Below are 72089 nucleotides of genomic sequence, written 5' to 3' on the forward strand. Positions count from 1 at the left end.
AGCATTCGAGTCGAGTTGTCAGTTATCATTGGGAAAAATCGAATTAAACGTCATTAAACCCACCACGTAGGCAATCCGACTGCGTCGGATCGCGGACGATGTGTGAATAGTAGGTTTATGATACCAATATAGTATAATATGAACAATCTGATACCGTGTCCCGTCGCATGCCTGGTTCTTTTTAGTTTTTTTTATATTATAAAATTTATTTAGTGAAAATGGTAGTTGAATGTCTAGCTATTAGTCATCATAATATGATGTAAATCGATGTCCGAAAGTTAAATCCATAATTGTCATACCTCCTAATGTCAAAGTTCAGATGTTGTTTTTGATATGTGCGAGAAACTATAAAATATATAATATTTTTTCAATAATTTTATAAAACGTATCAAATGTCATAAAAAATTGAAAACAACAATTCAAAATGTACTCCCTTATAACGCGTTGTAGTATTGCAAACACTTTATATTATGTATATATAGGTACTTATAATAATCGTAATAATATGGTATTAAAAAAGCGGGTAAGTGGGTACCGCTCTAATATGACTAACGATTTCGGATTTTTTTTTATCACTTTGAACAACTTATAAGAAACCTTGTATTAAATTTTCAAGATATTCTGGTCAGCCAAAAAATTTTTATCGTTATTTAAAAAAAAATACTTAGAAAAATTGAAAATTTCAATTGTCTATAAATAGTTCAAAAAAAAACTCAAAATTCCTTGAAAATTTAACTGTGTACGGAGAGCGCTAATATAAACATTTGATGAAAATTTCAAGTATTTACATCGATTAGTTTTTGAGTTATAGCAAAATAAAAAATTCGATTTTGACGTAAACTGGTTTTGCGTAAAAAATCCCGTTTTTCCCTCATTTTTTTGGGGTTTTTCTCGATTCATTTCAAAAATATTGAAAATTTTTAACTTTTGACCCCCAAAGTACCAACTAGATTTAATTTCCTTTTCAAAGAGGGGCTGAAGTCAAAAATCGAAGCATTTTTACTGCTCCAAATGTTGTCGACAGACACAAAAAAAAAAAAACACACATCATTGTCAGAATCTAAATTTTTATATGGTTCCCACATAGCATTTTTCAATGAAACTGATTGAATTAATATTTGTTTAAAATTAAATTTTTAATCCATATTTAAATTTTAAAATTTATTACAAAAAAAAACATAATTATGTTTAAATGTTTCAAAGCATTAAAAATATGTATAAAATAATTAATATTGAATTACTGTTAAATATTAATATTTTATCAATCAATTAAATTAAATATTAAACAAACGCAATTATTATTCAACGTTAAAAATTAATCTTGTTTTAATGTTGAAAATATATTATTTAATGAATAACAAAACCAAATTTGTATTAAATATATTAATTATAATTGCTGTGTGAGTAGGTGGTAATTTTTTTTCAATTTTTTAGTGCAAGAACTTATAGAAAGTGTATAGTAAAAAAAGATATGCACATATTATATTCAGTATTGTATGAATATTTAGTCTTGCTGCACATATATTCCGCTTTATATTATTGTATGGGTATATTTGTCGTGTTAACTTTATTTATTAAAACTGTTGAACGATGAGCAATGGACACAGTACGTATCTATTACATTATTATATTGTTATAATACAATAATTCTGTATATATGTCTCAGTAGTTATCGCAAATTGAATTTAATTTTTAACAATTAATATATAGCAGTATAATATAATAGTATGGTCATAACTTATAAAGTGTGAAAGTAATAAAAATAATTTAACATTATTGTGATTTATTGGTCGAAGGCTTTATCTAATGTTACGGTTTATATGTAGGACATAAAATATAGGTACTTTATCATGTGATTTTTCAAAATATGATATTTTTAACAATTTAGTCTTGGTAAAGTTGCTTTTCCTATTTTAAATTCATCAAATAATTAGTACTTTAATTTCTTAATTAATGCTCACTCTTGATTGTAGTCAATTGTCTGTATTATATAATTTAGTTTTTTGTAAATACGTTCTTAATTTTAAATATTGTAATTAAATTATTTTCAATACCAATATACCAATAATTACAATATGATGAAATACTTTATCACCCTATTAGTGGTTAAACTTGAATAGGTACTTATTATGTTTTGTTATTTTAAGCATTTAATTCTTTAAAATGATATTGGTATTTTTAATTTTTTCCTAATATTTATATTTTAAAATTATAAATATTGTTGAAAGTTAATATAATTAATTTTTATACCTGCTACAATTTTTGTTAATTTAAACTGTTGAGCGATGAGCGAAGAACATAGTACATATCTATTACATTATTATATTAATATAATATAATAATTCTGTATATATGTCTCTGTAGTTTTCACAATTTTAATTTAATATTTAAATAATTAATATAGAGCAATATAATATAATAGTATGGTCATAATAACTTATAAAGTGTGAAAGTAATAACAATGAATTTTTAGATGACTTTGACTGGCCAATAAACGATCTTGAAGTTATTGAAGAAAAATAAAAGATAAAGATATGTATGGCTATTTGATATGCAAATATGAAATAATTAATTTAAATGTTTTATACTTAACAATAAACAATAAAATATTTATTTTAGGAAAATGATTTGTCACATTTGGGAGGAAATTCTATAAAAGCAACTATAGAAATTATAGTCAATACATTTTTTACTTATGTCTTACTATCCAACTTTTTATGTACTGGTAAAAAATGAAAACAGAAGTTTTGTAAATTAAATTTATGTTCAGTTAGTTTTGGTAAGAATAATACAGTTAGGTATCTAATTATTAATATATAATATAATTTGAACTAAACATTATTAGCTATTAGTGCAACACCACTACTGATGAGTCAGTTCTATATTATAACCTTTTTTTATAACTTAAATTACAGATATTTGTAATAACTTATAGATGCTTTTAAAAATCAAACCATAGCAAAGAACATTGACCAAAATGAAATGAAGCAACGATTAAAATACCATTTAGCACAAGCTCCGTTTAGTGTAAAACGATTAAATGACAAAATAAATGAAAATATATAATTAATTGTACTTTATTGTATTTATTTTATTTATTTAAATTAATTGTAATTTTTTGTAATAATTTTATTAATTTTTTAATTATTCTTTAAATCCTATATCGGCAACAAAGGCCATAAGTTACAGTTATTTTTCTTTTTATATTGTTATTGATTTTATTATATTCATGAGTATATAATTAATATATAATAAATTGTTCATACATCAAAGTAATAAAATTGTATATTCCTAAATCCAATTCTTTAATTTTCTAGTAAAATATTTATTTAACAATAAGTGTGCAGGATGGTGGGGTGAATAATATTAATAACGATGAAAAGAGTAATTTCTAAGTGCATAATACGATACCAATTTTTGAAAGTGGGTGAAACCTCAAAACCCCTTCTAAGTTACTTGTTAGTATTATGTATTTATAATATAATATTATATTTACTGTACAATAAATGAATACATGTCTATAAGCTCTAAGTTTAATGCATTATTAGAATATATTGTTGTTGAGGTATTACAAAGCAATTTTAAATAAAGTTTAGTTTTTAAAATTAGTTAAACATTACAAAAGAGTTCAAACAATGAAATTTAAACTTTAATTAACGTTTATTCAAAGAATTTTAAATGTTTATTATAAATTTATTAATTAAATATTTAATAGACTTTTATTAAATATATCTATGCTGTGTGGGTTGTAATTCAAAAACTACTTTAGGGGGTCAAAAGTTAAAAATTTTCACCAAATGTTTATATTAGCGCTCTCCGTACACAGTTAAATTTTCAAGGAATTTTGAGTTTTTTTTTTAACTATTTATAGACAATTGAAATTTTCAATTTTTCTAAGTATTTTTTTTTAAATAACGATAAAAATTTTTTGGCTGACCAGAATATCTTGAAAATTTAATACAAGGTTTCTTATAAGTTGTTCTTAAAGTGATAAAAAAAAATCCGAAATCGTTAGTCACAATTTTTTTTATAAGTTCTTCATTAATAAAGAAATTATGGAAATTGATGTTGTAAAATAATATTAGCTTGTTTACAATTCTCATAACATCATGGTAATCCTAAACATATTATTGCATGTAATATTTTTATTGGATCTTGTATTTATCTTATATGTACAGTAATAAAATTTTCCTAATAAATGTTGTAAAAATAGTTTTTCATAATTACATGAAAGATACAATCACAATGGTATGCAACTTTGATAAAGTGTACAAAAAAGAAGTTTCCACTAATTTTAACTTTATTACTATAACTTTATTTTCAAAATGTCAATTATTTGTGATATATGCAAAGTAGAATTTACAACTAAGTCTTCATTGACAAGACATCTTTTAAATAAACACAATGTTACTAGTGAAGCAAAAAAAAAAATGTTATCTAAATGTATCACCTGTAATGACTAAACTTTTTCAAAAAAAAAATTGCTTATTGATCAATTAAATACAAAACATGAAATGAGTATTCAAGAAGAAATTATAAACTTTTCTTATGTATCAGGTACTACTATGACATAATAACATTTTTATTTTTTTATTAAATATACACTTTTTATAAACTAAAAAAAATCATACATTAAATTATAGATTTTCAAAATTGATTAATAAATTATGAACTAAAAAATAACTGTCAATATTCACACCAAACTGGAAAAAGAATAAGCAATGATGGTCGTAGAACTTACTATGAATGTAATCGATCTGGCACCTATATAGAAAAAGATAATTCCAAAAGGCTAATAAAATCACAAGGAACTAAAAAAATCAACTCAAATTGTACGAGTCATATTATATTATTTGAGCCCGTAAACCAAAGCAATTGTAATATAATATTTTATAAAGAATATTATGGACATGAAAATGAATTGCAACACATTGGTTTACCAGTTATAAAAAAGCATGAAGTCACTGCAAAATTAACACAAGGTGTGACAATTGGTAGAATATTGGATGATTTTAGGGATAGCATTGGAAAAAATTTGAAAAGAAAGGATCTAATTACTTGAGCTGATCTTCATAACATCAAGCAAAAATATAATATAAATATTCAGGATGGCCAATTACATAAAGATGACTCTACAAGTGTGGATATTTGGGTTGAACAAATGAAAGAGCATGGAGATAACAATCCAGTTCAATACTATAAAAAACAAGGTAAATTTTCCAACAAAATTATTTTATTTTAAATGTAGATTGGTAGGTACACAAAATAGAATAGGTAAGTATAACATTATTTTAATATGTAATTTAATTTTTATTTAAAAATAAGTATGAAATTGAAATTAAAAAATTAAGAACAATTCAAAGTAAGCAACATATATTTAAAATTATATAAAATCATATAAATATAATTATGTGAATTTCAGGAGTTATTGATATTACTGGAAAGTTAGAAATAAATGATTTTTGTTTAATCATAATGGACCCAGGACAAAGACACTTGCTAAAAAAAATTGGACAAGGAAAAGTAGTTTGTCTTGATGGGACCCATGGACTTAATGGATATGATTTTGAGTTAGTTACCTTAATGGTTATCGATGACTTTGGTTCAGGGTTTCCATGTTGTTTCATGTATACTAATCTGAAAGATACAAAAATATATACTATTATGTTCACAGTAATTTATGATGTCACAGGTATAATAAAATCACAAACGTTCATGACTGATATAGTTGAAACTTTTTATTCAGCATGGGAAACTGTAATGGGCCCAGTTCCACATCGCATTTTTTGTTCATGGCATGTCGATAAAGTCTGGAAACAAAATTTAAATAAAATTATTGGACCTCAGTGTAAGGAAAAACAATCAACAGTTTACAAATCATTAAAAATGCTTCAAACAATAACCAGTGAAACTGATTTTAAAAAAATTTTAGACAAATTTGTTATTGAAATGATGAATGGTCCTTAAATTAAAGACTTTGGGTTATATTTTGAACGAATGTATGCAAATAGAGCAACATTATGGGCATATTGTTACAGAAAAGGACTGGGAATAAACTGCGATATGCATCTGGAATCAATGCATAAAACTATAAAATATCATTACTTAAATGGATGTAAGATTGGAAGATTGGATAAAAGTATAATGACAATAAGACGATTCATACGTGATAAAAAAGTAGAAAGAATGATCAAATTAAAAAAGGGTAAATCAACAACAAGAATACAGGAGATTAAAAAAAGACATTTAACTAGTATTTCACTTAATTTAAATATTACTAAGAACGATGCAAATAGCTGGAATGTAGATAGTGAACATACACCAAATCAATTGTATGTAGTTAAAAAAAATAATGAAGAAATATGTTGTGTAATAGTTTGTAGTACGTGTAAAATATGCATTCATACATTTGAATGCACTTGTCTAGATTACTCGATAAAATCAATTATTTGTAAACACATTCATACTATTGCACAAAGTCAAGAAAATTACACAAATAAAATGGTCAGTTCAGAATTAAATGATACAAATAAACATGTAAAAGATACAAACGATACAAAAGAACTAGAAATACATATGAAAACTTTAAATAACAAAAATGAAAATGAAAATTTATATGAAATATTTAAAAAAAAAACTATGAGCACAATAAATAAAATCCATTTAATTGAAGATTCTGATCACCTTAAAGAAGCTATTAAAAAGATAGATGCTCTCAATGCATTTATAGAGGCAACATCAAAACAGTCTGCACCAAATAAGGAGTTTATCAAAGTAAATTACGATCCACCTAATAAAAAAATAACCACACAAACAAACTTTTTTTCGACAAATTGAAACGAAAAAAACCCGAAAACGATTTGTTTGAACCTTCGGAACTTGAAAGCAATGAACTACGAGATACCTTTTTAGATAAAAAATTTAAAATATTGCAGGAGAAAGATGTAGAACATTCATATTTTAAAAAACAATAATTAAAACTATTTTATACTTTCTAGACACATTACTTTTATATATTTTATTTGATAAAGATTAAAGACTGATTATTATTATTTAATTATTTTTTTGTGAATTACACTATTATAATGTTAATGTTTTTATTAATTTTTATTATATACTATTAAACTATTTATATTAACTTTTATACTTTTTATTTGATGAAGTTTAAAGACTGATTATTATTATTATTATTTAAATATTTTTAATGAAATACATTATGTTAACGTTTTTATTTATTTTTATTATATAGTATTAATTATTAAACTATTTATATTAACTTCAGTAAATAATACGTACCTACCATGAAAATGTATGATTTACTTTTCAGTTTCCAGTTTTTTTGTAAACATATTCATATTATGCATGAATGCATGATACAATAATATTAGGTATATTATTATATTATATTAAGTAGAAGCTCAACAACTTATTATTGGGTTTAAATTTAAATATTTATGCTCATTTCTCTGTAAAGTGTAAGTTATTATTATGTATTAAGTTATTATTTGAATTCTATATTGATAAAGTGATAAGAGGTTTCAATTCTTGATAAGTACTCGCGCATGCGCAGAAGGTCACCACGGGTCAGTTCTGTGTTTAGACGCTCCTGTGAAGTCGTCCGTGTTATCTTCATGTGGCCGCCGCCGAAGAGCCTTATCGTTTGTTTCTTTTATCATTTAATAATATCGCATTTAGAATACCCGACGTGTGTTTCGTGAAAAATATCGTAATCGAGAGCTAAATACCTAAGTTCTGACCTAATATTGTCGAGAACAACGATTTTCAGGCCACGATATTTAATTTTTTCCTCGGATGATCGATTCGAATTGCATCAACGGTAGGTACGTAAACGTATATTCATAACAATACGTCATAGGTATTAAACAATTTGCATTTAATTGTGGCTTAAACCATCGAGTCGTAATGACAATACCGTTATCAATTCTAATCTAATAACTATCGTCACCGAACCCAGGTTGGTAAGTAAGAAAAACTCTTATTCGAGTGTTTTTGCTTCTTGTCACGTCTTGTCAATATCTAAACGACATACCTACTTGTTGGTCGTTGTGATTCGGTGCACGGTGAAACGTATTGGTGGAATTATCCTGAGACGAATTATGGAAATAGGTAAATCAAAGAAATTTCATACTTTTAGTAGTTTACTGTCAGTAGATTTCGTCAATTTCGATTTAGACATGGATTAAAAATATTTCCGTCAATCGTAAATTATTGTCGAATCCCATCAAAAAATAAATCATTGTAAATACTAATGATCAGGCATCTCGATTATCGTTTCATCTTCCATCGTTGTGAATAGTGTTAGCCTAAATATTTATTAAATATCGTAGACGTCAGTGCCAACAATTAGTTTCGACAGTCATATGCTGTTTATGAGTATCATTTGTAAAATAGTTAATAAAAATAGATTATCCCATCACGGATGGGACTATTCAAATTGTTTCTAAAAATATAATCACTATTTTTCTATAGTTTATTGTCTCTTTATAGACTCAGCTTTAGAGTTAGATATTTTTATAAATCCTATTATACTAGTAGGTACTGAATTCAACTGATATATTATGTATATACCCTTGGTCGCTAACCATGTAACTTTTGTACCAAGGTCATAAACAATTTATTTATGGAGACATTAAGTAAATAGATGGCTACTTTTTTTTTTTTTTTATCTCAATCAATTATTATATTTCAAAGGTAATTGTATCAATTTTTTTTGTTTTGTTAAATATTATCTATAAAATTTTTATAATTAATTAATTTTGGTTTCCATTGGGTACTTATCTAGTAGGTTTATAATTATGATAATAATTTTTTTGTGGTAGTTACAGTAAATTGTATTTAACTACAAATGTAATATTATACTTCACACAACCACTAATGTAACAAAATATTTTGCAACTAATGAATGATTAATGATTAACTTGATTTTTTTTTTTATGTACACAGTATTTATTAAATTTCCTTATAAATTTAATTTTAATAAAATCTATTTATTTGAAAGGTATAATAATTTATATACCTAATATATTATGTAAATTTTTTTATATTAGTGTATATTATCTATCATATCATCTCGGTTTGTGTTAGTTTGAATTATTGACCTATCTAATTTTATTGTTGTAATAGGTAGTTTTAAACATTGCTTTTGTCAATTCTGATAGAAGTTGCTTATTGCATGTATAATTTGATATTTTTTGTTTTAAATAAACAAAAAGTATTGAGACATTTAACTTTTATAAGTGCATACCTATTACCTATATGTACCTATGTATATGCTGTACCTCAAAATCTAATTAATCAAATTAAAATAAGCTATTATCTAAACATAAAAAATATTAGGTAAATATCATAAGTTATAAAGTTTTTAATATATACCTAGATTATTGGATCAAAGGTAATTATTAGGATAACTTTATCAATTTCTATAAAATATTAATGTCAATAACTATTTTAGTAGTGTTTTGTCATACTCTATAGCTGTTGCTAGATTACAATCAAAGGTTGAGTGTGTTGTAAGTCATGTCAATACATAGGTTAGGTATATTAGACATGATTTAAATTTAAATTTTACTAGTCTTTAATTTTCAGGAAATAATACAATTTTTATGATTTTCATATTGTTGATTTAATGAAAAACGGGCTGACTTTTTGAAATTGTCTAAAGTCTAAATCATTATATTTATATAGTATTATATGATATTGTATTTTTGTGATTTGTGGACTTATTATAAAATGATCAAATTAAAAATTTATTTTACAATTTAAAATAATTTACATTCTAAAGTAGTTTATTTAATTATTGTTAATGATGTTGACTTGATACTATAAAATAGCTTTTAAAAAATCTTTTAGTAAATTAATATACATTATATTTTCATTTATTTTATTGAAATATCTAAGTGATTATTATAATTTATCCATGAAATAATATGTTATTCCTAAATACTTACTGAAAATATTTTCAGAATTGCCTGAATTTTTAATCAATATAATAATATTATGAGTATTGTACAAATAACAAATAATAAATAATTATCTTTTATCAATATAACATATTTTAATGTGTTAACCTAATGTATTTTTTCTGTTTCAGGTTTGCCTATGAATGCCAATATAAACAACAAAAATGTTTGTTTCATATATATTTTAAGTATATCCAATGCTTTATTTAAATTTGAAACATTTTAAACACTGGATTTATAAAATCGAGTTCTTGTTTTATAGATTTAAACATCCAAAACAAATATTAATGAATAAGTTAATCGACATAAAAAAATATGAACAACAAGCTGTATCTTTAGCTGTTAAATTAATTAATGACGGTAGTGTTGTTGCACTTCCAACTGACACTGTTTATGGACTAGCGACTGATGCACAAAATCCAAGTGCTATAGGCAAACTATACAACATCAAAGGACGTAATCTTCAAAAACCTATTGCTATATGTACTCATCATGTGAATGATATAGGTAATTGGGGTAAAATTGGTCATTTGCCTTTTGGTCTTTTAGATGCACTATTACCTGGGCCTGTAACAGTCGTATTACAAAGAACACCATCCCTAAATATTGCATTAAATCCTGAAGAATCAAATATAGCAATACGAGTACCAAACAGTGGATTTGTTTGTAATATTGTAAGTGATCTGAAGAAACCAATTGCTTTAACTAGCGCTAATGAAAGTAACAAACCTAGTACTTTAAAACCAATAGAATTTTTAATTTTGTGGCCTAAATTAGATGCCATTTTTGATGGTGGTACTATTGGTTCTTCATTAGAATCACGCCAAGGTTCTACTATTATTGACTTAACAATCAATAATCACTATAGAGTAATACGAACAGGATCTGCACTTTTAAATACTATACAGAAACTACATAAATTTGGTTTAAAGGAATTATAATGAATAAATTTTTAAGAAAAATTATAAGTAATAAAGAACTTAAAGATGAGTGTAACAAGGCATCTATTTTACATTATTTTGAAGAAAGATTAAATGAATTTCATTCAGAGTTCTCAGATAGTGAAGTAAAAGTTACTAGTTCCAACTATGTTGCCGACCGATTATTGGCTAACCTAGAAGCATTGTTCTTACATGGCCTGAAAGAAACGTTTATCAGTCAATTATCGACAGTGATTGGTAATGATGTAGACAAAACTATGGATGTCAATTTTTGGCACTGTCTTCTTGTACTCTCTCCAAGCGGTGTTGTTGATCAAGTAAGTGTGTATGGACTAACTACTAAGTATGTAATGTTTTAACACTTTTAACTTCTTCAATTGTTTTCAGATAAACTCATTAAAACATGTTACAACGGATGTGGGAAAATGTAGAGCTTGGATTCGCTGTACCCTTAACGACTGCGTTTTTCGCAGTTATTTAATGTCTGTTGTTAAATATCGTCGATATATTGTAAAATTTTATAACAAGACAGCAATTATACGAGATCATGAAAGTTTTGAAAAAATAATTACTTTATTAGAAAGCATTGATCGGTATCATTTTGAACTCACTTTGAACTCGAGTCTTCTTAATACATGGCCCAATAGCACATTAATGTTGGCTGGTTACTGGACCCCAGCTCTCAAAAATAACCCATTACACAATAATAATCCTCAAATAGCTGAAGCAGTAGATGTTAATGATACTGATGAAGCAATACTGATAAATGATCATAATAAATCAGAAGAAAGCTATACGTCATCTTTATCTTCATCATTTGTTGATTCAGAGTTTTTGCGTAAGCCTCCCATCATGATGGATGAAGAAATTGGATGGCAATTGATAATGAAGCAACCTTCTACTTCTTATGTAACATCTAGTCTTACCAAAGATGTTCAATCCGTTGATGTATTAAAAGAAGACCTTTCTAGTTGTGAAATTTCAGTAACAAAACCTAATGAGATGATAACGAAAGAAGTGGTTTCATCAGAAGTTTCATCAGAAGTACCAACTACTGAACAGAAATCTGAAAGCTTACCAAATGAAGAAGCCAAATATGATGTCCTAAGTTTCAATGAATTATTGGAATCCTATAACTTGAGAGTAAAAAGTTCATCTGACAGCCCTAAAATGGAGGATTTATACAAACAATTGACTGTCCCTCGAATAATCGAAGAAAAGCATTTCAATGAGCCTGAAAATTTAGATGATGTAAATATAAAAGAATTGTAAATAACTAATTTATAAATAGTTTTGAAAAAATTATCTAACACTTAACTAATTATTCAAACCGTATTTACAGGATGATGAATCTTTTGTTGAGGTGTCAATGCATCCCGAACGTTTGAGTTTAGATGTAAATATTGTTACTTATTATTTGTATTTCTTTTTTTTTTTACAATTTTTTTTATTTGATAGGTTTTAAAACAATATTTGGAATATTTATTTACACCTCCAAAGGAACTTGGCTTAAATTCTCAAGATTTTATGTGTAAAAGTTGCAATGAAACAATAGGCATCGATTTTGGAGAATATTTGTAAGTAAAATTGTGAACTTAATGTTTCACCCGTATGAATTATACAACTAGACGTATTTTATAATGTTTGCTTTAATCATTACATTTTTAGTAAGTGCAATTTCACGGCATGTTATTATTGTGTTCACTGTTTTGGATCAGAAACATGGGCAATACCTGTAAAAACATTATACAATTGGGATTTCAACCGGTATCCAGTGTCTAACAGTAGTTCAACGTTTTTAAGTGAAATACAATACCATCCATTGTTTAATATGAGGAGTATTCATCATAAGCTGTACAAAGCCAACAAAGAAATGAACCAGTCAAAAGTAAGGATAATATTATAAATGATTACTTACAAAATTACAATTTTTCTTGATATCCACGTTTTATTTTAATATGTTTTACTATAGAAATTAAGATGGCAAATTTACTACCTGTACCACTATTTATCTACATGCAAATTCTACAACATTGATGAACTATCCAAAGATATATGGCCTCGTGTGTACTTCTTTAATAACATTCACTTATATTCATTTGCCGTAAGTTCTTTAAAATCAAATAGACAAAGAGTTCATAGTTTTAACTTATTTGATACTTTTCAGGACCTTCTAGAAATATATTCGGGTACTTTATTAGAGTTTCTTGAACGTAAAATTGAAACTAGTCGAAATCACGTTCTCAATTGTTTAGTGTGCAGTCAAAAAGGTTTTATCTGTGAAATTTGCCGTGACCCCAAAATTATTTATCCATTTGACTTCGGAGATAATTATCGGGTAAGAATAATGTTGAAGGGATACTATACTCACATTTGTTTTCTCTATCTAACTATTGTACAATATAGCAACTTTGTGTTTAACAGTTCTAATTTTATATAGAAACCTTTAGTAATAGAGTGAACTATTGACCTATTATTAAATTTGGTTAAATTTTCAAACAAGTCATAAGTATTTAAAATACCACAATTTGAAAGTATTCACAACTTGCTGAAAAATTAAAATATTATAAAAAACTAAACCATGAGAAGAAATTACAAATTATTTTCTTACTTTTAAATTTTATAATTAGTAAGTTCTCTTAATAATTAAAGGTTACTGTACAAAATTAAAACTGTTAAACACAAGTTGGCTATGTTATATGTTTGTAAGACTAGTTAAGGCTGCTTGAGGCGTCCTCTTAAATAAAAATATTTTATTATTTTTATATTACACATACTATGAACATATATTCAGGTTGTTGTAATTGTGTATTGTGTATGGCATATATAGGAATTTCCTATAGAAGAATGAGATATTAAATCAATGTACATATACTATGTTTTATAAAAACATTTTCAGGTTCTTATATAATAAAAAAAAAGTTGACGGGATATATTGAACATTTTAACCCCTTCCCTCTCCTCTACTCATATGTATAGTGTATACCATGGTTTTTAGCCGTTATCCTACTTTTTAAATAATATTAATGTTCACTACAACATTTTGTATTAATAACAAACTACTTTAATAAAATTTATAATTTTATTTTCTAGTGTCGCCATTGCAAATCATTATTCCATCGTAATTGTTATAAAAAAGAAAATGTATGTCCTAAATGTACACGAGACAAAATTAGAAAGATGAAAAAAACTTCAAACAGTGATGATGAGGATAAAAATGATTAAATGTTAGTTAAATATAATTTAGTAAAAATTAAAATTATAGTAAGAATAATTATTTTTTCTTCGTATCATTGTATTTTAATTTTTTTCTTGATTGAAAATCATTATTTTTTAACCATAATAACAGATATTTCTTAATCTTACATTATATTGTTTTTAATTTATTTATTATATACCTATTATTATCTATACTTTAAATTTAAAATATTGTTTAAAACTTTGTTCATTATTGTTTATGATATTAATTTATTTATTGTTTCACTTAAATATTTTTAATATTTGTCAGAAGTCTTCCTTCTAGGTTGTAACTTTTTTTTTATTAATTGATTATATTTGAAGTATCTTTTACTACACTGTTATTGATGTGTTAAATTAGTTAAATTTAATTTCAATACATTTAAAAGAAAAACAAGAACTTAATATATTACTAGACATGTATTGTAAATATGGCTTATAAAAATACATTCAGAATTTGTACATTTTTACATTATTGCCATTTGTTCTTATTTAACAAAATAGTGAATTTTATAAAATTATTCATCTTGTATATTAAAGTTACCTAGTTAGAGTTTTTTGATACAATATTATTTAATCTTCTATGAAAGCTTCATTCATGGCATCATCTGATAATGTTGGATCAAAGAAGCTTATATCGTTGTAGTCTTCAACATACTGAAAATTATTACATGAACACGATAATAATTCTGAATTTAACTAGAATTATATTACTATCACTATTGTCCGTTTAAAATAGAGACAATGAAATCCAACTTGATTAGATTTAGATTTCTGACTCTACAATATTAATTATATTATTACAAATAATTATATCATCTATAAGAATCATGGTGCTATTTTTAAATATATAAAAATACATATCTAAATTTGTGGATTAAAAAAACTTATTTTTATTAAAAAATTATAACTCATATTTTATCTACCCGTTAGAAAGGAATCGAAAACCATTATACAGTGTAACTTCCCTAGTACACAATAGGCTAAACAATAAAGAGAATAGACTGCAGTTAAAATAGCAACTAAAAAAAATAACTATTATCTAATAACAATAAAAACATTTCTAATTAAAACCAAACATTTCATTGTTTTATTTCATTGTCTCTTGTCATATTTTAACAACCCTATATAATAAGATTAATTAATTATTTTTTAGATTTTTAGTATTAAATAATTGAGTACATAAAATGATCTTAACTATATTAACAAATTAGGATTATGTAACAGATATTAACGTTACAAATCTTATCAAAATTGTGAAGTGTATAATTGTGATATGCTTACCCGAATATCATCAATTGAATTGATGGTTTGATGTATGGGACTCGGTAATGATTCTGTGACTTCAGTTGAAGAAGTACTGTTCAAGTCTGTGATACCTTGAACCTCATAATCATGAATACAGTTGATAATCTACAAAGTAATGTTAAACTTATTTTTATAAACACTTAATTTAAATTTGGAAAGGCTTTAATGTTTCAAATAACAGTATACTATAAATTTAAAAATTAAAAATATTTCAACATTTTATGTAATATAATTATCTTTAACATTTGTTTCATATACTTATAAAGTTATAACTCATTCTAATTTAAAGTATACTTACAGGACTATCGATACCAGAAATGCTTTTGTCATTATTTAAGGAGGACATCTAAAATAATAAAAATAAAATAATGTAAATATACTAAATTTATTAATATTAATATTTTATATAAATATGGTATTTACTTGTGGACTCTCCAAATTATATTCATATATTGATTCACCTTGAATTATAGAAGACATCTATAATAGTTATGAAAAAAAAAAATAAATAAAAAAATGTATTTACTTATTTAATTTAATGTTATTTATATTTATAAAAGTATACTTCAGTTGTCTCCAAATTGTTTTCAAGCATCAGTTCATCTTCATTTAAAGAGCTCTAAAATAATAGAATATTTATGTATTTAATTCATTAAAATTTATATTTATTTATTTTATATAGTCAGCCTTCAATTAATTATGATAATTAGTAAAGGGCTAAAATAATTATAAAATAAAAAATTTAAATTGTATAGGTATTTTTTAATGCAGTAATTAAAGATTTATACTTTTGTTTTATCCATATTGTTTTCATTCTCCGATTCATTATGATTTGTAATTGAAAGCTACAATAGTTATAAAATAAAAAATTTAAATTGTATATGTAGGTATTTATTAATATAATATTAAAATATTTATTAATATATACTTCTGTATTATCCAAATTGTCTTCATTCTCCCATTCATTTTGATTTATATCGGAGAGCTATAATATAATATAATATAATATAATTTAAATTGTGTATGTAGGTATTTATTAATATAATATTAAAATATTTATTAATATATACTTCTGTATTATTCAAATTGTCTTCATTCTCCCATTCATTTTGATTTATATCGGAGAGCTATAACAGTTATATAAAAAAAAAACTAATTAGTATATTTATATTTTATAAACTAGTTTTATATATTTATAAAAGTATACTTCAGTTGTCTCCAAATTGTTTTCAAGCACCAGTTCATCTTCATTTAAAGAGCTCTAAAATAATAGAACATTTATGTATTTAATTCATTAAAATTTATATATTATAATTTATATTTATTTATTTTATATAGTCAGCCTTCAATTAATTATGATAATTAGTAAAGGGCTAGAATAATTTTAAAATAAAAAATTTAAATTGTATAGGTATTTTTTAACGCAGTTATTAAAGATTTATACTTTTATTTTATCCATATTGTTTTCATTCTCCGATTCATTATGATTTGTAATTGAGAGCTACAATAGTTATAAAATAAAAAATTTAAATTGTATATGTAGGTATTTATTAATATAATATTCAAATATTTATAAATATATACTTCAGTGTTATCCGAACAGCCTTCACTCTCCAATTCATGCTATAATAATAAAAAAATAAATGATTATTGATTTATAAATTGATATTTATTTTAATATAACGTACTTTTACATTCTCCAAATTATCTTTATTCTCAAATTCATTGTGGTTTATAATAGAGAGCTAAAATAGTTATAAATTTAATTAAATTCAAATAATTATTTATTAATGCAATGTACATATTATATTATATTATATGTGAGCGTTAATGTATGAAATTCTCTTATGTAATTTTATAGAATTACATATACTTTCAGTTAATGTATTGAATGAATCCATAAATACATTCTTGAATTAGTTATTCTACATACTAACTAGATATTTTATAAACTATAGTGATTTATTTAATGCATTTAAAACTATTATTGAATCTATATATATAAAATATAAATATTCATTTTGAAAAAGTCGATTCTGATTTATAAAATGTTGATTTATTACAATTATTAAATTATTATTTTTACAAATTACAATTTATTTATTAGTATACAAACTTTTACAGTTTTACTTAACCATTATTATTATTATCATCATTATTATTTTACTTTACCTAGTGATTGGAACTAAATTTCATACATTCACAAAAAGCCAAGAACCCAACTGTGAACTGGTATTCTATATATTAACTTACTAATAAAACCGTGTAATTTACATATTAACAAGCATATTTAGGAATTTTATAGAATAACTAGTTATTTAATATAATAACATACTACATACAATACCGCTAACATATATAAATGTATATACTTTTGTAATTTCCAAACGGTTTTCATGCTTCTGCTCATGCTATAATAATAATTATAAAAAAAAAAAATTAATGTACACAATTTATTGATATTTATAAAAAAAAAAATTATTACTTCTATGTTTTCCAAATGATATATCAGTTTTTCAGGGACATTTAGACCTAGGGAACGCAGCTATAAAAATCAAAAATTAATAAAATTAATATATTTAATTTAGTAATGTTTATAGATAAGTATGTATACTTCTTTATCATAAATACAGTCTAAATTCTTCAATTTGTCATATAGTATGGATGAGTGCTACAAAAATAAAAAAAATAGTAAGTATAGAATTGTCTTAAAAAGTGCAGTATATTGAATAGTAATATTTATATACTATTTTAGTGTTCATCAAAATATCATACTGTTTCTTCAATTTATTCCATACTTTTAAAATATTCTGAAGCATTTAAGAAATTAAAGTTACACTTAAAACTTAATCAGTTATTCATATAGTTTTTTTTATGAATTATAGTTAACAATATTTTTATCTTACTTGTTCATCTTCAATTGGTACAGAACTATGTTCAGAATTTATCATTAATATGTCTCTAGTGTCTCTTGTATTTTTATATTTTCTGTCCGTGAAAAATGTTTTAGTGTTTTTTATATTTGTTTCCGTCTAAAAATATTTAATAAATACAAATATATTTGTTTTATTCACATCTTATTTAAACATAAATTATTAATTAAAACAAAACACTTAAATCAGTAGATATTATATAATTAGGTTCATTGAAAACTTAAACATACTTCATTTTTATTGTCTTTTATGCATAGATTTAGCGGTTGATGTATTTTTTGATTTTCTGAGGACAAATTGTTTACATAGTCCGATTCAGAGTAGTCGATATCTTTATTACAAGATTTCCACGAAATAATTGTTGAACGTGAATCAGAATTTGGTATGCAAGTGTTCAAAACATCGTGAAATTTTTTACTATGCTTAAATTCCGGCATTTCATCTTCAGTAGAACCGTAACCATTATAAACAGTGTCATCTTTATCCATAAATTTCTATAGACAAACAATGGATACAATTATTTTAGTTACAATATTTTTTACACGAATTAATATAAATTTATATCCATACCTAAATGTTAAATAATGTGTAATAACATATAACAATTACCTAGCAGGTAATTAAATACATAAATAAAAATAATAATGTCCCAATGTTAAACATTTTAATTTGTTAATTATTTTTAATAAGTACTTAGTTACTTGCATAGTACATAGTTTCTTATATCAACTCGTAATTCTAATCAGGATTTAATAACTAAAAACTTATTTGTATTATTACAAATTAATAATATAGGTAATTCAAAAATTCAAAATAACTAACTTCCGGGTTAGGTTGTCCAATTACTATCTCCGAAGTTGTATCAAAATTTATTAAGTCTCTTAATAGATAATCCAGGTCCAAATCATCTTCCGTGTGAATGAATTTCGATGACTCAGAATCCTGAAAAAAATATTATATACAATTATTAATAATAAACGGTATCACAAAAACATAAAAGAAATATCATATTATTTTCCGTTTAATATTTCTTTTTTAATTTTTGTGACCACTGTCTACTATTAATAATATCAATATTTATAAACTACAATAAATTTAAATTTGTTCAATACATTTATGCATAATACTTCCGATGGTTCTTCATTTTTATCCGATTGACATAATAATTCCTACAAAAAACAATACAATAAAATTAAAAATTTATATAGTATAACTAGATACTTGTAGGTTCATAATGTAATAATTAGATATATCTATTACATTGGCTATTAGTGTTATTAGTTATTACTAATTATCAGATATAAATGATTTAGTAGAAAGAAATTAATTTGTATAATTTGAATAACTTTTACACACAAAACAAATTATAAATACTTAATTTGTAAATTTAAATAGGTATAGGTACCCAAGTTTAATTAGATACAAAATAATAATGCTTAGTTATAATTACACATTTTTTTTCGAGTTCTACATTTAAGCTCTCTGACGAAGATCCATTTAACACATTTTCCCTACTTGCATGAGTTTCACTCTCTTCTGTAGGATTTTGGTTAACTACCAATGTTTTTGTATATCTACGTTTTATGAAAAAGTAAATTATTTTCAACGCTGAAAAATGTAATAGAATAAGTATAATTAATGTGGACATTTTTCTAATTATTATAATTTCATTATTCAACCTCTTGATAAAAGTTGGTTGTAGGTATTTATACTACATTAATATTCTAAACACAATATTTTATTTAATAATCCTATATATATATAATATATTATGGACCCCCACACGAACATGTCCAGTGGGGCTCATTATCTTTTTGAAGAATAAATAAAAATAAAATAAATAAATATAATATAGTTTATTATAAAAATAAGCAAAGCAACATTATTTATAAAATTATAGGTCAAGACATGCAGCTCGTAAATAAAATGTGTGGGAATACATTAAAAAAATCACTCTGCAGTATGTAATATATTAAGAAAGTAGGTGTCAAGTGTAGTGCCCTGTGGTAATTATACTAATTGAGTAAATCACTATTATGGATGTGTTCAAAAGAATTCAATGATAGATCATTATCATTTTTCTTAAATGCCGATCATTTCAGACCAACACTATTTAAAACACATAGGTAATAATTATTAAAAGGTAACACTTTATTTACTGTATTAACCGTATAGTACCACAGGTGACTGCATCAATCGATCACCATTGAAGGACTCCAAAAATAATTTGTCTATTCCTACCACTTATTCACTTATATAATATAATAATCATTTAACCTAGTTTCAGTTGTGCTAAAAAAAACTTATTGATTAAGCCGCCTTAATACTACATACATTTCAATAAATACAAACATGTTTACTTAACCTAGTTAATATAGTTTTAATATCAATAATGTTATTATGTTTCAATATTGTGCATGATACAGCACACCTCAATGTAACATAAAATAAGTACTCATATTCTATAATAATTATTTCAGTTAAGAATTAAATTTTTTTAATCACACTTTTTTTATTAATTATATAATGTTTAAATCAATTTTTAACGAAATTTGTTGAAATGAGTTAAATAAGATATCGTTAAAATATAAATACATTTGTCCCTCGGGGAGCAAAACTTCAGCTAATCTAGGATTAATTAAAAATTTTAAGATTCTCGAGCTATTAAATAATTATATTTTCTCTTAGTATACTTATTGGAATATGCAACTATAATATGACACACTGAAGACTAAAATTCAAAATCAAAATTTTGTTTTAACTGGTGAAATTTTCAAGTATCTACGATTTATATTTTTTGAATAATAACAAAATGTATAAAATCGTTTGAGGATAAATCGTTATCGTTACGCAATTTCGTAAAAATTTTAAAATTCAAACGCACTAAAATTTTTCCTATAATAATGCTTCTAGTTTTCTCTATACCTACCTGAAGGAAAACTTTGAATTTTTTAACCTTAAATACATCACTGATATTGATAATATCAGCATTAGATATAATGCTCGATACAAGCATTTTTAACGCTTATAAAAAAAAAGTTTTGACTAGTGGTTTTTGATTTTTTTTAACTACAATAAAAACAACTTAAAAGAATCCTTGTATTAAATTTTATGCAGTGTGCACTCAAAATTTTTTGATCGATACTTTTAAAAAAAATATTTAGAAAAATCGAAAATTTCAGTTATCTATAAATAGCTCAATAAAAGTCAAAATATAAAATTAATTTAGATAATATTAGTTTTTAAGTTATAACTATATAAAAATCGATTTTGTCGAAAACTGATTTAGCGTCAAAATTCCTATTTTTTCCGTCACTTTTTTTTTGTTTTTCCCGATCTTTTTGTAAATACTGGAAAATAGGAAAATTTATTTTTGACTTTTATAATACACTAAAAACATTCACTTTTCCATCGGAAACCACTAACGAAGTATACCTAAAGGCTAAAATTGAAGCATTATTTCGACAAGTAGGTTAGGTTGTACAGCATGTCACAAAAGCAAAAAAAAAACATCATTGTAAAATCAATACATTCATCACTTCGTTAAGAATCTAAAACCGTACTAAGGTTGAAATATCAAAACACAAATGTAGGTAGGTACTCACGAAAAACCTAAAATCAGCGTACACAACACACACTCAAAATGATTGTTTGAAAAACCTACTTCTTGTATATCACACAAACAACTGAAGAATCCAAAAATAAATCGCGTATGGTCAACACATACACACACACACACACACTATAATAGTTGTGGAGTAACGAGCCACGAGTTTGGCGCTACTTTGTGGTAAGTATACGTCAATCGCTTTAGACGTACACTATTTAAAACGCACAATGATTTTTAAAAGGTAACACAATATTTACTGTATTATCCAACAGTACCACGGGTGATTGCATCAAACGATCATTATTCATCACTGAAGGACTCCAATTTGTCTTTTGACTATTCCTATCACTTATTTACTTAAATAATATTAACGTTTAACATTTAACCTAGTTAATAGTTTTAATATCAATAATGTTATTATGTTTAAATATCATGCATGAATATGGTACAACACTATATATATACGATAATCAACCAATACTTTAATGATATTTTATTAAACATAATACATCTTACTATTCTTCCTATATTAGTAATTTATTTTTTTATTAAGAAGACCGTAGGTTAAATAATTTCTTGGTGTTATTTTATTAGATCTTCGTAAAATATAATTTTAATTATTATTCAAGCTGGCATTCAACCGTTAAACTAATATAAATATAGGTAATACGAAAAATTCAACCTCTAGAAATCATGAATACAGATTCTTTAATCTAAGGATTAAAATCTTTAATTAAAAATAGAATAAAATTTACGCCTATACAAGTCGGCAAAAATATACAGACATTTTTTTTCAGATGTAGGCATTTTGCTCAATCGTGTAATAACCACCTACAGTAAAATTTAGTGCCTATACTTTCGTTAACAATTTATATGAAAGCATATATTTTTATTATTTTATACACAATACCTATATTCCAAGCTTTGATCACTAGTAACTTTACAACAAGAATAAATAAGTAAGTTATAATGTAATATTATTCATATAACGAGTGAATAATTATAATTGTACTCATCTTAGATAAAATACAATTTTTTAATAAAATATATTGTGTATAAAAATAACAATTATAACTGTAATTATACTAATATTGCATTCTTACCGATTATAGCTAATAGAGACACAACTATTTGCAACAAATAACAGCACCAGTTCATCGTAACAAATTCAACTTTCGAATTTTCTTCCATCCCGAATTCGACGTAGAGACAAAATGAACGTTGTGAAAATATGAATACCTACAACTGTCTTGACAACGGTAACGATGACGAACGAATTGCGAGCACCGGAGTTGCATTGGTGACAGTCTCCGCAAGGAGTTTCAAACCGCCGATGACCGCAAAGGACGATGTAAATGCGACTGTTGTGACCATCGTGGCTAATAATATATATACATTATACATACAGTACCCGCCTACGATGCTCTATGTTGTTTAATTACGTTAATGAGTTAAAACGGCTGCGTATAAAGGCCGATTTTTTGATTGATTGTATACTATCAGAAATAGAATTTTAAATTATTATTCGACACAACACTATTATTATTTGGCGCCATTCGGAGGGGGAGCAGAGTGTCTTTTAGCGACCCTCCCTATTTTTACATTTTGAAAATTATTGTGGGTGATAAATACTGTCAAATACTATGTATACGATATCGTATTATACTTACATGGTACTATAATATATGGCATATGCAATTATAATAAAGAATTTAAGCAAACCCTTATAGGTAGCAATAATGCCTGTTTTTCAGTTTGAATCTAGTACTGATATGAAATAATTATTTTCTCTGTTTTTTAAATGTTTCACATATTGTGTTAACATTTCAATAAAGTCTGCAGTATAATGAAAGTTTTCCTTACTAAGAGTATTTTTTTCACCAGTAGCATTAATAGAATATGAATTTAAAATATCAAAAGCCGAATTAAATAATTCAATAAATACAACTGTTGCATCTATATCAGCAAAATCTTTAATATTTCATTTATTTTTGCAAAATTTCATTACATCTTTACATCTTCTTTACAATCTAACTGATTTGCTAAGTAACTGTGTAGCAAGTGCCAAGTTTTACATTAATTTTTTGCTTAAAATTAAAAATATTTTGTTTTTTAACTTATTTGCTAAGTGACAACTCTCTTGTTCATGCAACAAAAACAAAATTCCAATAAAATCAAACTTTATGTAATCATTTATGAGTTGACATTTTTTTTTTACAATAATTTGGTTCCACACTAGCTTATCGTATGAGCAGGATCTAGAAATAAGCAAATATTTTCTGTTTTTTTTTCAGATAATTCTACAACAATATTTAAATGGCAACCGAAAATGTGTGCCATAGTTAGATTTGTGAAACAGCTATACAATGTTAAGCAAACTAAGCGATCGTGGACAGGGCCTCTGGCTAGTTTGGGCCCTCAGACTTCATGTTCATATTTTAAAATTATATATGTATTGTCATTATTTTAAGTCCTAATTTTTAAGATTTCTTATTGAATTTATATTTATAAAATAAATTAATATTATTAGGTCTCGATAAGGTTAAGTAGACAGGTGCTTTTATTATGAATATATTAAGATATTAAAAATAATATAATTTAATATGATTTGTTCGTAACAGAAGAATGACCAAGTATTTCATTAACTGGTGGGTTTAAAATTGAAACTTTTAAATATATACATGATATTTATGCAAATAGCTTGGATAAACGATTTATAAGTAATTCAAAATCACTTAGTGATTGCATTTGCTTGAATCCAAAAAATTTTAGTTTTATAACAAATGAAGTACCTGCAAATACATTATGAGAACTTTCACTTCTAACAACTATTGATAGAAATATACTAGCATATGAATTACAACAATTTGCTTTATGTACAGTTAAATTATATTACTAAAACATGAAAATGATACAAGTTTTTATTGATATTAGATTTATTGAGCATTTGTCATTTTTTCTAGATAATACTCTTACCTTTAAATTTGATAATAGGTAAATCTACTCTAATATTAAAGCTAACATCACAAAATATGTTTTTCTGAATGCAAATTTGTATGATATATGTTAGTAAGACAGAGAGAACACATGTGGGTATGACGTCCTCTTAATAAATACAAAAATTAACAAGTAAAAAGCAGAGCTAAAAGTTTTTAGTTTAACCTAAGGGCCCCTTGATCAGATTGCAGACTGAGCCTTTTGACACCAGTTCAACCTCAGATTCTAGTGGCTTTTAAAAGGGATAAAGCTTGTTTTATGAGTTCAACTTTTTGCATGCTTTTTAAGTTAGAGGTCAAAAAATAACCAATTGGAAGTTCTAACCCTGATTTATAGATACTACCATAACACCAAGCATTTTTTTGCTTAATCTAAAAAATCACTATCCAAATTGTTGCCAAAATCAACTCTGCCATAATACTTTGTATCACAAAATTCAAAATGTTATCGAATAGCCATTTCGTCAAACATAAGACTACAATTAATTGGAATTTTAGAATTAAAGTTTTAGATCTAAAGTTAATGACTTAGGAGTTTCATTGGTAAAACCAAGATTAGCATCTACACGTGAATACCATTTTCCTAAAGTGTGTGTGTATATGGTAAAACTGTATTAAATTATTTCCAAACATATTGGTGGACAAAAAAATATAATGATAATGTAAATTGTCAAATAGCAGGACTATATTTCTTAGGCACTTTTTTCCCTAAGCTTTTTAAGACCAATTTGCTATTAAATAAGCATATTTACCAAAAGATTCAGAAAGAACATTAGAATCATTTTCATTTAAACATTTTTTATTTTTTTTAAATTTTTGATGATTTCTTTCATGGCAACAATTTTTCTGTCTCGAAGGCGAATAGGTTTTTGTACTTTTTTTATGCTATTTTTGATCTGAACTGCATTTAATAGCTGACGTTTTCTAGGAAAAAGAAATGATCGTTGTGGCAAATCATCAACAGAAGTCTTGGACGCAGTTAAATTAGCTGACATTACTTTTCCAGTACGAATTGGTGAATTAAATGTACTTGATGATGCATTTTCCATAGGTTGATCGAAATTATTATCAACTAATTGTAATGTTCTATTCATATGCTCATTATTATCAATAATCTAAAAAATATAAATTTTTGTATAAATAATAAATCTTAATAAACCAAGTAGCTATATGAGTAGCTTTACTTTTGTATTAGTTGATGAATTAATTGCATCTGATGACACAGATTTTTGTACTTTTTTTATGCTATTTTTGATCTGAACTGCTTTTAATAGCTGACATTTTCTAGGTAAAAGAAATGATCGTTGTGGCAAATCATCAACAGAAGTCTTGGACGCAGTTAAATTAGCTGACATTACTTTTCCAGTACGAATTGGTGAATTAAATGTACCTGATGATGCATTTTCCATAGATTGATCGAAATTATTATCAACTAATTGTAATGTGCTATTCATATGCTCATTATTATCAATAATCTAAAAAATATAATTTTTGTATAAATAATAAATCTTAATAAACCAAGTAGCTATATGAGTAGCTTTACTTTTGTATTAGTTGATGAATTAATTGCATCTGATGACACAGATTGTTGTACTTTTTTTATGCTATTTTTGATCAGAACTGCTTTTAATAGCTGACGTTTTCTAGGTAAAAGAAATGATCGTTGTGGCAAATCATCAACAGAAGTCTTGGACGCAGTTAAATTAGCTGACATTACTTTTCCAGTACGAATTGGTGAATTAAATGTACCTGATGATGCATTTTCCATAGATTGATCGAAATTATTATCAACTAATTGTAATGTGCTATTCATATGCTCATTATTATCAATAATCTAAAAAATATAAATTTTTGTATAATAATAAATCTTAATAAACCAAGTAGCTATATGAGTAGCTTTACTTCTGTATTAGTTGATGAATTAATTGCATCTGATGACACAGATTGTTGTACTTTTTTTATGCTATTTTTGATCAGAAATGCTTTTAATAGCTGACGTTTTCTAGGTAAAAGAAATGATCGTTGTGGCAAATCATCAACAGAAGTCTTGGACGCAGTTAAATTAGCTGACATTACTTTTCCAGTACGAATTGGTGAATTAAATGTACCTGATGATGCATTTTCCATAGATTGATCGAAATTATTATCAACTAATTGTAATGTGTTATTCATATGCTCATTATTATCAATAATCTAAAAAATATAAATTTTTGTATAAATAATAAATCTTAATAAACCAAGTAGCTATATGAGTAGCTTTACTTTTGTATTAGTTGATGAATTAATTGCATCTGATGACACAGATTTTTGTACTTTTTTTATGCTATTTTTGATCTGAACTGCATTTAATAGCTGACGTTTTCTAGGTAAAAGAAATGATCGTTGTGGCAAATCATCAACAGAAGTCTTGGACGCAGTTAAATTAGCTGACATTACTTTTCCAGTACGAATTGGTGAATTAAATGTACCTGATGATGCATTTTCCATAGATTGATCGAAATTATTATCAACTAATTGTAATGTGTTATTCATATGCTCATTATTATCAATAATCTAAAAAATATAAATTTTTGTATAAATAATAAATCTTAATAAACCAAGTAGCTATATGAGTAGCTTTACTTTTGTATTAGTTGATGAATTAATTGCATCTGATGACACAGATTGTTGTACTTTTTTTATGCTATTTTTGATCAGAACTGCTTTTAATAGCTGACGTTTTCTAGGTAAAAGAAATGATCGTTGTGGCAAATCATCAACAGAAGTCTTGGACGCAGTTAAATTAGCTGACATTACTTTTCCAGTACGAATTGGTGAATTAAATGTACCTGATGATGCATTTTCCATAGATTGATCGAAATTATTATCAACTAATTGTAATGTGCTATTCATATGCTCATTATTATCAATAATCTAAAAAATATAAATTTTTGTATAAATAATAAATCTTAATAAACCAAGTAGCTATATGAGTAGCTTTACTTTTGTATTAGTTGATGAATTAATTGCATCTGATGACACAGATTGTTGTACTTTTTTTATGCTATTTTTGATCAGAACTGCTTTTAATAGCTGACGTTTTCTAGGTAAAAGAAATGATCGTTGTGGCAAATCATCAACAGAAGTCTTGGACGCAGTTAAATTAGCTGACATTACTTTTCCAGTACGAATTGGTGAATTAAATGTACCTGATGATGCATTTTCCATAGATTGATCGAAATTATTATCAACTAATTGTAATGTGCTATTCATATGCTCATTATTATCAATAATCTAAAAAATATAAATTTTTGTATAAATAATAAATCTTAATAAACCAAGTAGCTATATGAGTAGCTTTACTTCTGTATTAGTTGATGAATTAATTGCATCTGATGACACAGATTGTTGTACTTTTTTTATGCTATTTTTGATCAGAAATGCTTTTAATAGCTGACGTTTTCTAGGTAAAAGAAATGATCGTTGTGGCAAATCATCAACAGAAGTCTTGGACGCAGTTAAATTAGCTGACATTACTTTTCCAGTACGAATTGGTGAATTAAATGTACCTGATGATGCATTTTCCATAGATTGATCGAAATTATTATCAACTAATTGTAATGTGTTATTCATATGCTCATTATTATCAATAATCTAAAAAATATAAATTTTTGTATAAATAATAAATCTTAATAAACCAAGTAGCTATATGAGTAGCTTTACTTTTGTATTAGTTGATGAATTAATTGCATCTGATGACACAGATTTTTGTACTTTTTTTATGCTATTTTTGATCTGAACTGCATTTAATAGCTGACGTTTTCTAGGTAAAAGAAATGATCGTTGTGGCAAATCATCAACAGAAGTCTTGGACGCAGTTAAATTAGCTGACATTACTTTTCCAGTACGAATTGGTGAATTAAATGTACCTGATGATGCATTTTCCATAGATTGATCGAAATTATTATCAACTAATTGTAATGTGCTATTCATATGCTCATTATTATCAATAATCTAAAAAATATAAATTTTTGTATAAATAATAAATCTTAATAAACCAAGTAGCTATATGAGTAGCTTTACTTCTGTATTAGTTGATGAACTAATTGCATCTGATGACATGCTTGCCATAGATTGTGCCGATTCAAGATTGACTAGTAGTAGAATACCACGCTCAAGTTCACTATTATCAGTTATCTGAAAAATAAATTATTAGAAATTGGTAGTCATTAAATCAATTTAAAAAAAATGTCATTACTTTAACTAAGATCTTTTTCATTTGAAGTTTTGAACTACTACTTATAGATGAGGTTGGCTGGATCGTCTCTTGTTTAAGTTCAGGAAATGTAATTTATGCCTATACTATAGGAAATAAGTAATAAAACACATTTATTAAATTATTTTAAAATTAAAATAAATATATTAACTAAATACTTACATATTTAACTCTTGTTATTACAATTTATTGTTTGTACAGCATGTGTTTGTAATATTCTATGATTGTTGTATACAGTAAAAGACTCTGGTATAAAATGACAATATAAGACTATTTTTTTTTTTTATACTCCAGCTTTAGATTATTGCCAATAATTGAATAATGAATGCATGTAATTTCTGTAGAATAAAACTTTTAGAGGGAAATCTGGAACAGTTAGGTCGTATATAATGACTATAATTAATATCCATAGATATTTATTGTCAAAAGTATTTGAATACTTGGTAAACACTTGGTGTAATACTTAGGGTCCTTTTCCACGAGCGTTTTTAAAACGCGCGTTCGCGCGTCAAACGAAAAACGCAAGAACCTCGCGTTGAAATGGGTACGCTTGTATTTCTTCCAATGCATTTTATATACGCGCGTCTAAATTCACACGCGTTCGGGCGTTTTAAAAACGCTCGTGGAAAAGGACCCTTAGGTTGCACTTACCTGTGAAACGTGATGTTTTCAGATTTCGTTTAGGCATTTCTACTTCTACCACAAATAAAACAGCTAGGCATTGTGTGTAGTAGGGGCAGAAATATTATCTAAGTAAACGGCAACGGGGCACGGCGTCACGGACAAATTAAACAAACATCACTTAAGTCACACTTACGACCAGAATCATGATAAACGATCAAATTATTTATGATAGTACCTATACCTACCGGCTACCATACATTTAAATCGTATTATTATACGGTTACAATCGCAAACGACGATAACATTAATGATAACAGATAAATTGACAACATTGACGCTTTAACCAAATGCTGTAAAAATGATTTACTTTTCAGTTACAGTATTTGCTTGAACGCACAATGCACAGACATGTGCTTAAACGTTTTAGTAGTAGTGGTAGTAGTGAAGAGTGGACGTATAAGATCTACCAGTACCAGTTAGTGAATAGTCCAATTTAACTACAGTGAAAACACTGAAAACTCTTTAAGACGAAAAACTCTTTGTAACATTATTACATTAATATTACATAATAATAATTAATAGCTGCTTGCTTTATAACTCATTAGTGGATTCATTCTCTAAAGCGTATTCGTCACTATTTTACGTCATGTCATCGTATTATAATTTATAAAATAGTAATCGCCAATCGGTATAAAATATAAATGCCGAAATTTCCATCATATTATACGATTATATTCTTAAATTAGGTATCTACTTTTATTACCGTAATAGTATTGTTGTAAAAAAATATTGGCAGAATAAACGAGTTTAAACAAAGATTTAAATTATTGTATAAAATATAATACGTAGGTTGTAGGTATAATAATTTAATATAATAATTATAATATACTTTAATAAAATAATAAATAATAATATGTAATTGACTAAGTAGGTACTCGTGTAAAAAATAATAATACATACATTTAAACAAAAAACATAAGTAATTACAATTTTAATTTTTTAAACTTTAAACTATTACGAAAACACTATCTATAACGAAAGAAATCTCTTGTCCTTCACATTCGTTAAAAAGAGTTATCACTAGTTGTATATAGTATAATATACTATGTAGGTAACTATCGTTAGTTCGTTTACGAACGACGTGGTGAACCACGGCGAACGTTTTATTAGTTATAGTTGTAATGAATTGAACAAAATGAATGAACAAACTACGTCGTTCATCTAAATCTGATCTAGGTAGTTCGTACTAGTGACATAAATTGAGTGGTGCAAATGCAGCAATTGCACCACCAGAAAATCATAAAAATGAATATACTTATAATTTTTATTTTCAAAAGTAGGTATACATTTATTTTACAAGCTACCTACAAGTGTCAAGTACCTTGTATACAGTATACAATTTGGTAAACAATTTTCCGACGATAGTATAAATTGTCTATTAGTAAGTAATTGATGCATTTGATGCAATATGTTTTGAAATAGGACGTCGACTCGGTTAAAAGTAAAAAATTATTTGTAATTTTTTTTGTGTAATATTATCTATGTATTATATAATAATACAATTTTTACTTCTTACTAGAATAATTCAATACTTGTTTGTTAATTTAATATAAAAAATAAATATTAATATAATATTATAATGGTTATTGGGTAGGGATTTTCAAACGAGCTAGTATTGGTAGGTTAAAAATTAAAATATTTCTCTGTAGGTACCAGAAATTGAGGCCAATTTAGGAGTCATTGGTAGGTAAATAAATATTAAATACACTGCTAGATGAGCTTCATAAACATATCATTTTTATGATGTATTCTAATGATTGGAGCAGATTTATGTGGTGTTATTAATTTAATTTAATAACATAATAACATCTTATGGCTAATCATCTTTATGTATTTAGTCATTTTATTACGCTTTATCAGTTAGGTGTATAGGTGTAGTCGGTATGGCGGTATAGCCGTATAGGTACTAAGTACTTAATATAAAATTAAATATAGTACTAAATTGTATTCACTAACTACTTGTAAGCTATGTTAAATTTGAATAATTTATGAATGGTTTTTTGAATTTTTTTAGGTATAAAAACATTAAAAACCAAACATGATCATTGATGATTATCGTGGGGTCATTGTTTTTGATGAAACAATGATGATTTTATAAATTTAAAATGTAATTTTTTTAATTTTAATTTTAATAGAATTCATTGTTTTGAGTATTGTATTTTAAGATTTGAGGTTTAAATTATAAGGTAATACTCATATCAATAAATTTTTAAGTTATATATTTTATATAACTAATTGTAGGTAAGTACTTAAAACTTGTGTATAAGTAATTTGTTTCACATCTACTTATTGTGCCAAAGTGGTATATATTGTAGATTGCATTTAAAATAATAAAAAAAAAAAGTACTTTAGTAGTATTATGAACACAGTATACACATACATGGTTCATATCCTGTGGATGATTTATCGTAAAAAACAATCATTATAGATGAGAGCTTTAAACACAACTTTTTCTTTCCAAAATTGAGAGCATCATTAGCTCATTTCCTGGTATCTCAATTATAATTTTTTTTTTAAGTCATTTCAATATTAAAATATAATCCATATGGCGTTTTAGATAAGCTATTTAACTACACCATTGCCATCCATTTTTACTATGATGATTTGCTCAAGAGCTCATATATAACAATAAAATAAATTTAAGAGGTCATACTCGTAGAAAGTAGATAGATACCATTACATCATTAAGAAAACAAAACAAAAGATTTTAAATTTAACAGCAATAACACTCTGGGATTGACAAAAATGTAAAAGAAATTTTAAATAAAACCATTCAATGTTGTACCTTTGGATTTAAAAGGCTTGATTGATAACTTAATAAATTCACTATATAGGATACCCAAAATGTTCCTTGATTGCTACAAATTCTTAAAATGTGTAATTATATTGCAGATTATCCAGATAATTAGACAACAAATCAATATAATTGTTATCATAATCAACAGTTGTTATGTATCCAGGGCCAAATTGTGACCCAGAAACCTACTGAGCACAATAATTTTACCGGCCCAGTTAATTTAGCTAGATATTTTAGCAAGTGGCCCACGTATCATAGTAATCTTGCGGACCACCATTTAGCGTGGTAGCTCGCTGGCCCAATCCGGGCCTGTATGTATTTAGTTTAAATTTATTTTTTATTTTTATAAACAAAAAATGATCTTTATACTTAATTTGTTTTGTTTTTAATTGATTAAAAAGTATTACACACTTTTTTTGAAATGGTATTATTATTTGTTTAAAAGAAGTTTAGTTACTTTATTTGAAACAAACAAAATATAATATAATATGATATGATATGATTATTACTAATACTTTTCATAAGATGAATAGTCACGGTCTTACTATAAAATAATATTTAATTAGTAATAATTATTATTATTATTGATGTTCATTATCTTCTAAAATATGAATGGAAAAACAAATTTTATTTTCTGCTTCTTCAGAAAAATATAATTTTTATAACTAGTATAGGTTACTTTACACATGATGTATAATGTATATATTCAACTAAATTGTATACAAAACTGCATATATATACATAATATTGATATTTATAATTTATTTTACAAACTTATAACATACAAGTATTCTGTACAAATATATTTGATATATTTATATCATTAATTTTAATTCAAATTACAAAACTATATCATTTTGCTATCAATACACTTATAATCCAATATTTAATAATTTAACATTTCTTATAAAAATAAAATTTAAACAATTCAATAGGATATAAGTAGGACATAGGTGAGAATTTAATTTGAGATTACCTATAATCAAAGAAAATAACATTACAAAAAACTGCATTCACTGTTAATATTATTTTACAATTCAAAATAATATGTTAGGCTGACTAGCGATTAGCTGGTTATATGGATTTTTAGGCTGTTTTTTCCGTCTGATGGTGCTTAATATTTTTTTCATTAAAGTTGACTCAGCAAACGTCTTAAAAAATATAATAAAACAATACAGTTAAAACTATTGTATGACTATATTTTTAGAGTAGAGTTAATGATATTATAAACAATAAATATTTACCTCAATATTGATAGCCAGATAAAGATTTAAAATTGGAAAAGCAAGTAGCGTAATTAGAAAAAGGCGCTGTGCTTGTTCATCGCGTGAATTTTTCAGATTGACCATGTCAAATATGTCTGTAAATATAGAGTATCTAGTGGTTTGCAACATCAGTGTAAATAAAGTCAATACTACAATGACAATCGTGAAAGATACTAAAAAAATATATTATACATTTAAATAAATGGAATGAGAAAATAAAACGTTTAGTATAATATGCTTACAATTTTTGTAAAATGGTTTTCGATGAGGATACCCCTTGTTCAATACAAATGCTAAAATAATATACTGGTATGAACTAGTTAAAAACAAAGTAGTATTTTCCCAACATGAAATTACATCATTGTCAGACCATGCAGGTCTTGTAGGAACATACCTATAAAAAAAAACATGATATTTATGTGACAAAAAATAGAATTATTTTTTTTATTAAACATAAAAATAATTATTGGATCTTTGTTGGAAAACATTGGTAGGTAAGGACAAGGCAACCTTTAAAAAAATGTATTTTAGTTATCTATGTATATTATATTATGTCCTAGAATTGGAAGATACTATAAATCATTGGACATGGGTTACATAATAAGTTTTTAATAATTTATTACGTATACGAGACAGAATATAGACCTTCAAATTAATATTATTCTTTTACAATTCCAAAAATTATTTTTAATAAAAAACTGTTATTAATCTAATAATTACTTCCATATTAGACACATTTTTTAGTATTTAAGTTTATGAAACAAAATGTATTAATATTGAAACCTAATAGTAACTAATAAGTCATTACTATTCTTGTACTTAACAGTCAACTTCACTTTTTTATTCACAAAATAAATAAATAAATAGTTGATTTATCAATATAATTATATATACATATACAATACCTACCCAAGTCCAAAATATATTTTTGTTATTGATTAGTGATTTACATAATTTGATGCAATAATCTACACTAATTAGTAAAAAGTTGACATAATATATCATAGAAAAATGTTAATTGAAAAAGGAGGTTAATAACAATTGTTATTAATTCATTATGGTACAAGTGATTAACATTATGTTTTATTTTAAGTTTTTAACAAATTTTTAGTAAGTAATAAAATATTTTATAATTAAAATACAATACAAAAATACTTGCCAATCTTGTAGTTCTAAATAATATAGTGACCCTATTTGTATCAAAGCACAAACCATCAACTGCAAAAATAGTGGTATTAAGTTTTTTGGAGTCAGAATTTTAGACAGAGGACGATGAGGATGAACTTTGTCAGTAGGTTCAATATCACCCATTACAATAGCTAATGATGTAGTAAGAATAAAATCAAAATATAAAAATTGAAAATTTCCTAACATAATACCTTTCTGAAAATATAAAAAAAACAAAATTATTTTAGTATAAACAAATGCTTGCTTAATATTTTACAAATAATAGTGATTATTTTGTACCTACGCTGTAAAGTAAAACTAATGTAATAAATTGTATTAAGCTGTAGCATGTCATATATTTAAATATTCCAAAACTAGTCACTAGAGCACATCGCCCTTCTCGTATTACTTTAGTAACACATGAGACATTAGTTATTTGAGATGTAAATGGCGCTGCTATAGAAGCTTCAGCTTGTGATAATGATATGCCAACATGAGCTACTTTTAATGCCTATAAAAAATAAACAGTGATTAATATTAATATTTTTTATGTTGATTTAATAAAAAATGTAAACATACCCCAGCATCATTTGCTCCATCCCCACACATAGCTGTCACATAGCCCATATTTTGAAAACACTCCACAAGTTTCATTTTTTGCTCTGGTAACATTCGTCCAAACACAAGCCCTTTAGAGACAACATAAGGCAACGAATTCGGGAAATCTGACTCCAAAACAGACCATGACCTCCCGTCAATTGCATAATATACCTTTTCGTCTTGCAACTATAAATAAACACATTACATATTTTTAAAGAAAAATCAATAAAAATGAATAAAGTTTTCAGTATTTTGAATAATTACATCCAAGTTATGTCCTAAAGTAGGCTCAAGTTTAATTTCAGCTTTATTTAGTTCAGTACTAGGCGTTGCTGTTAGCACTGCAATATTGATGTTGGATGGTATCATAGAACACTCTCTTGCAACACTTAATCCAGTATATAAATTATCCCCTAGAAAAAAAAAAAATTAAATTTTTTAAGAATTAATAAATTTAATAAAAAAAGTTAGTTCAAAGTAAACTAATTAATATATCAATCAAATATTAATAACCTATATGAATATATAAAAATAAAAATAAATTATGTTTATACAAAACTAAAGTGTTTACAATGTCATGTCATATTTTACGCATCTATAAAAAATTATAAATAATTATAATTTTATGCAAAACCTTAAATAAATTTTAACTATTTTTATGTAAATTAATGATTAACCTAACCGTTTACCAAGAGTATTAATTGAATATTGTATTGTTCTCAAGTAAAATGATCTCTAGAATTAACAAATTAATTCAATTTTCTTCAGTGCATACTAATACAAATACATTTTTTTATCTACTTAACTGTAGGTATATGCTTACCTGTAACCATAACACACTTTATGTTCGCTGTTCTCAATTGTTTAATTACATTAGAAGATTGTGGTTTAAGTTTATTTTGCATGACAAGAAATCCAAGAAAAATTAAATTGCATTGAACCTTAAAAAAAATATTTTAAAATGTATTATTATTACACAAATTGTTTATGAAATAAATACAATGATTTACATCTTCTAATTTAAGATGGTATAAAGATTTCCAATTAACTTTTTTTGGCAAATTTTTGTATGCCAATGCTAATACTCGGTACCCAGATGAACCAAATTCTTCCAAAACAGAAAAAATATTTGTAGGAACTGAAAAAAGAAAATAATACATATAAATAAATAATACAAAAATAAAACTAATTATTTTTATTATCTTTAAATTACCTGTTTCTTTTAAACAATTTTGGATAATTTTTTCTGGAGCGCCTTTACAGTATGCTGTGTAACCTCGAGTACCAAATACTTGACCAATAACACACATACTTTGTGTTTTTGAATTAAATGGAAATTGATGAACAATACCAATTTCAACTGGCACCTATTAAATTAAATATTTATGTTATGATTACAAATAATTATTTTAAATTATTATTCTGACATTTTCTTACTTCACCCGAGTATAATTTTTTAGATGGTCTAACTATGGAAGGTAATAAGTTATCAAATCTTGAATTATCTGCCCCCGGTTCTTCCAATTCCTAAAACAAAAAAGTATTAGTTACATATAGATTTTGAATCAGTTTATTTTATTGAACAATATAATTCAATTATACAAGAGCAAATTGTTTTTACCCAATTAGTAGCATTAAACATGCTCAAATCTAATGGATCTCCAGCTAGTGATCCGTTTATGTGAGTTAATGAATGACAAGATGCTATTGTAGCAATTATTGGTGACCTGATATCTATTTGAGATAAGTCTTTCACTAAGTTATTATAAATATTTGTAACAGATTTTAGACCATCATAAGGTAATAAACCAAAAAAGTGCAATCCGTCTTCAGTTAAAGTACCAGTCTAAAAAATCAAAAATATATTGGTTATCTAGGTTGTAATTTAATTTGCATCATACTAAAATATTGAATTATGTATATAAAAATTATTTTTTTGGTTAAAATAAATTAGAAAATTAATAATTACATTTGAAAAAATAATTCTGAACCAAACGCAAGCTTTAATTTATCTAAAAATTATTAAAAACGATAGTATTTACTTTAATTATAATAAATTGTTGAAGACAGACTTGATGTGTCAAGTTATACTACATATAACTTATTTCAACAAAAAGTTTCTTATGATATAAAATTTGATAAAAAAATATTTTATTTTATTAAATAGTATTCACTCTCACTTAGGTATTTATTAAGGGGATTACCTGGTGATCATCTGTTTTTTATCTAACATATGAGTGACTTAGGATTTAGACGTGTTCTTTGCCAAACGTCCTGATTAATATAGTAAAGCATTAAACATTTTTAAAACAGATTTGAAGTCAAGTCTACTTGTGATCAAAATTCCCATATTTTTGATATAATCTCCCAAATTCCAAAAATCGTTATTTTAAAAAAGAGTAATTAAAAAATGGTAAAATTTCATCTTTGATAATGTTAAAACAAAAAAATCAAAAATGTAGAAAAGTCGATCTCAAGAAGATTTGACGAAAAATTCAAATCTATTTTTATAATTTTTATTGTTTCATAATATCAATCAGGACAATAAGCAAAAAGCAAGTCTAAAATCCTATATTACCAGTGTTAGATAAAAACAGGAAATCACCGGGTAGAATCCCCTTAAGTCAATTATTTATTTTTTGATTTAACTATAAAGGATCAATTAAACTTTTTGAATATATAATATAACTTTACAAACAATTTGATAAGAAATAAAATATTTTAATATTTTTGTATTTACCAAATTTTTATAGAAATTTAACTAATTTTTTTTCATATAATTTATTTAAATTTAATATATGTTAGTTTAACAACAAAATTAACAAACCGAAATTGGATAAATTGTAATTTTTATTTAGAAAATTTACCTTATCAAAACAAACTAGCTTTATTTTACCAGCAACATTAATACGGGTTTGACATGTGCAATATATTTTAAGGCGTTTTAGACGTTTCATAGAATGCACAATACCAATTGTCATAGCAGCTGGTAATGCAGGGGGAACGACCACAGTGTAAATGTCCAGGCTTCTTATGACAATGTACTCTATAGAAGCCTATTACAAAAAATATCAAAAATGGATATTTGTAAATATATTAATTATAAAACAAAAATAAATTTAACAATTAATTGAATATTATTGATATACTAATTTAGTGATTTATCTCATTAAAATTACTTAGGAATATTAATACATACATCTCTTATAACATACAAATAGGCACAGTACAGCATTCCAACAGTAGCAACAACAAACATGATTAAAACAAATTTTATGGAGTCCAAATAAAATTCAAAATCCATATCCTTTGGAAACATAATTGAACGTATCAAATTCCCTTTAGCTGTAGAACTTCCAGTCCTAACCACTAGAGCTAACACCTATAAATTAAATAAACTTTATTAAATTTGTATTGTATATGTTAAGCAAATAAGTAATAAATAGTTCATATTGATTCCCATACTTGAGCTCCAGCGTAAAATCTTGATTGCAAAATTCTGGTTCCACAGTACAATGTATGATGTTTATGTGAGGAACTACTATAGCAAAATTCTTCAATTGATGAAGGAGGACTTTTTGTTATTGGCTCACTTTCTCCTAAATAAACAATATTCTCAGTTTAGATATTATGATTAATAGAATAAATATTTCAATAAAATTCATAAGAATTTAAGGTTAGTACCTATTGAATAATACTCATACTAGGTATATAATATATGTTATTAAATTAAGGTATAACAACTTATTTAAAAAAAATATGGTAACTGTTAAGTCTTGTAAAAAACTTTAATAGTGCATATAAATTATAATCTTATTCTAATGCAAGTACAAACCTGTTAAAAGACTTTCGTCGACAATACAATTACCAGATAACAATAAAGCATCACAAGCAATATTGCAACCACCGGGTGGTATTATAATTACATCTCCAGGCACTAAGAATTGAGCTTTGACTTTTACACTTCCTACACAAAAAAAAAAAAATAAATAAAACATAGTAATCTATTGATTTATTAAGTGTACACAGAAAATAATATAATATGTTATATTGATAATTATTTATTACCTAGTTATAAAAATATAAAAATTATTATTATTAAAAATAAGATATTATAAGATAAATACAAATTATCTATATATCTAGGTATTACTTTTATTAAATGTGCTCCCTCCTCCCCTTGGAAAATTTCTGGATTAGCTCCTGACTGTATTAGGTACAGATTTATTTATACATAATTAAATAAATATGAATAAAACAATAATTAGTATAATTTAATTAAAATTTTTTATTTATTAATCATCGGCAATATAGCACAAACATATTATTATGTGCATTTTATCTCGTAAACTATTGACAATTTAATAAATAATATTGTACTGCAAGCTTTAGTTGTTGGCAACAGATAGAATCAGAATGTATACAAACAAAATACAACCTATATACTTAATTATTAGATAAACTCACCTTCATCTCTTCTTAGGACAGTGTAAATATCATTATTATTAGTTTCTACAGTTTCTTTAAGTGATCGACTTTGCTGTAATATATTAATAAAATATTTAGTATTAATTTTAATTTATCATTGAACATTTATGGAATCCAAACTATTAATAGATAAGTCAGACATATTTATCACTCAAAGTCATTACATGGGATAAATTATTAAAACAGGTAGAGGCTAAAACATAAAGATATAAAATTTATGTAGTAATCAATTTAAAAATGAAAGCAAAATGAATAAATAATAATCAAATTTTGAGTAATTAAATTTTAAATATACTTAATACATGAATGGTTAATAAATTATAATATATTGTTGTACAAAAAAAAATAAAATCATATTTTCTTGTATAAGTTAGATGTATGTCTAAATTATAAAAATCTTATTCATAAAGAAATACCAGATATATCAGGTTTAAATATTTAGCACTTATTTAAGATACCTAGTCTCAATCGCAATAATAATCAAAATATATTAATAAATTCATAGGGTCATGTAATATTTAAAGTTAGGCAGGATTTGTATACAAAAATATTGTAAAAGTACATATTAATAATATATTTGTATAATTCAATGGAATAGCCAGGAAGGTTGGAAAGAACTGTAGCCTTTTCCTAAATGTCAAGAAAATTATAAAATGCTTTCAATGTTTTGTGAATGTATGACATAATGAGATGTAACTATGTATTCAAATTGTAATTTGCATGAAGATCGTAGCAGCAATAGTCTTAAGTATTTTATACTCATAGCACAAAATCTTACAAGGAATCCTAAATTAATCATCTTCTATATTAAAAATTATCAGTCAATTTATGGAGGAGGAGACATAGCAAAATTTTAGCAACACCCTATTGATGTTTATAGTAGTTACATGAGTTAAAAAAGAAATGTGAGATATTATGGCGGCATATAGTTGAATATAATAGGTATTAGGTATCATATGTATTTACCTCTGGGATCTGAATAAAAAGAATATGGAAAAAATTTACTCGAAAAAAAGTTTCTGAAAAAAGTAAATGTATAAAAAAATAATTCTATATCCTATTTACTCGTGAAAAGTTTTATCTATATAAATTGTATTTTCAAGTAAATGTTAAATGTAAAAGAAAATACATAGTACATTATTAATTGTACAAAATCTACAGTAATTATTTCAAATGTTTAGTGACCACTTTTCAACACAAAAGGTTTTCAGAATATAACTACTTAGTACTTATTATTTTATTATAGTTTGGATAACACAATATTCAACAATAATCTACAAATAGAAGTATGAGTACAAAATATTCAAACCGTTTTCAACTGATATAATGAAGTTCCAATAGAAAAAGCTGAACTAATTAATACACATACAGCATAATATTCATAGTCATCAAAAAACCATAGACATATACTAAATATTTGGAAGACGTAAAATGGATTCAACACTTCAGCAAAAAATAGTTTCCAGTAAGAATGTACTTCCACAATCACTTCATTCTTGCCAAAAAGTTCTAATCTAAATAAAAATTAAATTTAAAAATACATATTTATTTATATATTAAAATGTTTACAAAAAAACATTGTGTATACACCTATTTTTTTTATAACATTGTGTACTGTAAAGTCAAATTCAATAATTGATATCACAATGAAATATATTATTATTAGTTACCACGAAAAAATTTAAAATAATTTGTTTAAAAATATATTACTAAAAATTGATTAATTAATAAATTGAAGGTAATAAAAAAAAATGTTTCAATGGTTTGGGAATCACTTGTAAGTAATTAATAATTTTGTCATTCCCTTACAGTATATTAGAACATTTAGAACGTATATAATGCAAGAACCACGGTTAATATTAGTAATTTGGGTTCAAGTTAATATCCAATTGTAGTTATCCAATTTTCGACTTAATCCTTAGGTCTTAATAGTTAATTTACTATGTACATAATATTTGGTATTTTAGTATTTTAATGCTTGTTATAAGATTATATATGCATTTATTTGGCTTCCGTCGAAGTTTATATAGGTATTATCGAAGATATTCTTATAATAATAAAATATATACAAAATATAGTATATTATTAAATTTTGTACTATTTTGTTGTTAATACAAATTGTATTGTAATTAATAATTAATAATACCGATGATTTTGATGTTTGTGATGTGCAATATTAGTATTTATACATCAACAAATATGTTCAATTATTTTTTCAAAATTAATAATCAGATTTCCGATCAAAATAAACACTAACGTATAATTTATATAATCAATAAAATAAAAGATATTTATTATTATATTTATAGAAATATTATAGTCGATAGGATATATGTAAATATTACGTGTTTTACAATGATTAATCATACGACAAATTTACTGATATATCACAGAATTATAGAATTAAAATTACGTTTATCTATATGAAAGTAGTCGGACGTGGACGTGAAATTGTGACTAATTTGTATTGTGTGTGTTGCGTTTATTTATTTATTATTCAATATATTCATGAAAAAAAAATGTAATTAAAAAATTTTACGATAGAACATCAAAATTAAAATGTTGATCTCTATGAACAAACAATGCTATTTAGGTAGTTCGGTGTTTACGTACTGGTTTGTATATTCATCAGATGTGAGACCATGACACTTTTCTAACAAATTTGATAGTGTAGTTGTTCCATTATCAAGACCTTGTAGAAATTTGAATACATTTTCATTCTCATCCCATATATATTTTAATAATTGATGTTTAAAATATCTTACGGTTTTTCTTTTTCCGTTTGAGTCTTTTATTATTGAAATGTGAACATCATAAATGGCATCACTATTATTGGCATCCTATAAATAATAAAAACGTATCAACATAAATAGTATATGATATTGAAGCAAAAAGCCTATTCAATTTTGAGATAAATATAATTTTGAAATTGATTACATTTATATAGGTAGTAATAATATTTTCAGAAAAATCACTTTTTTGCTGTGAAATGAATTCTGCGGTATTATATAATATAAAATCTGAAATCATTATATATTAGAATGCTATATTGACATAATGATATATTCTAATACAATTATTTCAATTCAAAATACTAACAATTTGTTTTGTAATAATAATTAGGTTATAAATAATATTATTTATTTTTAAATAATTGCTTATATTAATCTTAGCATTAACGTAAATTTGGTGGGAACAAAATAATATTATGTTTTGAATTTTTTTTAATAGGTTCATAATATGGAAAATATATAAATATAATGTATTTATATATTAATAATATATATATATATTATGTATGTATAATGTATATTGTATACGTAAATAAATAAATTAGTTATTGAAGAGTTGGTTTAGTTATAATAAAATTTATATAATTTTTAATAATAGATATTTATTTATTTAAAAAACAACTAATCCACACGGCGTTGACCGTGACAAATTAAATTATCGTGATAAAAAAATTAGGTAATATTATATCCTAAATAATATTTTAAATTACAAATAATTTATATTTAAATACAATTGTTATATCACTTAGTTTACACGAACATTTACTAAATTTAGTAGTGAACAGTAGTTCCACAGTCTTTAATTAATGTATTTTTATTTTCGAATCAGAATCCAAAACAAATCTATGTACATGATTTAGGCGATTACGATTACCGATGAGTACGGAAAATAGACTATCATAATTTTATGTTATTTTATATTATTTATTAATATTAATATTTAAAATGATTTTGTTAAAAAAATAACTAAGCTTAGGTATTAAAAAGTTTTTAATTAAAATTAAAATTTATAAAGAAAAAAAATAGAAAGGGGTATAATGACTACAATAACAATTTAAGTACTCAATCCGGTACTCAAGTATAAAGTATAAAAAAGATTTTGATGTATCAAAAAGTAAAAACGTGTACAGTTAACCTATATGCAGCTATCAACAAAAAATTATGGTTTGTGATGTTTGGTACTTAGTAATTAGTATTTATAATACCAATACTATTAATGTTACGATAATAATTATTAGGTATTTGATAAATTACGTAACATTGGTTCTTTTTCCTAGGTTTTGCCTACTGGAATAATGTAAATATAACATAAAGTATATCCTTATATTAGTTATTACATTTAATTTTTTAAATTTGAACACAATGTAACTTTGCAATAAGTGTCATAATCATTTTTTATACTATCATTAAAATATATTAAACATTTTGACATAATATATATATATATAAATTATATATATATTTATTAGAATTTAAAATTGTAATGGGCGTAAACGATGTTACAAAAAAAAAATAATTAATATATTAATATATTTTTTGAGAACTACTGAACTTAGATCCATCAAATTTTAATGATAACGATTTACTAATTTCATCTTATCTCACCTCGTATAGTCTCTATATTATATTACGTAGGTAGATTACAAGTTAAGCGTCAAAATAATTTATTAAATTAGGTATAATATTTAATTAAATATATAGTATAAACAGTATAATTATAGGTACAGTATTTATTATCACGAACTTCATTCGTTTAGCGTTAAATAAATTAAATTAAATACAAAGTAGAAAAATTGGAATATATTATTAATTATAAGCTTTACAATACGAAAAGGAGAATTGTTTGTAAAGTTCCACCACGTAATGCCATTAGGGTGAAAACGAATCGCACTCGAGTGTATAATTTTATTGATGTACCTATTGTACCTATTATACTTCTGGAGTTCTACGTTTTATACTATGTAGTATTATTTTAAGATAAAATTCAAAAAATTATTTTATTGCACATAGTAAAATTATTATGAATTTAGTATGCACTTAACATAAATGAAAAAATATCAACTCAACAGATTAATACTAATTACTAAATGTTAATTATAATAAATTAATAATAATTTTAAAATTTAATGAATAATAAAAATAAATAAATAACACAGAGCAATTTGTTTTAATTTTTTTTTCACTATAATTAAAGTAGTTTTGTAGGTTATTAGTGGTAATTATTAGTTGAAATTACAACAGATTACTAAGTTAATGTAATATTATGAAATATGGAGTGTACTATAAATTATTATTTCTTGTTTATTAACTTATGGTTATTATAATAAAAGTAAAAAATTGTTTTGTACCTACGGTATAAAAAACATATTATATGTACTGTATACAACTTTTCTACACGATTTTGTCCAACCCTGAATGCAATTTTAAAATACCTATACACCAAATACGCAATGATAAATTTCATAAAAATTATTAATTAGCATAATAGGCCTTCGTGGTTACTCGCTATCACTTCAATATTTTCAACACTATACAAAAACATGCCATAAAATCAGTTTAATAATTAGTTTAAAAATCAATCAATAATTTTTCGGTATTGTTGTTGCAGAATCGTCAATCGACTGAATGAAGCTTTCGTCAGCGTTCAAGTTAAAGTGCCGGATAACGAGTATATATTATTATAAAGAACATATGTCAAAAATAGTGTGGTATGACACAGTAGATATGAATTTATGATAATGGTTAGGTGGTATATGCTATTTTCAAGCAAACATAATACAGCATTATATTTCTTTAATTTTATCTTGAAATTAAATATTTTCAACTATAAAAATTAAAAATTAATTATGTCCACGCATAGTAAAGTTTTAAGTTGATAACATAAATTAAAAAAACAGGGCCTCTTCACATGATTCGAGCTTTAACTATGTATTTAATATAATATATATGATGAAATTGAATCCAATTCCTTTTAAATCATATAAAAGCTAAACACATATAACTACCTATGCAAGTAATAACTTATATTAGTATAAAATTCGATATGTAGGTACAACTATAACGATAGTAATGTTAAAAATAATGATCCGTCTATTATATTATGTTCAGTATAGGTACCTACTATATAATACATTACTATGTATATACAGGTTTTTTGAAAGAACACGTCTTTTTCGTGGCGTCCATTAAACTCGGTGAGAAGACTCAAGTAGCTCATTTAGACATTCCATGGGTGTCTTTAAAGAAACCCTGACAAGTGGGTAAAAGGAATAAAAAGGGCGTTGATCGGTGGAGGAAAACCGGATATTATTAAACTAGTCGACCGGTTATTCATTGAGGAATAAAATAATCATTTATAATAATGTGTAAACAACAGATTTAACTATATTTTTTTCCCCTTAAGCCACATGGCCAAATTTCTAATAGATTTTAAATACATAATAATATGCATACTCGGTAGGGATATTAATTCCTACTTCATTTGAGACTACGGTGCAATTAATGCAATATTTCAAGACTGAGTTTAACTAACAATACAATTATGAATTTAATATACCTAAGAATTTTATTACCTATTTACTGCATTTCTGGGCTATCTCAAGCTTATACATGAAATGTGTATTAAAGAGCATTAATTTTTATGATGCGTACTTGAATGTAATTATTTAAAATATGTTACTTACTGATTTAAATATCGATTAAATTTAACTCAGGTAAATAACTTTTCTATTACACTCGAAATTTAATAGATAAAGTTAAATTAAATTTGAGACACAAAAATGTAAGGAGAATGTTAAAGTCAAAAATACTAATTAAAATATTTTAAAATATATTCCATTTATTAATTTGCTAAAAGTATTTAATCAAACTTTTATTTAATACCCAAAAGTTATTGTATTTAAATTTAAAATAATTCAATAGTAATAAACGTATCGAGATATTTTTTACAAAATTGAGCTACAAGGAAACTAAAACTGTAATATCTGAGGAGTGAGGATGTAAATATACCAATCAATTTTTCGAATACTTCTTCCAAGTATAACAATAGCATGTAGTATATGTATAGACTATAGGCACCTTATGTTTTATTTATATTATAATAGTATTTTAAATTAGTTGGATTTTTAACTTATTTTGAAACAGTTGAAAGTTTAATAACAATATAATATGTACCTAGGTATATATAGTTTTTTTACAAAACCATTAAGTGACAAAAATATGTAAATAAACAATTGTATCTTATTCTTATGTATTTTTATAGTGGTGCCCAATAAAATGATTTATAATAAAATTACACATATATAAAGTTATCTTGATAGTTAGTTTAACATAATTGTTTAATCAAGTTAAAATGCATAACTTTAATTTAATTTTTAGAAACGTGGGTAAATTTAAACGTATGTTGCACCAACCCAGCCCTTAATGAAAATCATAATTTTTTTTTGCTTAAATATTTAGCGCGTAATTAGCACGTAATTACCATAAATTTTAACGGACCAAAATAAGAATCATCTGAATAATTTTAATATTGTAGTGCCTGGCTAGTATGGGGCCGGGCTGGCGCAACGGTAAAAACACGAGACTGGATTTATCTCATTGAATAATTTCGTGTGAATTTAAATTTTAGTTAGGTTTTTAGCAAATTCATGCTATTACGTGCTTATTATTGCTGTATAATCAAATAATGAATAACTCAATTGTTTCATCTAGGCCGAGTTTGCCAAACGTTGCGTCAGCTTCGCCCACTGTTTTTTTTAGTTTTATGGTAAATCAAACGTCATGCAAATTCTAATTTTGGTCGTACAAATTCATGCTAATTAAAAATTAAATATTTGTATAAAAAAAAATTATGTTTTTAAGTCATGTTATGGAAAAAAATATGTAAATAACTGCATTAAATATAAATGAAATGTGTTAAATATTCGTAGAATACTCGAATGTTATTCTATAGTTCCATACCCAAGATAGTGGTCACTAATGTATTATTAATGATTATTATACACATGAAAATAATATTATTTATAATATATTTTAATAGGGAATCAGTAAAGAGTACTAAACATTTTAAAATTTATACTTAAATTAAAAAACGTGTTTGCTCTTTAATTACTAGAAAAAATTGTCTTTTTTAAAACATTTTAATACCTAGATAAAACTTCTAATCTACAGAGATGCCACGGTAGCAACTTTTTGATATTTTTTTTTCAGAGTACTAAGAATATATTCGTAGAAAAATATCATAACCATAAAACCAAATCATTATGATTTTATTCAAAATTTAAAAATACCAAGATATGTAGTATTTAATCATAACTATTAGGTATATCCGTATATGAATATATTTCCAATGAAAACTATTTTTTTCAATTAAGTAACGTAGAGCTGCTGATTAGTATTTTTACAGCAATATGGTTTGAGTTTATAACCTTTAGGTACCTAATATCTATATAATTCATTAAAATAAACAAGTATGCTAATAATATTATTTATGTTTACATTTTTAATAATTATTTAGATAATAATGTAACTAATTTTAATAATTGAAAACCTTTTTAATAAGATAATTTCTCATAATTTTCAATTAATTTTTTTTTTTTTTGATTTTTACATTATTAAAAAAAAAGTAGTAACCAAACTAAATTTTAACTGTAAAAATAAATAAATTAAATTTTATTTTTTAGTAATTTTAATTATAAAGTATAAGAAGTATTGATCAATAAAAAAAATGTCATAGTATATATAATATTATATAACAGAATAGAATACTTAAGAGTTAAGATATTACACACTGTCACACTATATAATATATCTATTATTGTGTAATTTTTATAATAACTGATTCTAAAGTATGTTAATTGTTAGTGTAAATAAAATTTGTTTGTTTTAAATACTTACAGTAACGAGAACAATATCGGACGTTGATAATGGACAAGGAGTCATAAGTAAATATAATTTTAATTTGACTGACCAATGAATTGCTAAGTATGGCACACCAACCATGCATATTGCAATTATATTAAATATTATTTTTTTCACTTGATTATAAGAATATCCACATTTTATGTCAATGTATTCTACATCTAAATTGTTAATGTGATGAGATGGAAATCCATCATCTATTGGCGAATAGTCTCCACGAGAAGAACAGCAACCTAAAATAAATAACATAATGTAATTATATAACTAATGAATAAATAATTATTTTTACTTGGAGTAAAAACATGTTTAAAAACACGTCTTAAACTCTTAAATTATCAACAGTTTCTTAAAACAAAAAAAAAAAATTATTTATATGCAATTAGAATTACATTCGTGAAATACAGATTATATTATAATAACCAATTATTTATAGAATAAATAATATAAATATTTAAATAAAGTTTTACATAGATCCTGTGAAAAGTATAGAGACTAAGTTTTATAACTAATATTATGTTGTGAGTTATATTTATAAATGTATATGTATTATTTATTTTTAAATGTATTAAATTAGTATAATATTTTAGATATTTTTAGATACTTGTTACACAGCTAAAAAGTTTGAACATTTAATATAATATCCCACATAAGTTGTTTTAAAAGATATGTAAAAATATTTCAAATACTTTGGCACAAATTATTTTTATAAGCATTTGAAGTTCAAATTTTGACAGAATTTGTATTTATACATCATGAAAATGTGTTAATTATTTTACTGTTCAAAGTATAAGAAGTTTAATTTTAATAACTAAAACTTGAAAATTGAATTCAGTTTCTAATAAGTAGTTCATACTGAAACTAAAAAAAAAATAAAAAATATAAAAACATAATTTTTTTATAGACATTTTAAGTACAAATTTGGACAAAATTACATATTTAAACTATAAATGACTATTCCAATTTACAAATCCTAACCTAAATCAAATATAATAGACTATAGAGTATACCTATATTTTATTTAGTATAATACCTTTAGACCTACGCATAACATGGATAAAAGTATAAAACGCATTCATGTAAAATAGTTTTGTTTTATAATTTTTGAGTAAAATAATCACCTATTACATAAATTATAGAAAATTATATTTTTAAGGATTTCACGCTTTATGTTTTATTATTATTTGACTTTGTATAGGTTTTCAAAAATAAAATTTTTTTGTACACTGAAATGAATAGGTATTAAATTATTTTGAGACAATATTTAGACATATCAATATGTTATAGTGTTATATACCTTAAAAAACATTATTCAGTATAATTTTTGTAATGGGTAATTTTACTCTACGATTATTTAAACATTTTAAACCATAAAAGAAAATAATTTTGAATGCATTTTGTCTATGTTACCCTTGGGCTAAAGAGGAAAACAAACAGTGCGTTACCATTTTTATAGTTGCAATTTCATTAAAACTTGATATGTTTGCTAGTTAGAATTTCGCATAGTAAAAATCTCTCATAAAGTTATAAATATAAAATATTTAATATAAATGTTTTTTTTTGAAAATCTCCCCTTTCCTTTAAATAACGTATGCTCCCGTCTTCATGACTAGCGGCTATTGGCTTTTGGTTACGGTTATCTATTAGATAAACTTGACGCTAAAATTAATTCATTGATTCGTAGAATTTATTAATTTGTTCAATTATTAAAAAATCCTAACAAAAGTAATTAAAAATTATAAACATTCGTGCTTCGTAGTATCAGTTATTTGATTATTACATATAATTATGTATAATATTTGTATTATTACAGTATAATATACTATTGGACAACACGAATACGTTCTATAATAAGCTATACACATTACACATTAACACACTGGCACACTGGTCCGTATAACTAATTTCTACTAATTAATAATTAAAGATGTTTCCTATACAAAAATTAGAGGGATAAAAAATTTAATACCTATGGGTATTTTTCTCACACCTATACTATACTTTTTATAAAGTATTATAAAGTATAAACCTAGTCTATAATCAATACTATATGCTAAAATTCTTTAGATTTTATTACCTACATATTTACGCATCCTATAAATACAGTATACACAGTAATATTTGCTGTACCTACTATACAATCTCGAGTATAATCTTTTTAAACTAGGTACTCAGTCTCGTTTTTAGTCTTTGTATTTGCGATTTTTGATACTCTTACCAGTCCTATTTGATACCTACTATTGGTTTTAAATAATACTACAATTTAAATAAATGCTATTACTTGCAGACTGCTATTAATTTATTTCAGATTACAAGTAATATCCAATTTGCATTAAACGATTAATATTAACAAACTCGATTTTTTTCTGAAAACACAAGAGATTCATAAACATTAATTATATAGATAATATTCAGATTTCCTACAATGGTTACACATACGATTTACGATTACCGGAATACGTAGGTATCTATAGTGTATAACGTATAATGTATAACTACTCGTATATAAGTATGTATACATAAACAATAAACATACTTGACGAAAGTGAATGTAATACGTCATAGTGTAATACATTACTATTTCTTCAAACACAATGAGCTAAGTATAAATATTTAGATACTCGGCTATGATTACTAATTATTATTATAGTGTTTCAATCGATACGCAATGACTATAAATAAAAAGTTAACAATAAATCCATAAATGAGACTAAAAAAAATAATAATTAGGTCATGTCCAGTGAAAGGTATACGGGGTCTCGAGCGGAATTGACATTTCAAAACGTTCGTAGATCAATTTAATGAAGATCCAATAACTATAATTTTTCTATTTAGTTCGGTTTAATTAAGAAAAATAAATAATATTAATGAAATCCAAGATATATTTTTTGAAAAATAAATTTTCTAGCCTAAGCAATAAACTATAATTTTGTACTTTCGAGACTTAGAATATACAGCCTTGATAAATCTATGTGTAATTGTTTTTATTATTTCCGGTAAATATAAATTAGAACTTCGTGATTCATCTGTTCCTAAATACACATAATTTCTGTCTTATTGCTAAAAAAATATAAATCGTTTATATGCATTTTTATAATTATAAAAACCTATAGTAAAACAATGTATAATTGTGCAATGATATCGTGTTGAAATTTATTTTTGTCAATTCTAAAACCACTTGCCCCAGACTGTTTCATTTTCTCAATCCACCTAAAAACAAACTTAAGTTTCACTAGCCCATGTCCTATATAAAATGTCAGTGTGCCACCAACATATCCAATAATATTTATACACATACAAGTATGCTACATAGCATTATATTATATGTTACAGTGTTATGTTATGATATTATATACGATATATACATATATAATAATAATTGAAATGCGAAAAGTAGTTCTCCTCCAAAACACGTTTCATTTTACAAGCTCGCAAATTCCCATTGTGTATTTGTTACGACCGTGCCGGTTCGAGGTGAAATATAATGTTTTGTACATATAACGATGGAATTTATAGTAACTGAACGAAGCATATTCACAGAGTTCTTTGTTTATCATTGGGTAGATACAACCACAACTCATTGTTTTGACTTAAAGTATCTCTTCTTTTTTGGGTGCCGGTCTCGGTGTCATACATACACTTATATTTAAAACATTAGCCAACCGACAAAGAGATTTCAAATTACCGACAAACATACTATTATGTATTGGTTTAATATTTCACATACCAACTTTACGACAATTGAGACATGTCCAATTAAATAGACTAATATAATATTGTTAATTCGATAAACTTTAATACATCATGAGGTTAATACGTTCATCTACTTAAGTATATAAATATAACTCACTTAGAACTTAACTAAAAGTAACCCGGGGAAATCACTCTGCTGAATATATTAGATTGTATAGAATGTGCCTGGTCGATTGAGTAGGTCACTGTAATAGATGTCGTAAATTTGAACTCAATAAAAAATCATTGTATACGATTTTCTTATAGAAACCACAACATAAATTGAAGATTGCAGCGTTTTTACCTTTTATAAAGTTGATGTCAGACAAAAAAAAAACCATATATCACAGTAAGACAAATACATACATCATATTATATCGATCTATAGAATCTAAAGCGATGATTTAATTATTCTAATAAGCCGTGATTATAAAATCATTAATACAACTATTAAAATGAATGCCCCATCGAACACGTGGTTTACCATATTATTCATAATCGTTCATAATAGTTTTATGGCCAATATTTACTAGTGTAGTGATTACCTAATTAAATATAAAATCTACGCATTCGTATTTCGTCTAGTCTGTCAACATAATACATTATATGTATATATTGATATTATATAAAATTGAGATAAAAGCAATAAATCAAATCAGCCTTCTGCTTTAAACTAGTAGGTATGATTAAATGTGTAAACAGACTTTGATCTATGGGTGAGCCATAAAAATGTTTTTGTTGAATTTAAATGTATTACAGTTAAAATTATAATATTTAAATATTTAATCAAACGCACGTCGATTATTCAGAAGAAATTCTGAAAATAATCAATGATTTGGTTAGGTAATATAAAAAAAGCATATTATAACATGCATATAACAAAGAATAATAAATTTTTATTTAAATCAACTAGTATAGTTCTACAAATAATCCATACATATTATACATAATATATTACGTCATAAAATTCATTTTATCAAAAAATGGCAAGACCTTCAATTGTTGAATACAAATGTCTAAACATTTTTTAATTTATCCCTAAACTAAAAATTAAACATTGTCATGATTGTAAAATGCAATATAGTTATTGTATAGCGTATAATATAAAAATTAGATACCTAATTTGTTTGAAATATTAAAAAATACTTTACCTTGAATCAATATCGTAGGAATTAAGTAAATATGTTATAAATTATAATTTTATAATACAAATATTGTGCACAAAAATATTTTTTAATAACCTTCTATTTTTCTACATAAGACAATACAATTCAGAGACGGATTTAGGTATACGATATGTGGTGGTCCGTGGGCGGAATGCATTGTGGAGCCCCTTGTACATAAACAAGAAAATATATTATTTTACTTATTAAAATATCATAAAATTATGATGGTCCCTGAGCCCACTCTGCCCTCCCCTAAATCCAGCCCTGATAAATTTAATATTTACGCAAAATCATCAATACAATCGACACACTTTGTAACTAACTTGTTATTACAATCACATATTTAATCCATTATATGTATTACATTATTTTTCACTATTTTGTATTATGATCTATGAATTATTATCCGACTACTTTTTGTTTCGTCTTTTCCCAAAATTATAGTTTAACTTAAACTCAATAAATTATTATCATAATCCTTAATCACTGTGAAGTCACATGAGTACTAATCATTAATGTAGTATACTGTGTAATCCCACATCATTAATTGAGGGCATTAAGATTGAGTAATAACACCCATTAATTTAATTTAAGCCTCAATGCCTCATCACACGTGTTAAACACTTGGTGATGTTAGTATTTACTATTTAGCTGCAGCCAACGTGTAGTTTCTCACTATAAACTAATGTAGGTTCTTAAATAAATAGAAGTAGTATTCATTTTACTATTTAAGTAGGTACATTTAAAAATTAAAAATTAAAATAAAATATCACAAATAAATAATAATAATATTATGTTTAACTTGAATAAATAGTTGTCTTAACTGAAAAATGTTAAACAAAATGATTTTAAACAATTAAAACTTTAAATTTAATTATCTAATATGTCATAAATCATAATACATAGCATACATTTTGTTGTTTTTTTTTATAGAGGTTTATTATATTATGTTTTATATAAAATTATACAATATGTTAAGATAAAAACAATCATTATTATTATAGTTTAATTTTTTTCGATCAACTACACCTTTGTAAATAGATACCTAAATGACGAATGCTAATGTATAAGAATAAATCCATAAAAAGACTTATAACTTACAAGCATTTTGTAAGCCAATAAAATGTATATTTATGTAGGTACATAAATTATAATAAAATGTATTTATTTTGTTACCCAACTACCCAAGACAATTTTCCATAGATTTATTACATATTTTAAAATTTGGGCATTATAAATTTCGTTTTGATACATTTTGTATCAGTTTCTATGGTAGCTGCAGCAAACAGCTAATAAAAAATAACTATTAACATTTATAAAATTACAAGTAAATTGGTACAGTTTACAACTTTGATAAGTTAATTAAATAGTCGTAACTACTCACAAGCCATAACTACGTATTATACGAGTACAATATACCCGCCCATTCGTGTTCTATTGAAAGCATAATGTAATACATAATAGAAAAGATGAAGAACAATTATTTCGTTAATCTGTTGAATTACTGAACGGTTAGGAATATTGTACGTATTGTACGTATTTCGTAACGTAGTGTCCCGTACAACATAATACAGAATAATTACAGGGAAACTTCAGAAGCTATAATATTACGATACCTATGTAATTTACATAAACTTTATTTAAAAACAAACAATGTATTGCTTTTATGTAGCCGTGTAGCCGTGTTGGTAATATACGATACGATATGATTATACGAAATTTTGAAACACGTAAATCATTCAAACACATTACGTAATAGGTGCCCGTTAAATCGGTACCCAACCATAAGGTCGAAACAAAACCGATATCGGACGACGGAATTGCGTCGATCGACTTCCGAGCGACAAATTCAAATTAATCGACATACATCGATAACGACGTCGTAGGAGTATAACTAGGTAAAAAAAAAAAAAAAATTCACACCACGACATGTCAAGTGAAATCTCTTGCATAATATAATAACGACATGCTCGCGCCGACCGCACAACATAATATTAATATATTATTATATTATAATAACACCTAACGTCGTCATACTATACAGTTATTATTATTATTACTACTATTATTGTAACGAACTATACTATTAATATAAAATAATAGGTATAATAGGTATATGCTTACCAAAACACAGGACCATGGTGATGGTCGCTACTGGCGGTCGGTCGGTAAAGTTTTCGGCGGCGACGGCTTTTACGATGATCGATTTAGTATAATATAGGAGCCAGGAGGTATAGGTATTTATCATTCGATTCGGTCGTCGTCGTCAGCGGACGGACGGCCGGCCGACCTCGTGTACGCTCATCGTCACGTCCGTGTGCAATACTGCCCGGAACGTGGCTGCTTGAACCGCTTATTAGACGCGGCGTCGTGCTCGTTATCGCGGTCGAACCACGACGGTTTAACCGATATATTAAATACGGCGGCGGTGGCGTAACGGTCGGCAACGGAATAAATAACGTTAGGCCAGCTTATCTTCGGCGTACACGGTACATGCGCGCGGTGCGTGCGTCGCCGTACGATAATGTGTTTATATTTTTAATTTTTTAATACGATTAAATATACGCACCGTACATTCGTTTTCGCCTTATCGTCGGACGACAACGTTTTCGCATTTGTCCGTGCACCGTCAATGTCGTACGACTGTGGAATTATTGTTAATAATAATAATAATAACAACAACAACGCCCGACCGGCTTTGTGCCGCCGTAGTCTTCTCCGACACTGAGACAGCTGCTGCTCGCCGCCGTCTGGTACTCCCACTCCCCGCCGCCGTAGATCTTGAGTTTTTATCGTTGTTATTGTTGTTGTTGGTCCACGTGTTTTTGTTTACCGTGCGGCAGCCCCGTGATCGAGATTCGAGATCGGCTGGTACTGCGCGAGTCGAGCAAGTGATTGTCACATGATATGCGCGGTAGTAGTGGTATTCGGGTGGTCGGGGTGGCGGGACCAGGTTGGTACGCGTTCACCCGTTCACGAACCGGTGTGCGCATCGGCAGCGTTCACTCGTCTTCGCCCCGGTCGAACACGGCAATCACTGGAATAGTTGTAGAATCGCCCGACGGAGAAACGACATATTATTATTTTTACGATGCTTTTATACGATTAGTAGCACATCGTAATATTATTATTATTATTTTGGTTGTTACGACTTACGGAACTCTACACCATTATTATCTATCACTCGACAGTCTTTCCATCTCTCTATCACTGGTCGTTTAATACGTCGCAATGTGTTAGAGCAGAAGACATAAATACGATATATTATATCGGCACAAAATATGCAAATACTTATGCGATTCAAAACCTTAAAATGTACACAAAAAAAAAATGTTTTTCTAGCTACTAAATTAATAAATATTAAAAAACATCTGAAATAGGAATGACGATAAAATAAGTTATGGACATTATGCCCAATTGGTAGGTAGGTACGTGTGAAACTGTGATCACTCGAATACTCATCGCACCGCTACCATTACGGCAGTGCGTATAAGGGCTTTCTAATGATAAAATGGCATAAAAGCTGAATGTAATTTCTATAAACCTTATGTAAAAGAAAATGTAAAAAAATAGCGAAAAAAGCGAAATATGGCTCATAAAGTAAATATTACCTTAATATGTAAAAGTATGCAATATATTACTATAGATTTGTATTTATACATTGCAAATGTTAGAAGCTCCCAGCTATAGAGAAACATAATAGCAATAATTTATATGTATTGTTTATATTTATAGATTGATTTTTTAATTTCTTAAAACATTACTAATCTTCCGCGAGTATGTCAAATTTTTAAAGATAAAGTACGTCACAACCAATCAGTCGTTTGAAGTGGGATATTAATTAAATGATACTTAATAAGTGCGTAAAAGCATCATATCTAATATCAATCGTGTATTTATGAACAAAGTTTCTATAATAAAAAAAAATTATACTAATAATAAAACGTACCTATAACAGTGGCGTAGCCAAGGAGGGAAGTTAAGAGGACAATAGTCCCTCACCATGGGCTGTGATTTTGTATATAAACTATTTAGTATTAACACTAGGCGAGGATTACATATGTGTAAACCACAATTTAAGATTTCTTAAATCGTGGCGTAAGTATACAATAATATTTTAAATAATGTTATAATGCAATAATATTTTCAATAGTATTGAAAATTGTTATGTTATCGTATAAACTTGATTATAATATGTTCATGGTGAACACTAAGATGTATAAAAATTATCAAAGTATAATATTTATACAGTAACGTCATTAAACCATATATTATATTAATCAATCTTTAATATTATGTAATATATTAATTGTTCAAACAGATTAGTCTGTGATAGTAACAGCTGCTAACTAACTAACTAATTCTTATCTATCAACGATGGTAAACCATGGATTTCAAATTTGATATTGTACTATTATCTGTTAAGTATTATTGTATCAATATACAATACATAATTATTATGGTTTTATAATTAATTCTTTCTTCTCATGAGTCATGAGTAGATTTTCTGATTATCTACATTATACTGTCTTATTGATGTCTGAGAACTAGTTACACTTACACAAAATAGCTAATTATGTTATTAAATAATAAATACTATCAGTCTAATCTGTCTAATGTAGAAAATGTTATTTGTACAAAATATCATAGAAAAGATGATTTATTATATTTTACGTTTTTAATGTTAAGAAATAAAAAACAATTATTTGGTAATTTTTATGAGACTGTAAGGATCTACAACTATTGTATGAATTAATAATTGACGATAGGTACATTATTTAATTATTAAATTATTAAATAATTTGAGGGTTTGACTTTGATGTTTGTTTTTTTCTATTTAAACTAGATTTCTATTGTCAAACAAAATTATGAAGAAGAAATAAATATTTTTGTCAAAACTTTATCGTTAAGTCAACTGAATAATTTTATCAAACTTATTATAAATTGAAAAAAAAACCATTCTGTATTTGAAGAAAATTAAATCTAAAATGGATAAATCAAAACTCCCCGAGAAAGATGCAGTTTTCAGAGAAGAGCAATATTAGTCTGAGTTAAAATTACATTATTGTAATTATAAATTATTTATTAATAAATATTATTAAAAAAATGTTTAATTGATAATTTTTTTTGATACACATACTATTCTACATTTTGATTTGGGGAGGGGACATAGCATTGTATTATAGTAGCATTAATAGCAATCCTATTTTAAATTTGCAATACTTTAATTTAATAATAATGATGATTTATAAAAAAAAATAATATATACCTATCTTGTATAATATAATACAGTAATAACACTAATAACCAATAATATACCTTTATAGTTTATACCAGGGGTGGCCAAATTTTTTTTGGTCACGATCTACTAAAAATATATTTCACCTTTGAGGAGATCGACTTCCATAGAAAATATTTTTTATTATTGAATAACTATAATTATTAAGAAACATAGGGCGCGTGGCCCTAAAAATAAATTCTAACATGATCGACTTTGAATTTATCCGCGATCGACTGTTTGGCCGCCCCTGGTTTATACTGATATATAAATTATTGTATTTTATTATATTTAATTTAATAATGATCATTTACAAGGTATAAAAATTGATTAATATTTTTACTAAGAATTGCTCTCCTAAATCCTAGGCGATTTTCTTCCTAGAGACTTCTTTACTAGAGACCACTCAAGTCTATAAGTTTATAAATTGTGATTGCCATAATTTGTCACCCAATGGTTTGAGGTCGTTTATTTAGATTCAAAAACTATACAATAAAAATACAATATCTGTTTAAGTAAATTTATTCTTACTTATTATAAATTGTAGTAAAATTATGCCAACTTGTTTTTTCTACTAAAATATTAAAAGATTATTATTAATTATCATATGGTTGAGAAAACAGTCGTTGAGTTTAAAAACTATACTGACTGCCATTATCCCTTTTTGAATGTATAATTTTTTGAAATCGATCGATTTTTCTCTCTAGTTATACAATGTGATAGGTATAGTAAGGTATTTAAAATAAAATATTCGGTTTGTAATAAATTCTAGGCTTTTACGACACATTGGAAATCTTTATTTTTTTATGTTTTTTGTATACGTCACTTATAAATTATACGGATCAATATTATTTTCAATACTTGTGTATAATTTTCCAATTTATAATTTTATTTTACTATTTATTTATTACCTAACATTCTAACAGATTCGAGTAAATGTGTCTCTTATTGTAGTATTTGTTTTAATAATGAGTATAAATATTTAAATTACATTTTTGTCTTCAAAGCATAATGTTTATTATTTTTGTCAGGAAAAATAGTAAATATATGATCAGTATTCAGTGATCACTATCAAAATTCAAAATAGTTATTATTATATTCAATGGTAAACGATAATATTTAAATTTCATATGGAAAAAAATACAAAATACGCAGTCCATTTCTAAGTATATAAGCACACGTAGGTATATTTCTATTCTTTAATTTTTACTGAACGGATTTGTATCAAATAAAATATAAGAAAAGGTAAAGTAAAGGTTAAAGGTAAAGGTACTTACTGTCCCTAAACAAAACCACTGTAAAAATGTTAAAAACAATTGAATATTTGGTACATTTGGTTCGTTAAAAATTTAAATGTACCAACAAACAATGTAAGGTTTTAAATATTTATTTTGCCATATTCTATCTTTAAACTACCTATAAAATTTATAAAAAATATTTACACATTTTATTATTATACAATTTTTATTATTATATATAATTATTTATAAAAAAAAAATTATCCATTTTTAATAGTTATTAATTATATTTTATGTAAGTATATAAAATTACATTTACAATTATAATTTATTATATTTATGATAAAAAAACTAATTTTTAAAAAATGGGAGGAAATGTCCCATTACGCCAAAAACAGTCAGGGGGAAAATTTCGAGAGGGGGGATTTCCCATTTGCCATTTTTGCAAGAAAAATTTGACATTTAGAATTTTAGGAATAGTAAAAATCATTTTCTTGACAACTTGTTATTTTAACTACATTATATTATGCTGAGTATAATATGTTCTTAAAAATATGTTGTTATAAAATTATTATTTATTTACATTTTTAAATTAATCAAAATATCTTTTTATCGTAATTGTACTTAAAGTGTCGAAGAATAATAAACTAAGAAATATTTTAAGAATATGAAGAACTAAACAAAAACAATAAGGATTCTATAAAAATAATATTTAAATAAAACATCTAAGATACATAATATGTATTATATTATATTATATTATATTATATTATAATATGATATGATACATATTCATATGATTGGAAAAGTAGAACCTAATATTCTGAGTTTGCCAAAATATCAACAATATTTATGAGTCATAAATATTCTGTTTATTAATCAATATAGGATGTATTGATAACAAATATTATTTACATAAAATATAAGCGATTACTAATAAGTAACATTATGTATTATCAAGTTCGATAGCGGACTATATGTCTATATCCACAAGATATCAGAAATTCAGAACTATTAACTAATTTTGATTGTTTGCAGTTAATCATACTAATAAGTAATGAGTAATAACAACGGAATTTTTGCTAATAGCTGTACAAAAAAAAATATATTTAATGAGATTGATGTTGAAGACTTCATACAATTGATATTATTAAGAATAAAAGTAATTTATTAGATAGAAAGCTAATTACATTTTGTTTGATATTATATTCTATTTTCATTAAGTGCAAAATATGTTCAATTAAAACTTGAAAATATCAAAAAACAATTATTATAAAACACAAATAAAAATAAAAGCCTCTTTAAGTCATGGATCGTCGAGTCATGTTGGGAGCCACTGTCGTATACACAACTTTCAGTGATATAATTCTATCCGACACTTGAGTCACCAAGAGACCATAAATTAACCGGTTTCAATCAGGCTCACAAGAAGTCGATATCGCTACTTTACTGTTTAGACTTCCAATCTTTCACGACTATAAATTAACCGGTTTCAGATCGAATTCAAAGCTTACAAGATGACACCAAATATAATAAAACGATCTAATGAGCTATAATACTTTTATTAAAATACACATACACACACAAATAGAATTAAAACAATCAAAAGTATTGCAGCACTCAGGTTCAACGACTGCCCCGTTCTCTTGTTTCTTTTTCCTTATATCTAATTTACAATTTAACTACCTCAGCACATTTGCTTCACTGGCCTATATATTACAAATAATATGCTTATTTATAGAGTTATCTATTACTACAATATGTTGAATAAAACTTAAAATAAGCAAGCATTAATATTCTAAAAAAAAAAAACAATAAATAATATCTATTCAGGATGAAACAAATTTGAGGGCTGGTAAAATAATTTTTTTGAGCCGAATTTTGTTCTCAGTCCGTCACTGAGTTGTCAATAATGTTGTTATAGGTTATTTTTTATTATTTATCAAGATAGTTGAGATATTAATATGATTTCAGGTAATAAAAGTAAAATTATCTAGACAATTACAATATTATTTAAACATAATAAAATCTCAAAATCAAGAAAAAAAAAACTTCGATTTCTAACTGTAAATATTCAATATCAGTCTTGAGTTTCAAGTTATCTGTAAAATTATCACCCATTTTTAAAAACTCCTAAATTTTTAGAAAGCCAAGCCCCAGTTATAGTTATATGTGTTTTATTTACGTTTATATATGTCTATATTTAGTTAGTAGGTACCTGTTCAAGCTCTCAAACGACTTACCGCCGCACTGTATAAAGGTCAAGAAGACGGCCGAAGAAGTCTAAAATTTGGGTTCGGTTTCTTTAAGAAACTCCGTTAGATTAATATTTGTTCATGCAGTATACATAAATATTGATATATGACTGGTGTTGGACTAAACCACCGTGGAAGGTGAGTAAGTGGTAACCATGAAAAAAAAACTAGGTGTAGTGCCAGAATATACTAAGACGGTAAGTAGTATTGCTATACATTCACAAATATAAGAGTCAGAGTGTGAGTGTCCCACTAGTATTTACTAACATTAAATTTAAATGGTGACGGAATCCATACGTCACCTAAGTAGTTAGTAGGTAGTTACTAGTTACTACATAATCGTTTCAAATTAGTTAACCTTTGTGAGACACTTATGTGTTGTATGTTGATTTAAAATTAAAAAAATGAATTTTAATTTGAAAAAATCAAATGATTTTCTATTCATGCATATTATAATATTTTTATGGTTTTATACACATTGCTAGAGGGGTGTACATCGATAGCCATTACATATTTTTCTAAAAATTACCCTCCCCCAACACACTATTGGATATTCCTGAGAATGCCATTGACCATAAGATATAATTCAGATAACATTTATTTCTGTATTGATTATCATTCTTTTTTTTATATAAAATTTAGTAACATGCTAATATACAAAATTATTCAAAATATTATAAATATATTTTGATTTATTATTAGATATTATTCTCAATAATTTATAACTTATAATAACATATATAATTTAAAACTCATCAATCGAATTTTACAATAAAATTTGTAGGTAACGGAACAATTATTTTTCAAAAAAGTGTAATTTGTTAAATATTTTATTATTTTTTGATTTATTAATTTAAAAACCTAATCAAATTTAAACAATTCATATTATTATAATTTATAATAATTTAAAAATTATATTAAAATATTAGAAATATGATTCTTAAATTATAGATCCAGTAATGTAGAGCCATTAAAGATATCAGATAGAACTGTAAACTCTATACCAAAGAAAAATTAACTTCAGATCAGTGGCGTCATTTTGGGAGTGGCAAGGTGGACATTTGTCCCTATCTAATTTTAAAAGCGACCCGATGGGCATGTTGCTATTTAACCATTATTATTATAACAATTAATACAGAAATTAGTAGGTATTTAAAAATATAAAAATTATAACATAAGTGAAGTGAAAATGGTGATTTGATTAAATGTAAGTAAATTATATAATAAATATAATAAAATATCAAAATCACGGATAAAAATACTTGAATACCTTGATTACTAACTGTATATTCAATACCAGTCTTGAGTATCGAGTTAATAGATAAAATTATCGCCCATTTTTAAAAACTTTTTATTTTAACTACATTACATTAATATATTATGTAGTATGTTGAGCATAATATGCTCTTGAAAATATATTGTTACAAAATTATTTTTTATTTATAATTTTAATCAAAATATCTTTTTTATTAAAATTTTACTTAAAGTGTCCAAGAATAATAAACTAAAAAATATTTTAAGAATATGTAGAACTAAACAAAAGTGATAAGGTTTCTATAAAAAAAAATATTTAAATAAAACATCAAAGATACATATTCGCATGATTGAGAAAGTAGAACATAATATTTTGAGTTTGCTAAAATATCAACACAGAGACATTGCATACAATTGGTATTGTTAATTGATTAAAAGTAATTTATTAGATTAAACACTAATTAAATTTTGTTTGATTTTATATTCTGTTTTAATTAAGTACAAAATATGTTTAATTAACTATGTTCTATAAAACTTAAAAATAAGCAAGCGTTAAAATTCTAAAAAACAACAAATATCTATTCGGGATGAAAAAAATTGATATAAATTTGAATTTTATGGGTTAGAAATTATAAACTTACGTACCCATCTCGCGGGGTTCGCTATCCACCATAGATGGATTGCTTACCTGATAATATACTGCTCACTTCTAGGGGCAATGCCTAACAGAGTATTTATAATATAACCTTACTAACTCGCAAACTGATAAATGTAGAGCCTGAATAACGATAGACGATTGATGCTTACAATTTACACGGTACATTCGTACCATTACTGAGTAACATACATTCGTACATTAGAGAGTAATAAGAAAGCATTTTACAAAATTTGCATTTTCAAGCGATAATTGCACAAGTGTTTTGAGATTCAAAATGGTCAATGCAAAGGTTTAAGTTTTGAACACCATTAAGCCGAATATTATATAACAAATTATACAAAGTACTTATGAATCATATTATAAAATTGGTATATTTAAAGGGCAACGAAGTGCACGTGGTCAGCTAGTATTTTTATATAATTCGATCTTTTAATGTTTTAAAGATTTATTTTACAATTTTAACTATTTAATAATTCAATACACATTTAAATGTATTCTAGAAATTATTGCTGAAGAAATAAAAACAAGTATTATCACTATAAAAATAAATTTTGATTTTATTTTTTTTCGAATAAGATTGAAATAAAAAATTAAACGTGAATACAGATGTCTCAGATAGGTAGGTATTTATACTAAGATAAGAAAATATCTTGTTTGAGATCAAAATTTAGATCTCGGACTGTTGATATTATTTACCTATTTATTAAATGTTTGAGATTTTTTTATGGAAAAATAAATACGTATAGGTACCTATATATATGTATATATTTTTATAGTTTTAAAGTGAAAATTTGAACTGTTTAATACAATTATTATATATATATAGGCATATTTACTATTTAGTACATATTTAACTAGATTTTATAGCATATCCGCGTTCTAATAGTTAATTATTAAAGATATTAGTGCATCTTATAAATATATAATACAATGTATTTAATTAAGTAAACTGCAATGTCTCACTTTGTTCATTCATTACAATATAATCGAGTATTTAATGTGATGATGGCATATGATACATGTAATAGGTTGTTATAGAAAGTTAAAATTGAATTATTCTAACTATTATTGTGAACGCATGATGAAAACACCTAGTCACGACCGGACACTGTAATTTGTGAGACTCCCGGTCAGATTTCTGTATATAAAATCTCGCATCAGTGATAATGATAACAGTTAACAAAAAATAAATAAATAAATACTAACCACATAGTAATTTATTGCGTACTTCCCCTATAATAAGTAAGTACTATGTATACGGTGCGACTATATAATCTGCAAATCGTCGTGTAAATTATGATTGATAATAAACATTATAAATAGGTGTGTGGTTGCGTAAATACCTACATACCTATGCATCAATCATTTTTATAGGTACTAAATATTATAATTAGCTATTTATTTGGATAATTCCTATATTTTGTAAGTTTTAAGTGGATCCGGTGAATTTCCGATAGCCCATAGGATAGTCCGGAAGAAATAAAGTGACGTGAAATGTGTAAATGTCGTAAAACCATAATATAATAACAAAACTAATAGTATAGGAGTCAAACATTTTAGTAAGAAATTTACATTAATATAATAATATATTAATATATATTAATATTTATAAGTAATGGTTTAAGTAGGTATAATAAATACTAGATCTCATATTATTTCATCTATTTTATATATATTTTAAATAATTTTAAAATAAAAAAAACAGAAGTTTGTAGGTACTACCATAAAATTTAAAATTCAGAATTTTAATAAATTAATTTTTAAAAGAAAAACGGCGGTAGACATAATAATTTATTACTTAATAGTTGTATTACATTACTTGTACTTCTTGGCTTGCAGACATAGGAACATATAGGAAAACAGATTTCATTTTGTCTCCGATGGCGTCACTATACATCGTTTGATTTTGTTTTTTTAGCAGAAGAATGTGAAGAATAACCTTTTTTTAATTGCCGGTGAAAATTCGATTAATTCTGATGCGGATCAGTGTAATACAGCCATAGCCCTGTACGGGACTTGTATGGTCGTTACGCGCATTTACTTTTTTAAACCTTTATGAATATACAATGTACATGTACTAACATACAGGATACACTTACTAACTGAACGTGCACGCGATAGACAATTCTTTCAATTCTAGTGATTCCACGTGATGTATGTCTAACAAGTATAATATGTATACTGTGATGCATGATATGCTATTTTATACTATAAGTCTAGAACATGTATGTCTAGGCATATACAAATGTATTATTATATACCGGGTACATAATATGTATGTATAGAAAGAGAGACATTCCTGTGCAGTAAACCACTTAATTATTATTCAGCCGTCATTGCGTTCGCGTCCGAAGGCTATACGAATACTATAAAAAACTACAAAAAAACTACAATAATTCGACACTCAATAAGCACATTCAATTGAAATTATTTCTTTGGGTACTATAGATGTACTAAAAAAACGTAAGCCATAATTACACAAGTGAAATCAAAGATATATACTGTATATTGACTGCAGTGTACGATATTATGTATTACTGTACAAGGTGATTTATTTAAGTGTACATTCATTATTTTGAAGTTTTTACTGTTTCGAAAACATTATTTTTTTCAAACTTTATATTTTTTATCGTTATTCATTTTTTACATTTTTGAATGATAAAATACATTTTTAATTTCATACTCGGAAGTACAATACTTTTCATAGTACTTTTATGTATAAATTTTATTTTCAAACGAGTATAGGTAGTTAATTAGTTATAACTTGTAAGTTATAACTAAAACTTAGTAGTATATTATATCTAAGTTTAGTGGACAAATATTTTGTGGCTTACCTCTTTATAGCTGTGCCAATATAATCTGCTCTTTTAAACATCAAATACTTATAACTAATTAAATAGATATATAGGTATTCGTTTAAAATTCAATCGTCGTATACATGTAAAAAACTCCTAAAAATATCCTACCTAGAAATATGAAATAAAAAATGTATTTTACTATTCAAAGCAGTAAAAAAACTTAAAATATTTTAAAATGTTCTAGTGTAATTCTAACAATTTTTAAAATACTGTTTTGTGATTCACAACATCAAAGTATGTAAAAAATATTTTCAAATCAATGATTGCTTGATTCTAAATAGATCACCTAACACTTTGTATGTAGTATCGTTATGTTAATGAAGTAATTTATTTTGATAGATTTAACGCCTGAGTAGGCACTTATTCGTTGACTCTAACTATAAAGCGTTCATTCAAAATAATTTGTTTTATAGGTACTGTTTTCCTATATACATACATATAACATTCACATACATTAATAGATACAATAATATATTATAAATCATCAGAATACTTATAGTATATATTTTGTAACTATTAAAGCAATGAGTTTGTTATTTTATATATTCGTATGTTTTTAAGTATTAATTATACTATGTATAAATACGATAGAAATGTATCAGTCTGACTAATATTTTAAAGTATCAACTTAAAAACTTAACAAAAGATACCTATTTCAAACTCCAAATGATGATCAATAAGGATTAGTGAATTTTAGAAGTAATAACTTAGTGTCTACTATAAAATATAAATACAGATTAGCTACTTGTAAAGAGTTTATAATTATTAGATACCCATACCCAAACTAATAACTATTTTACAAATAAATATAGACATTTACTGTATTAAAAATTATTTAAGAGTATTTTAAACGACACTTAGATAATGTTAATGACGATAATGTACATTGTACACTACACAGTAAATGAGAATGAAATACGTGTGTTGTGAACACTGTTAACTACGTTTTTAGAACCCACAAAAACTGACAGACGAAATTTCAAAATTTAAGCTTCAAATAATGAAATGATTAACAAAAAATAGTATAGGTACCTACATAGTGAAAATGGCTGTCGACAACAGAAGCACTATGACTAGGTAACTGAAAGTTATATAGAACTATGGCCTATGGGTACTATATAGTACAACAAAATATAAAAATAAATAAATTGAAAATTATAACAAGCACTTGAAATGTTGAAAGCCAGATATTATGAAATCTGTAGACTGTACAATTTTGTTTTTATATATAAATATATACATATAGGTTTTATAATTTATACTTATACACTTAATTAGGTACTTTAAAACATATAATGTAACTCAATTAAATCCATACAACTTTTGTATAGTTATTAAAGAATATATAATATTTACTACAATTAATTATAATAATATTTATAACTTTTCTTTCCATTTGCTTTTGAAATATACACAAACACAGTGTGTTTGCATTGTTGAAATACGTTGCGCCGTACGATTTAACACCTCAGCAACCCATTATAATTCCATCGGTACATAGTGTTTAGTTGGTGGTATTTACTATTTAATATTTGTGTACGAGTGCTGTTTTAAGTCGTACTGAGTAATATAATATTATATGATTATTATTCTTTTAAATTAGCGCTGTTAACATGATAATATTATGTAGTTTCAAATTTAATAATCATGTCGAGTATAGTGTGGACACCTATGCTATACGTAATAATATATACGTCGACAATAACTTATTATTTTTTATTGCGAAACGTGGTCCCCATACACTAAACTATTCTTTCACGTCGATTTCACTTATTAAATAAAAAATAGAACAAGACATGTCTTGTGTTTTTATATACACTTGTCTATGGTATTTTTTTTTTTAAGAGAAAATAGTTTGGAATTTGGAAATTACAAAAAATAATAATAATAATAATAAATATTACAGTAATAGTAAATTTGGTATGTATGTTTATTAAATTAATAGGTACCTACCAATATTCTTTCTATATACTCGTTATTCAGAGTTTGGAGATAAACAAACCTATGGTTGAAATATCATTGGAAATCTTGACAGTCATTTTTTTGTGATTCTCTTTGAAAACAACAAGATCATAAAAACGTATAAACCTCAAACCCCAATATTCCTAAATACTTCTGTGTTGTCAGTCGAATATAAATAATACATTGTACAAATATAATAATATATTATAATATGTTTCATATTATGTCCGATGATTTTATACCAAATGTGTATTTGCGTTCAAAATATCATTACGCCGTTAGGTACAAAAAAAAAATCCTTAAAAAAAATTATTACTTTGTTTTAGGTGTCGAATGATCAATACAGTTCAAATTTGTAACACTTTAATTAAATTCAACAATAAAAGGTTAGAAAATAGAAACCTCAATTAGCCATCACAACTTGGGGGAATTGACTTTACTTTGGATCAGATAAGAAGTCTTTGACGATGGCGTCATCATATTCATCTGTTCCTGTAACAGGCAAATATTTATCAATAATATAATATTGGTACTTTATTCACAGGCATCATAAAGCTGTTGCCAGATCAAACTTGGCACAACAGCGGCAACGCGAACATGCAAAATCAGTGGTTCTCCGTAATTTATATTATTTACAATTATTAATATTTATTTACAAACGCTACAAAAAATTTAAAACTGATAGGTACAAGTGTGGGATACGATCACTTAAAAAAATCCACCACAGTTGTATAAAGTCATCTGGTTACTAATATACAAAGTATAAAGTTTGATTAATATACTGTATATATATCACAAAATATATTAGTTATAACTTATAAGTTATTATAAGTTATCGATTTTCATATACCTATTATTTTTTCAATATTCGCCATAATAAATTTAATTTAATATATGATTTTAGTTTTAGTTTTAGTATATTAATGAGATGTATGACCGAAGTAGCAGTTGTAGCGTAATATAAGACCAATAAAAATGAAAAAAATGTCATTAAAGTAAACATTTTAGAATTACGTGCCATACAATAGGTCACTTTCATTAGTCAAAAAAATCTATTGAATTATTATCTTACTTTGAGTTGATCGGTTGATCTCTTAATGTAGCTCATCAGATTTTTGTATTTATATTTTAACGAAATTAAGAATTTATAATCCTCGCCCGATTCTTTTTTCTTCAACCTTTGTAAGTATATCTGATTTGAAAGTCTACATTTTATTTTTAAATCATTATTTATTTTTTTCAAGTCTTCAACTTCATTGACAAATTCAGGATTGACGTTCTAAAATTTAATAATATTTAGTTAACATTTTTTATTTTATATTAATAGCTAAATAAACTAAATTCTACTTAAAAGCCTCGAAGTAATTTTAAAGCAGCTCTCCTCCATAGCAGCTGAGACTCAAAAATACAGTAATATAGTAGGTACGTGGACAAAAAACCAAATTTAACTTATCATAATATATACGATTACACTAAAAATTTAATAATTTAATTAATATCATAAATTCTGATAATGAAATGTATTTATTAAAAATTTAAAATGTTCATCAATTTATTTTTTTTTAATTTAATGTATTTCTTTTAAAATAAAAATCAGTTATGAATTGATAAGTTTATGGTATATTAAAAACAAAATATTTCAATAAACTATATAGAAAATATAGTTTTTGTTCATTAACTCTGAGCGGTGTGAAAATATATAGCTTAATACTATAAATTAGAACAAATTAATTTATTGTAGTTTTGAATTTACTATTAATTACATTAGATTATATTACAATTTTATCATATACTTAGTGTAATTTATAGACAAAAATCATATAGATACTCATATCATACTTAACAATATTTGTGTAAATTTCAAAATTATTGATAAAACATAGAAAGAAATGGGAGAAACACCCACAAATAAAATATTGGTTATTTTGTTAGGTAGTTGAAATCGTTGACTATTCGATTAGTATTTTATAGACATATTTTCTAAATATTATCAACAGTTTTAGACTAATAATAATAACTACAGTTAAAATTATAAAATATATTATTGTAATTTATAATTGTAAGTTATAAAACAAGTATGTATTAAAGAACCTATGCATAATGCATGTATATTATATATGAAATATGACTATACGGTATTATCATTTCATACTTGATATACATGTTTTATTTTGACCCATGGTAAATAGGAGTAGACTTGATCAATGTTTTCCACGAATGTGTATGTTATTAAAACATCATTTCTTTTAAAAAAAGAAATAATGGCAACTTATACTGTCGGCCGACATTACCGATTATACAATATACCTATATTTTTGTACAATTTATTACGTATAATATTATGTATGAGGTCTATAAAAAATCGACCCTTTAATATCATAATATAATTTTCGGTTTACAAACCGACTATTTTACGAGTATAATACTTAATATAGGTAAAAATTTTTGTAAATGTGTATACATAAATGGCCGCGTTATTTAAAATATGGTTTATACTTATTGACCATTATAATATTGTGCAAATGAGCAGTAATTACATACTTACTTATAGTATAATGTATCATTCTACTGCCTACTTAAAATACCTATACTATATTTCATTGTCACTAAACACATTTGGAATTTGCAGTTAATAGGGCTATTGGCTATTGTATTTTTAAATGTTTATTCATGAATAAATAAACTACTCAATAGCGAGGGTTAATGGTACGAGTACTAT

General features: G+C 25.3%; 6 protein-coding genes and 2 long non-coding RNA genes across 14 annotated transcripts in view; 3 read left to right on the plus strand and 5 right to left on the minus strand.

Moving 5' to 3' along the window:
* Nucleotides 1-5253: 5253 nt before the first annotated feature.
* LOC126552805 (uncharacterized) lies at nt 5254-7491 on the minus strand. 2 transcript variants are annotated; one of them, XR_007606250.1, is made up of 3 exons: nt 7301-7491; nt 5712-5810; nt 5254-5637 (listed from the first exon to the last, which is right to left on the minus strand). It is a non-coding gene; the product is annotated as an uncharacterized LOC126552805 (long non-coding RNA). The 2 variants fall into 2 exon arrangements; XR_007606249.1 differs by having other exon boundaries at nt 7297-7491.
* A 203-nt stretch (nt 7492-7694) lies between these two features.
* LOC114125106 (threonylcarbamoyl-AMP synthase) lies at nt 7695-10921 on the plus strand. Of its 4 annotated transcripts, none has more exons than XM_050206019.1 (3): nt 7695-7841; nt 10112-10168; nt 10243-10921. In XM_050206019.1, exons 1-3 carry the CDS (start codon nt 7813-7815, stop codon nt 10919-10921), a joined length of 765 nt encoding a protein of 254 aa, XP_050061976.1. In that variant the 5' UTR covers nt 7695-7812. The 4 variants fall into 4 exon arrangements, with proteins under 4 accessions (XP_050061976.1, XP_027844405.1, XP_050061978.1 ...); XM_050206021.1 differs by lacking the exon at nt 7695-7841 and adding an exon at nt 7922-8127; XM_027988604.2 differs by having other exon boundaries at nt 7707-7837; nt 10112-10921.
* LOC114125105 (pleckstrin homology domain-containing family M member 1) lies at nt 10921-14286 on the plus strand. The gene is made up of 8 exons (XM_027988601.2): nt 10921-11238; nt 11309-12172; nt 12264-12317; nt 12380-12498; nt 12590-12809; nt 12894-13025; nt 13089-13259; nt 14015-14286. Exons 1-8 carry the CDS (start codon nt 10921-10923, stop codon nt 14144-14146), a joined length of 2010 nt encoding a protein of 669 aa, XP_027844402.2. The 3' UTR covers nt 14147-14286.
* Nucleotides 14287-14539: 253 nt separating this feature from the next.
* On the minus strand, nt 14540-23277 carry LOC114125101 (uncharacterized). Its single transcript, XM_050206022.1, has 21 exons — nt 23113-23277; nt 19850-20007; nt 19512-19568; nt 19222-19341; nt 18630-18893; nt 18373-18498; nt 18214-18276; nt 18081-18137; nt 17952-18011; nt 17839-17877; nt 17155-17211; nt 17051-17089; nt 16911-16967; nt 16674-16727; nt 16395-16451; nt 16255-16311; nt 16032-16085; nt 15890-15946; nt 15765-15812; nt 15443-15571; nt 14540-14815 (listed from the first exon to the last, which is right to left on the minus strand). The coding sequence occupies exons 1-21, from the start codon at nt 23198-23200 to the stop codon at nt 14732-14734; spliced, it is 1725 nt and encodes a 574-aa protein (XP_050061979.1). The 5' UTR covers nt 23201-23277; the 3' UTR covers nt 14540-14731.
* Nucleotides 23278-24012: 735 nt separating this feature from the next.
* On the plus strand, nt 24013-26839 carry LOC126551804 (uncharacterized). Its single transcript, XR_007605686.1, has 3 exons — nt 24013-24461; nt 25934-26056; nt 26776-26839. It is a non-coding gene; the product is annotated as an uncharacterized LOC126551804 (long non-coding RNA).
* LOC114125100 (uncharacterized) lies at nt 25661-30128 on the minus strand. The gene is given in 14 exon segments (XM_050206018.1): nt 25661-25812; nt 25815-26120; nt 26190-26480; nt 26549-26839; nt 26908-27198; nt 27268-27558; nt 27628-27918; nt 27988-28278; nt 28348-28638; nt 28708-28998; nt 29068-29181; nt 29243-29346; nt 29423-29626; nt 29912-30128. Coding segments are annotated over 12 exon segments (2859 nt in total). The 5' UTR covers nt 29264-29346; nt 29423-29626; nt 29912-30128; the 3' UTR covers nt 25661-25722.
* Nucleotides 30129-33479: 3351 nt separating this feature from the next.
* LOC114125103 (polyamine-transporting ATPase 13A3-like) lies at nt 33480-56841 on the minus strand. Of its 3 annotated transcripts, XM_050206152.1 has the most exons (22): nt 55992-56755; nt 48949-49205; nt 43199-43281; nt 42875-43101; nt 41571-41775; nt 40241-40313; nt 39609-39740; nt 39239-39372; nt 38973-39155; nt 38641-38829; nt 37395-37619; nt 37211-37300; nt 36987-37140; nt 36784-36911; nt 36597-36714; nt 36038-36186; nt 35753-35959; nt 35478-35684; nt 35166-35389; nt 34249-34400; nt 33986-34179; nt 33480-33892 (listed from the first exon to the last, which is right to left on the minus strand). In XM_050206152.1, the coding sequence occupies exons 2-22, from the start codon at nt 49055-49057 to the stop codon at nt 33779-33781; spliced, it is 3297 nt and encodes a 1098-aa protein (XP_050062109.1). In that variant the 5' UTR covers nt 49058-49205; nt 55992-56755; the 3' UTR covers nt 33480-33778. The 3 variants fall into 3 exon arrangements, with proteins under 3 accessions (XP_050062109.1, XP_027844399.2, XP_027844400.2); XM_027988598.2 differs by lacking the exon at nt 43199-43281; XM_027988599.2 differs by lacking the exons at nt 33480-33892; nt 33986-34179; nt 34249-34400; nt 43199-43281 and having other exon boundaries at nt 35202-35389; nt 35474-35684; nt 55992-56841.
* Nucleotides 56842-69716: 12875 nt separating this feature from the next.
* Nucleotides 69717-72089, minus strand: part of LOC114125108 (33 kDa inner dynein arm light chain, axonemal-like) — a 4225-nt gene continuing 1852 nt past the window's right edge. The window contains exons 4-5 of the mRNA XM_027988607.2: nt 70443-70649; nt 69717-69862 (exon numbers count right to left, since the gene is read on the minus strand). Of these exons, the coding sequence (XP_027844408.1) occupies nt 69785-69862; nt 70443-70649 (285 nt within the window). The 3' untranslated portion in view covers nt 69717-69784. The remainder of the gene's footprint in view (nt 69863-70442; nt 70650-72089) is intronic.

Source organism: Aphis gossypii, chromosome X, assembly GCF_020184175.1.
Source record: "Aphis gossypii isolate Hap1 chromosome X, ASM2018417v2, whole genome shotgun sequence".
In the NCBI taxonomy this organism is placed as follows: domain Eukaryota; kingdom Metazoa; phylum Arthropoda; class Insecta; order Hemiptera; family Aphididae; genus Aphis; species Aphis gossypii.

Coding starts and splice junctions, on each gene's coding strand:
- LOC114125106 (XM_050206019.1), top strand. CDS start 7,813: ATGATCGATTCGAATTGCATCAACGGTAG. Junction 7,842..10,111: donor TCGAATTGCATCAACGGTAG/GTACGTAAACGT, acceptor TTTCTGTTTCAG/GTTTGCCTATGAATGCCAAT. Junction 10,169..10,242: donor TTGTTTCATATATATTTTAA/GTATATCCAATG, acceptor CTTGTTTTATAG/ATTTAAACATCCAAAACAAA.
- LOC114125105 (XM_027988601.2), top strand. CDS start 10,921: ATGAATAAATTTTTAAGAAAAATTATAAGTAATAAAGAACTTAAAGAT. Junction 12,173..12,263: donor AGCCTGAAAATTTAGATGAT/GTAAATATAAAA, acceptor CCGTATTTACAG/GATGATGAATCTTTTGTTGA. Junction 12,318..12,379: donor CCGAACGTTTGAGTTTAGAT/GTAAATATTGTT, acceptor TTTATTTGATAG/GTTTTAAAACAATATTTGGA.
- LOC114125101 (XM_050206022.1), bottom strand. CDS start 23,200: ATGGAAGAAAATTCGAAAGTTGAATTTGTTACGATGAACTGGTGCTGT. Junction 16,728..16,910: donor ACAATATGGATAAAATAAAA/GTATAAATCTTT, acceptor CTATTATTTTAG/AGCTCTTTAAATGAAGATGA. Junction 16,312..16,394: donor ACAATTTGGATAATACAGAA/GTATATATTAAT, acceptor TAACTATTGTAG/CTTTCAATTACAAATCATAA.
- LOC114125103 (XM_027988598.2), bottom strand. CDS start 56,115: ATGATAAATACCTATACCTCCTGGCTCCTATATTATACTAAATCGATC. Junction 39,373..39,608: donor CGACGAAAGTCTTTTAACAG/GTTTGTACTTGC, acceptor TTGTTTATTTAG/GAGAAAGTGAGCCAATAACA. Junction 36,187..36,596: donor AAAGTGTGTTATGGTTACAG/GTAAGCATATAC, acceptor TTTTTTTTCTAG/GGGATAATTTATATACTGGA.